Source organism: Apteryx mantelli, chromosome 7 (genome assembly GCF_036417845.1).
Source record: "Apteryx mantelli isolate bAptMan1 chromosome 7, bAptMan1.hap1, whole genome shotgun sequence".
Taxonomy (NCBI): Eukaryota; Metazoa; Chordata; class Aves; order Apterygiformes; family Apterygidae; genus Apteryx; species Apteryx mantelli.
In genome coordinates, this window is record NC_089984.1 from 22794961 (window position 1) to 22864803 (window position 69843).

The following is a 69843-nucleotide window of genomic DNA, read 5'->3' on the forward strand; positions in this document are numbered from 1 at the left end:
CCCTTCCCTTCGCATAAGCCTTTCTCTCTATTACAGGAAGAGAATACTCTCAGTATGGTGAAAGTTCTCTGAATTCCCCTCTTGCTGTGTCTTAGGCCCTGCTGCTTAGTTGCAGGAGTGGGCCATCAGAGAATGCCAAGGGCTTGGGCTCTTCCTGGTGCTGCTTATAAACTGGGTGCTGTGCTTCCCTTTCAAAATCCTGTCATGACTCATGTAGTTTGGTGCCTACTTAAGGAGGTAGGCATTTGGAAAAAGTTATTCACAAATTCCCTGTCTATAACGTTTTTAAACTCAGATTCTAAAGGACAGCTCTCTTGACCCCTATGTAGCAGTTTCTATAAGGATGTATGTTTAAGGGAATTAAATGATTGTTAAGTGTTAGGATATTCAAATATTTATGCTTAAATAAAACTAACCTCCTTGGCGGTGCTGAACAGTCATCATTCCTCCTGACTTTTGTAAGCTGTCACCTTGTATCCTAGTTACAGAAATACTCATATTTAAGTTACAGATGATGCATTTTTCCTTTCCCACAGAAGGATTTTCAAAATATTTTCTGAGCTGCAGGTGCCTTAAAACTGACTTCTGGTGCTTAGTGTTATGCATGGTACTCCTTAGGCATACTTGAGTAAGAATTGTTACCATTCCATGCAAAGCACAGCTGTTACAGGATGTTGTTCTGTGACAGCACTGTAGACAATGTCTTGAAACTGTCTTGAGCTAAACTGAGAAAGATCATGGTAATAGGTGCCAAGTCTTGAACCCTATCTTGGTCTGTGCAAAATTATGTCACAACAATTATATAGTCCTGAACCTGCCTCAGTCCAGCTTACAGAACTGCATTCCAAATGGCTGCCCTGCCCAGAAGGGTGTTTGCTGCTGCCTTTGAAGATGTCATACCCTGTGCAATTCCAGCCAGTAACTTACTCTACTAGATGATGTTTTTCTGCATGAGGAAGGCATAAGGGGTAGGGCAGAGAATATGGCTCAGAGATCCTTAAGAATGTGGTTCTGCTTTGAGAGGCAATGACAATTTGGAAGATGTGATTGAAGGAGAAAAGACTGCCTATTATGTAATGTGGACAAATTTTTTTTCTCAAAAAGGGAAGAGAGGTGAGGGAAGAGTGTCTGGGGGCTTCTTTGTTTTTGCTGGTAGCTAAAATGCATTTAGCAATAAATATCCTTTGCCTATGCCATGTTCCTTTCCCTCCTGTATGCTGTATCAGAAAGGTTTAAATTTGGAGCTTGAAGGCTGTAGTTGAGGTGAAGATTCTTGGAGGGAAGTGACTTAAGTGGTATCAGGCCCTGGCTTCAGCTGTGGTGATCCTTGACCTAAAGAATGAAGCAGGTATCAAACTAGTGGGTGGAGCAAATCCAAGTGTCTTAAAAATGGAAAAGGTGCCTGAGATCCTCTTGGCTAGGAAGCACATGAGATGCAAAGATTGGGCTTGCTTCTGACAATACTGATTGTATGGAAACCACCAATTTGAGCTGTAATAGGTGCTGTTCAGTAGCTGAAAAAATGAGAATGAAAAGGGACAGAAGGAAGCAATAAATGCTATACGATTTCTGCTGAGTGTAAGTGGATATGAATTTCAGTCATATATCTCTGCTGAATGATGGGAAAGGACCAAGGTGGTAGTAGCAAATCTCCGGAAATGGGGGTTCTCCTCCTCCTTGTGTGCTTTCAGCAATTGTTGATGACCTGTTCTACTTAGCTGTGAGGTTCTTTTCAGGCTCAGAGGCTTCACATGTTGCTTCACAAAATTGGTATTATTTTTTTAAATAGTTCAGGAAAAGTGACAAAGGCTTCCTCAATGACAGTGAAACCCACGCAGAGAGCTGAAGCCCCTCTGCTCCCTGGTGATGCTATAGGGCTATGGCAGTACCACCCGGAAACCCAACATACCTGTAAACTATAGAGGAGACCCAAAACAGCCCCCGTTCCTGGGCTGGCGTCAGAGGGGCTGCCTGCCGTCAGCTGTGAAATGCCCTCGGTATTTCATATATGCGCTAGCATAGGTATATTTCATGTGCACACTAGAAGGCTTTAAGGGCTAAAAGAACAAACTGAGGAACTTCCGCTGTTGCTCTCCTCGCCGTCTGTCCTCCCGCAGGGCCGGCTTGGGCCGCACGAGGGCGGTGGCGGCGGCGCGTTAACGGCTCCCGGCCCCCCGTAACGGCTCGCGGCCCGCAGCGAGGGGGGCGGGTCCCCCCGCGGGGGGGCGGGGCGGGGCGGGACCAGGCCCGTCAGGCCGGGCGGGGCCGCCGCTGCCTGCGGAGTCGCGGGCGGCGCTTCGCGGACGGCGCCTTTTCGGCTCCTGGCGGCCGCCGTCGCGAGGGCTCAGCTGCGGGAGCTGCCGGGGCTCGGGTCGGCGGCGCGGCGCGGCGGGGACGGCCCGGGAGCCGGTAAGGGCCGCGGCCCGCCTCCGCCTCCCCCTCCCCCGCCGCCCTCGGGCCCACCGGCGGCGGCCGCTCCCTCCGGGCTGGCGCCCCCGGCCCCCCCCCGGCCGCGGGGTTGCGCGCCCGGGCCCCGCCCCCGCGCAGGCCCCGCTGCCCGCGAGCGCCCCGGCGCCGGAGGCCCTTCCCCACCCCCCCCATCCCCGGACGTTGCCGCCGGGCCCGTCCCGTCCCCGCCCCCGCCCCCCGGAGCCAGCGGGGCGGCCCCGGCAGCGGCGGGCGCGGAGCGGGGCGGGCTGGCGCCGCGGGGGGCCGGGCGCGGCCGGGACGCGTCGAGCGGCCCCGCGGGTGCTGGGTCACCGCTCCCGCCGAGGGCCGGGCCCGGCCCTCCGCGCCGCCGTGCGGGGCAGCCCGAGTAGGCGCGCGGGCCGGCAGCGCCGTGGCGCGGGGCGATCGCGCCTCCGTGTGCTCGCGGCGAAAGAAGCCTCTTCATGTGTCGCAGTAGCTGTCATGCGGGAGCGCGTTGAGCCCTACCCCGCCCTGCGCAGCCCCGCCTTGCAAACGCCAGTGATTAGCTGAGATTAGCCTCTCTCTGCCTGCTGTAATCTGGGTTTATAACACGCACGTAGGAAAAAAGGCTGACGAGGGTGTTGCAGGACTGAGAAGGGGGAGTGTCAGATCAGTGCAAAGGGGAGGGGTAGTGTGAAGGCTTTAAATTGATGCTGGGATATGGAGGCTGTAGGACAGTTTGTTTCTTAGCCACTGTGTCATGGCTAAGAGGCATCTTTTAATTCTTAGGGTTGCCATTTGTCTCTTGGATGACCTCGGACAAGTCATTTCTGTCCTGCTGCCCAGGGTTCCCCCTCAGCAAAGGGAGATCAGGCTACCAGCTTCCTTTGAGTGCTGTGTTGGAAGTCCAGCATCGGCAGGAATTACTCAAAGAGGAACGCTTGGGTGCCCAATGGCAACGGGAAGATTGGGGAAGTCAGTAGGAAGGGATTTCAGATTGACAGTATTTGGGTGGTGAAAGAGAGAGAAAACTTTACTGGAGTGATGCCAGGGATGATTATCATGGCAGCGCTCAGGTTCAATTAGCTAATACAACATCGACTGCTGTTTTTGACAATGTACTCTGAGCAACAAGTATTTCAGGTTAGCATAGGTGAGGAATTTCTGCTTCTGTCAGCATTGTCTGCATGATCCACCATGATTTGAGAGTATGTGTGTTTAGTTTTGATTACTTAGCTGCGTGCTCTCCATTCCTCAGTTGCGGGGAGTGCTCTGACCTGCTGGGTTTCGCTTTGCAGACAGTGTTAACTTCTAAGGACACTGTGCAGGAAACCATAGTTAGGGGAGGCTTTCGGGGAATTGCTCCTTCTGTTCCATGGCTTCTATTGGGGCTGAGGCTTGTTAATACCTTAGGTCTCTAATCAGATGTCTATCTGCAGAAGGAGGAGGAAGATTATCATGATTAATTAATTAGAGGTCCTGAGAAAAGCATTAGCTTCCTCAGAAGTCTTAGATGCTATTTTGGGAGATAACAGCAGGTGGCAATCTCGCCTTAAAAATTTTCTTATGGAACAGTGCAGTGCTTGTGAATTTTTGTCAGGCAGCCACAAGAGGTTGCTAAAGAAGGGCTTTTTCTGCTTTAAGGGTCATGAGTCTGGTTCTGGATATAGAGGTATACAGTGTATGGAAGAATCACCTCTCTCTGAAGAGTAAGACTCAAATCGGCCTCTTTTTCCTTCCAAGCTTAGAGCCCACTAATTTGGGGAGGAGGTGCCGCAGTGGAGCTGAAGTGATAGAAGATGCTTAGGAGAGGGTGTGATTCTGTGACCTTATGGCTTCTTATGCATCTTCTGTGGGTCTTCTCAAGTCTGGCACTACTGCTGCTTTGCCTTCAGGGCCAGGGACATCTGTACCTTTTCAATACTTATGATCCAGTACTTCTGCAATTGTTCCGTTAGTACGGAACTAACCTGAAAGGTGCCTTGTTTGCTTTTCTGTGACTGGCTAGGGTGCCTTGTGCAAGGCACTTTACCTTCCATTCTGTGCTGACTTAATTTTGTGAAATAGGAACACCAGTGTTGACTTTCTGTGCAAAATGAATGTTTTGTGATCTATTGAAGAGTTGGATGACTGGTCATTACTGTTTTCACATTTTTGTGGCTTGACTTTGTATTTGCCTGTTAAATGCAAATTGTGCTAGCCATACCCACAAGCACTCTGGCATTGAGGGAAAGACGTGGCAGTTGGTACCATTGACCTAGCTATTTCCTGATGGTTCCATCGAAGACATTGCTTCTTTGCCAGTTAGCTTAGGTGAGGGGAGTGGTCTCTTGGCTATTGCCTCGTAGTTGTGATGGGTTAGCAGGGGAGTTGCCCTCTCAAAAGCCAAGAAACAGTGATGCGTGCATGTACAGCGAGCTCCTGTGACTGATGGATTGTAACTGGAGGAGGAAGAGGCAGGAAAGGGACTGGTAAGTAAAATACCAGCTGTCCTGCTCCCCAGCATCAGTGGAGTCAGGTAGTGCTTTGTGTAATAGACAACAGGTTCCTCCAGCCCCTTCTGGGCACAGTTTTGTTCCCCGCTGCTGACAACAGAAGCAGATCGGAAAGGGGTTCCTGTGCTTTTGTGGGAGACAGATGAACAGGGGCTGCAAGCTTTTGGCAAAGAGAATCTGATAGAGCTCTAGAGAGTACCAGGTAAAGTGTGTGCTGGAAGATAGGAAAATAAGGTCTGTTTAGAGGTCTGTTACAGTGATGCTGAGGAGCTGACCTTTCCACTCACTTCCTAGCATGTGTGAGGAAAGAGTAGTACTTGTGTTATTGTACATGTGTTCTGTTCCGATTCCTCTGGGCCTCGGCTAAGTTGGGATAAAGCTAATATGAGAATAGAAATAGGTACTTTGAGCTTTGAGAGAGTCTGCTGCAGACTAATGCTAACAAGCATTAAAGAAATTCTAATCAAACAGTGTGTCCTGTAATGAAAGAATAGTGCATGGAGGGGAGAGAGGATGTCCTTATCTTCTGACTGATGTTGGAGAAGAAACTCTAAAAAGGGTATTAGTTATTAGCCAGTAGGTCCAAGTGCAAGAAGCGATGCCAACCAGATTCCCCTTTTTGTGGACTTCAGATGGTTGGAGGCCAAAACTTCATATAAGCCACAAGATGACTGAAGCCTCCTTTGAAGTCTGTTTTTCATATGGTTTGCCCAGACAATGGGCTGGCCACAGTAAGCTATGTTTATGAACTTGGCTAGGAATAAATATGTATATTCTGGTCTGGGTAAGGCCAAGCTGTCAAAAACTGACACTTATAGCCCTGCATCTGAACAGAAAGTCCATGTGATGCAAACTGTGATTTTTGCTGTTAGCCTGGCTAAGGCAAACAGCGTTGAGTAACCAAGGGAGTTTAATCACAGCAAGCTGTCAAGATACAGAGTGTTTTGGTGTGCTGCCAGTTTTACTTTATTCAGCATGATATCAGCTGAAGGCACGGTTCGCAGCTCTGTTTAGCTAGAGGTGAAAGATTGCTCTGCAGCCAGACTTGAAAGGTTTAGGAACTGCTCATGAGCATGACCCTGCTAGCCTGTGAATGGTGCATCTGTTTGAATATCATTGTTATTACATATTATTTATGTTACTGACATGCCTAGAAGGCCTGGCCATAGCCTGGGACCCAAAGGTGTTGGATGCTTTATCCTCAGCAAGAATGGGATCTTACATAAAATAACGATTTGAGTGTGTTTTTATATTCAGTGTTGCAGTCGTGGCTGCCTACTGTTGAAGTTTGACTTAAAATTATCCTGCTACATTACTGACTAACTATTCCCTCTCCAGTGACATGGGGAAACTTTGTTGCCATTTTATAGGTGCCAGTTGATCTATGCAGAGCTAATAAAAAGAATTGTTGTCAGAGCTGCGATTGAAATGCAACAGTTTCTTTTGAATCACTCACCTTCTCCTACCATTTACAAACTGAAGAAGAAAGTCAAATGATTTTTTTTCTTTGGGCTTTTTGAGAAAGGAGTGAGAACAAAGTACAGTAAATGAACTGGCACTTCATAGTATTGCACTTTGTTTTCTGTTGCCACGTCACTTTGCTACTTGGAATTTAGCCTGTCCTGAATTTCTTTCTGCTTCTTTTTTGTCTAGGTATACAGTGACATCAGCTTGTTCAGAGAGAGCAACTAGAGCTTTGCAAAGATGTTTGTTTAAATGAATTTCTGCAGCTGATTTAAACCAGCCTGGACTGAAGACTTGAGTATGTTGTTTAATTTAGATCCCCTTCCTTTTACTGAAACTCTCCTGTAATTGGGGTATAGGAAGAAGAGAGCTATGTATGAAAGAAAATCTGGGATCAAACAGCTGGGATTATTTTTTAATGAATTCTAAAATACCCTAATTTATCCCAGTAAAACTGTGTTCACTAGCTCAAGAAGCAGCAAATAATTCTTCTCTATTGAGAACCATTTGTTTTCACAGTGCAGTCCTAAGGGGGATGTTTTGTTACTGGGGTGGTTATTTTCATGTTAACTTTGTCAGGCTGTTCTAACCACTGTGTAAAATTTCTTCTAGAGCCTAGAAAATGAAGCTAAAGGAAATTGAGCGAACAGCTGTTCAGGCATGGAGTCCAGCAAACAACCACCCTGTTTACCTAGCAACAGGTAAAGTTCTTCTTAATTCAAGAAAATTAAAGTATAGTCACAGAGAGAGTTTATGTAGAGTTGTATCAGCCTTATCTTTTAACAATTTCCACTTCAATAAATGCTGGAAAAATTAGAAGCAACATACTGAAAATATTATAGCCTTTTTTTTTTTTTTTTAAGTGACTTGTGGGGGATTATTTTTATGCCAGTCTTTGACTCCTTAAAGGACAGTGATATTTCAAAGGGTGAATACATGACTTTTCAGATCTAGCTTCTAATTAAGTCTGTTTGCTTCAAGTGTCTGAACTCTAACACCTGCTTGCTATAAAAAATAAATCGAATTAAGGTTACTTATTTGGTATGTCTGTGGAGCAAAGTTCATTCTAATCACATCCATTTAAGCTCACTTTCACTTTGCTGGATTTCAGACACTATCACATGGCTTGACAGTCCAAGATTAGGAATCTCTTTTTCCTAAAATTGCCTGTTTCTGATTACATTCAGTTTTTAATACTTCTGCAAACCCTCAAATTTGCATTTTGTTGACATTATTCATTATTCAGTATTAGTATAAACCTTTTATTTCCTGAAGCTCAAAGTCAGCATGTTCACTGAATTGGCAGTAGGTGAGTTTAGTGTCTGTGTGGAACCGGTGGCCTGAGTTGTCTACCCAACATGAGAATGAGCCAGCTCTGTTTCCTGTCTGGGTTGCGCAGCGCTGCCATATTGTTTTTGCTTTTTTATAGGGCTGACAGTCAGGAGAATGTGACTAAAGTTCAGCTGTTGCCTTAAAAGCAACATTACTACTTTTGGGGTAGATGGTCTATTTTGTATTTCTCTAATAAGGCCAGAGTTTTGGTTAGACCAAAGGCCTTGGCTTCAGTCTGCTTTAGATCAGAAGCTGCATAGTTTCATAATTTGTACTGCTTTTTTATGGTCTCTTGGGCACTTCCCCTCCCATAGGCAGTTACGAAGCATCCCTGTGGTAACTGGGTGACTATTTGCTTGGCAATGTCCCATTAGGCAATCTTAAATTTATTTTTAGCTTTTATTCTGTAAACTAGGGAGAAGTAAGGAAGCCATCACTGTGTGACTGCTACCTCTCTGTGCGTCATCAATGAACGTTTAGGTGGCTAAGTTTGAAGAACTTTTGCTGTAGACTAGGTTTAGACGGTCTAATCAAGACTTTCTGATCATGGTTGGGGACCAGCATACAGGAATATTTGGGATCATAATTATGCCTGGGTTTCATGATGCAACTACATTTGTAATTTCATAAGGACCTATTGTCAGAGGCTGTGGCTATTGGGAAGAGGATATGTGAATTGTATCTCCCCAAAGAGAAAAAGGTATTTTTGCATCAGTGACCTGGATGCTCAGAATTTCTTGAAGTTCTGATTTCTTTCAAAGTCTTTGTCTTGTCTTAACTTTTGGCCCCTCTATCTGAGTTATTCAGACACGTCCTCTCCTTGAGCAGGCACAGCACCAAGGATATGTTGACTATCAGTCAAGAATTGGTTCATTGGTGAAAGATTGGTTGCAGTGCTACAGCCTTGCTCTTTTTGTGTCTTCTGTTTATGAGAAAAGTGCCCACTTGTAAGTGCCCCCTTGTACTTCTGCTAGGAACATCTGCCCAGCAACTGGATGCATCCTTCAGTACAAATGCCACCTTGGAAATATTTGAGATTGACTTCAGGGATCCCTCCCTGGACATGAAGCAGAAAGGAACCCTTCCTGCCTCGAACAGGTACTAGAGGCTCATACTGACATATCTGTCGGTGGAACTGAAAAGGGCTTTTCTAGTACAAGAAGGGAGAGAGGGTGAAATTATATTTTATGGGTATAAAGTGATCTTTGGGAATCAGCTTACCTTCTGTCTTTAAGGACCTGAGCATTCTTGGCTTGAGACAAATCATGCTGGGTATTTAATGTGTTTGCAAATGTGCAGCAGTTGAATCAGTAGAGAAGGCTAAGAGGACTTGTATGGTAGTCAGTCTGGAGAGTCATTCTGTATCCTGTGAATTAGCTGGGGCTTTTGGTTTGAAACAAAACAAAAAAACCATCAGTAGAGTGAAACCTACCCTCCAGCTTTTTAAGAGGAGGTGATTTATTGACGCTTGACAGTGACATTTGCACCCAGTGCAAAATACAGTTACCCTTGATTTGTAACTAGCAGCTTTTACAGTGAATAAACTTATTTTTCAGATCTGAAGGCTGGAAAGGAAAGAGTATAGTCCTCTAATCTAACTCCCATATAGTGTAGCTTAGAGGATTTCACCCACAAAATTCCACGTGAAGCCCTAAACTCCTTAAAAATAAATAAATTAATTAAAAGAAAAAAAGATCTTCTATTGTAGCTTCCTTTTCCAAAGACACTGGAAGGAAGCTCATTTCTTTTTGAGTGCAGGAGCCACAGTCTTCTTCAAAAGGAGATAGTTATTTAAGGTACAGACTGATATGTGTGTTTGATAGGTTGGAATATGGATGTGATTCTTGGTAGTGCAGGGTGTCTTGGCTTCCACTGAATATTGTGGCTTATGCCAGCTTCATTTTCTCCTTCTTCAGGTTTCATAAGCTGATCTGGGGTAACTTTGGAAATGAGTCCCCTGAGTCCTCTGGAGTGATCATTGGTGGAGGCGATAATGGAGTACTGACAATATATAGTGCACACCGGATCTTGGCTTCAAAGAGCGAGCCTGTAATTGGGCAGACAGAGAAGCATTCAGGCCCTGTTCGAGCTCTTGATTTCAATCCTTTCCAGGTATGCAGCCTTAAGATACTTGCAACTAAATGAAGGTTAGCCACCATGAGTTTTTCCCATGTTTATGCAGATTTATAAACTGAAGGAATGGATTAAACCCGGAAGAGGCATGGTAGTTGTGATACAGGACTAGTTTGGAACTCAGATTTGAGTTCTGTTCATGGCTTTTTCACTGAATTCCCCAGTGACCTTGATTAAGTTGTTAACCCCTCTGTAAAAAATGTCTTGTAATGTTGTTGCATGTTACACTATTACCCATTTGAAATCACAGATTCTTTTGTTATTTGTTCAGTTGGTGTCTAATTTAGTGGGGCTCTGATCACACTTGAAGAGACTGCAATATAAGCGATTAGTCATCAGAGCCCAAGTTCTTGTAGGTAGCACAAAGACAAATTGAGAGTTGGTTGCAGCCCATTGTGGGAAGCCTTCATCTTCCCAGAAGGAATGTCCTTGGTGTCAGGATGTAGTGCAAAAGCTCAGCTGACCAGAGAGAGTGGTTTCCCCTCCTGTGGCAGAGTTTCATGATGAATCACACTAGCCACCTGCATATGTAGCTTGTCAGGCAAAATAAAACAGGTCTTGATCATGGGGCAGCTGAAGGCAGGGAGACCAGAAATGGGCTTGACTTATAATCTGGTGAGCATCTTTCTGCTTGCCAATGGCTGTGAAATGCAGCTTTCGCCTGACTTTGGGAGCTTTGGGTCTTTTTGCTTATGCTTATTTTTAAGAAGTCCATCCTCTTTCCCTGTGAGCAGGAAACTCAGCTGAGCTTTACTTTCCCCACAGAGTAACCTCTTGGCCTCTGGAGCCAATGATTCTGAAATTTTCATCTGGGACTTGAATAACTTCAGTGTGCCTATGACACCAGGAGCTAAGTCACAGGTAAAGGAGTTTTCCTCTGGGCAAGACCCCTGCAGTTTTGTATCTCAGTAAGCAAGGTGAAATGATATGAGGGTGTGGAGTGATCCTGCTGTATTCACTCTCTGAAGGGGGAATCGTCTTGACCTCTCTCAGGAGGAAGATGAATCAGAACTGACTAATCAGCCTCATTCTGGGGAGGTGGAAAGAGTGGTGTAAAGGGAAGGGAGGTAGGCTGTCAAGCTCTGGAAGGGTGCACATTGCATGGATGGGTAAGCGCTTTGTGGATTTGAATCAAGTTACTGACTGGTTTGTCTTGTGATTCAGCTGGGGCATGTGTGACGGATTAAGAAGGCTTATTGGACCTTCTCTGAGGTATGAATCTGCTTCAGCTGAAGCTTTTCATATCTCATGATAGTAATATCCCCAGCACAGCCAGCAAGCCATTTAATGCATCTTGGCTATTATTTCCAGATAATGTTTCCTGAGCTTGGAGGGGAAGCTTCTGATCTTCTGATCCTGATTCTGTTATTTAGGGCAATCAGCTCCTGAAAGTGGAAATATCGTAGTAAGCTTGCTTAAAAGCAGGCCAAGTTTTCCTCCAGTAAGCCTCCCATTTGTCTCCTTGCCCATCTCCTTCATTGCTGTAGATACAGTAACAGGAATTAGCCTTGAGTGCTTCATTGTCCATCTCACTGCACTCTTGAAATGTTGCACAAGGTCATCTTTCTATTTAAGTTCTCTTCCAGGAGTCAGGATAGAAATATCTATGTTCTCTCTGGTCTGCAGCCTGATCTCAGTATATTGCAGGCTGTTCTATGTGCATCTGTTGCTTTACTGTGGAATTAATAGTGTATGACACATTTGGCTAATGCAGACTCACATGTAGAATCTAATACCTGTGCCCAAGATGCAAAGGAGCTTTTCCAGAATTAGACTGTCCACTGCACTTTCTGTATAAAGGATTTCCCCTGCTCCCTAGTGTTTCCTGTCAGTGCTGCTGACATTTCCAGTTGGTTGATCAGAGATTGAAGAGAGGAATCTATAGATCGTCAAATCTCTTAGTCCAGCTGGTGACAGAATCCTGCAATTGATGTTCCCTCAGTATGGGGATAATGAATCTGTGGCCTTTCCTATCTTGGCAGCCTCATGAAGACATCAGTGTGGTGTCCTGGAATCGGCAGGTGCAGCATATCCTGTCCTCCGCTCACCCCAGTGGCAAGGCTGTGGTTTGGGACCTCAGGAAGAATGAGCCTATCATCAAAGTCAGTGACCACAGCAACAGAGTGAGTGGAGGAAAGACTGCGATTTTGACGGGCCTGCAACATGCCACCTCAGTGATTGCAAAGCAGAGGCTCTAGGGATGAAGTGTTTTTATTGTGGGAGCTGTTGGGGTTGGTCCTCTTGGAACTGGAAGGCTTTTATAAGAAGGCTATGGGGGGGGGTGGGGGAGAGTTGATCTGTCCAGAGTATCCTTGAGTTTTAGCAATTCTGTGCTGCTGCAGCAGTGTTTGGAGTCCCTGTTTGCAATGGAAGGAGAGAAGTCAAGGAGGAAGTAGACCATAGAAACAAGATATTAGCTTGCCCTTTGGAGTTCTTGTCCTGGGTAAGAGCATGAGGCGACCGAGTGTGTGCATAATTGATACTGTTGCCATGCTGTAGCTGTCAGTCCACACCAGCATTTGGCTCATTTTAAAGCATGGAAGGCTGGAAATAAATGCAGCAAATTGTTATTTCGGGAGATATTACAAGTTGTTGGACCTTGAGAAAGATCCAAGTGGTTGATACAAATCATCCTTTGAAGAAGGAAGACCTAAGGTTTTGTGTGTCTGTGCCTACAGGCAGATGTTCATATGACCTTGCAGCAGGAGAGTTGTAGTTCATAAAGGGGTGTGTAAGGAAATCTTTCTATATCCAAGGCAGGTGGGAAGGCTCCCACCTGTGCAGGAATAGAGTACAAGTCCTCTGCCTCATAAAAGAATGCAAAAAAAAAAAAAAAAAAAAAATTGCAATCACAGCTCTCTTCCTAGATAAACCTAGAACTAGTCCTTCAATTTCTATAGGGTTAGTGAGTTTTTCTGCTGTGTAGAGAAGGTAGAAATACTTGCTTCCCACAGCAAGACATTGCTGGACTTGCTTTATGTCAAACGTTCTAGGAGAGTTAGGTGCAGAATGACATGGCTCTGGGCCATTTGCTCTGTTGCCAGCTTGCATTGCTGAATTTTCAGCCCATGCTATTTTTGTCCCTAGATGCATTGCTCAGGAATGGCCTGGCACCCAGAAGTTGCAACCCAGCTAGTCCTTTCCTCTGAGGATGACCGCTTGCCAGTGATCCAAATATGGGACTTGCGTTTTGCTACCTCTCCTTTGAGCCAGCTGGAAGGGCACACAAGGTAAGGGCCTGCTTGTCATGTTGCCTTTTCAAGGATCTCCATCTTTAAAAGGAAGGCAGCTGGGAGACTGAGCTTTGGCAAGCTATTATGTTTTTACAGGCTGCTTTGTTTCACCAATTGGTCTGGTTCAGGCAGAGATGAGAACCGGCATTTTTGAGCTTAAGTGCGAACGTGATGTATTCTGCTTTCTTGTTGACAGGACAAGAAAGTGGGTTAGGTATGAAATATGACTCTATTTTCTTTCTGCTCTATTTTAGGGGAGTTCTGTCTGTCTCTTGGTGCCAGGCTGACCCTGAACTGCTGTTGAGTAGTGCCAAAGACAACCGGATCTTGTGCTGGAACCCAAGTATGGGGGAGGTACATAACCACAGCTAGAAGTACATGTTGTCTGCTTTATGCGTAGCTGTGTACCATGCTATGCATGTGTCCCTTCTCTGTATTCCTGTGGAGTACCAATGTCATTTCCTACAATCTGTCTTCTGCGCTCTTCCTGTCTGGAGAGAATGAGGTTGTTGTCCATGTCCAAACTGAAAACAACAGAGACTCTCAGATATTTCCTCCTTCTGTATATAGAGGTCATAGAAGGAAGAAAGCTTTAACTAAAACTTAGTTTCAGCTAATTTTGATTACTCTTATTTTGTTCACATATGTAGTGGTTCCTGTGTCCATTTGTTTCTTCTTCCTCCTCCTAGGGTATTCAAAAACTGGGGGGAAACCTCAAGGAGAATAAGGAGCATTTGTTAGGGTCATTGAGAGTGGAATAATGTAACTAAAGATGTGTACAAACTTTCTCCATAGAACAGTGGTTTCACATGTGTGTGTTTATCTAGTGAAATATTTAGGCATCACAACAGTTTTAAACATTAAAATAAGGCTGTGCAAAAATTTCTCTCACACCTACTCATTCAATGCTAAGTTTCTGGATAAAACTGAATTTTGAACTTCGAACAAAATTCACTCAGTTGATCTTGATGATAGCATGGGAAAAGTACTCTAACAATATTAACAAAGTCCAGCTGGGAGCCCCAGGCCAAATGCATCTCATGGGACAATTTCACTGAACTGACCACCTTTGACTTGGAGGCATAGAAAAAAGTTAAGCCATTTTTGTAAAAGGCATGAAATGCTGCTCTTGTGTTTTCGTGGGATTTGATGTTCACTCTGTACAGATGTCTAGTGGCTAGAAGAGAATCTGACTCTGAAACTTTCCTGGTGTCTATTAGTTACTAAAGCCTTTTCACTGTGTTTTAGGAGAAGAACTTAAAAGCCAATTTTAGTAGAGGTGATTTGTCTTTATATGCATGCTGCTGTGGATTTGCAGGGTCCAAAGTGAAGTTAGACATTTGTGCAGAGATTATTGTTATGGGTCTGCTCTTGACTTAGTGCCAATCTTTAGCAGTGATTAGAAAATTTTCAGGTGATAAAAAAAGTGGGAGGGTTCTGAACAGTAAGGACAGGGAAATTATACAGAATGGCTGATCTCCTGGTAAGCTGTTTTTTAATGTTTGTTTTGTTTTTGTTGTGTTGTTTTTTGTGTGTGTTTTTTGTTTTTGTTGGGTTTTTTTTAGCAATCTATATTTTAATATAAGCCAATGCGAGATTATATACTTGGGAGCAGAGAACACAAATCATGTTCCTAGGCACAGAAACATGAAAAGAAAGTTAGGATTCTGTGTCTTGGAAAACTATTTACCTGTGAGGCACAGAGGAAATCTCCGTTTTACAAACTGTAGGTTTAAAGTTAAGGTTATATTAGTGAGCTGCCTAACATCATGCAGGAAGTCTGTGACTGGCCCTTGAATTGAACTTTGGATTTTTTTGAAGGCTGGACTAGAAACCTGTTGGCTAAAATATCCTTTTGTAGTTCGTTTGTAGCTTTTACAGTCCTCTTTTGCTGTTCTACTTTTTTTTTTTTTCTGTGGCCTTTCATTATTCCCATCAAGTTTGTTATTCCAGACAATCCTTTCGGTTTACATGTTCTTACTCCTGACATCTTTTTGCCTATTGGCTTATGTTTTTCTGGCCATCATTTTTTGATGCGTCTCCCTGGGTTAACAGCAGGTGCCACAATTACAGCACTCTGATACAGTAATACTTGGAATACAGAGCAAAACTGACTCGTTGCTTGTTATTTTATTCTACGATCAGAATATTGTTTAGCAGCTTTTCATGGCTTTCTACTGTATGGGCTCAGTGCATTGCAACTCTAATGTTGCAAATATATCCTTCAAGAAGCAAAAATAAGAGACTCATATATGGAGAGGTATAAATAAAGTATGACACACTTGCTGTAGACAAATAATTTGGGGAGAACAGGGGACTATTCTTGTGTCATGTGCTTTTGCCTTCTCTCTTTCTGCGATAGGTGGTTTATGAGTTGCCCATTCGGAGTCAGTGGTGCTTTGACGTCCAGTGGTGCCCTAGGAACCCCACAGTCTTCTCTGCTGCCACATTTGATGGGTGGATCAACATTTATTCTGTTATGGGCGGGAGTTTAGAAGCTCAACAGAAGACTCAGGCTGACAAGGTAAAGTCCTGTGGACATGCTAGGGCTTGAGGCATTGGCAGCTTTTATCTGTCTTCTGAGAGTGTGAGAAGCACACCCATGAAACAGTGTGGTTTTAAGTAATGCAGTCATCTCATCCACAAGGATGTACTGCTGTATGGTGTGTGTGAGAACCAGAAACTACCTGGGTGAGGACTTAATATCCATACAAGTCCAGAAGGGTTGTAGGCCTATATTGCCTCTTGATAAAGAGGTTTCTCAGTATCTCTTGTAAAATTCATTAAAGTACATAAAACCAAAATCAAGTGGAGTTTTGATGATACATATATTCTATGATTACTACTACTAGACTAAAACTAAAGCAGCACAGCTATTAGAGCAACAAGCTTTTCTTGCCATTAAATTGAAATTAAATAAATCAATATTAAGTAATACAATGAATTTTCCTTTATTAGCTCAGAAGAGTAAAAAGTAGCATATAAACCACAGTTAGTAATTTACCCCAAGTCAGTTGACTTTAACTTGGAGCGGGTTAATATTTTGAAACTGAAACCCATTATTTAGCTGATAAATACATGGCCAAACTCTGATCAAATTAAAATTTGTCTAAAATTTCAGTTTTAATCTGGTGTCTAGCCTTTTAATTCCTTCCCTCTCTCCCAGCCAAAAAATGTATTACAATACAGGTTTTAAGAGGATATATATAAGCATGTTTGTGTTATTTATATAGTAATTTACAGCTGACTGAGTTCAGTTTCATAGGATTTGCAAGAGACAGAAAATATTTTATGAAGCAACAGCTATAGGAGATTAAGGATTTATATAACCCATGGAGAATTTTCTTCATGTGCATGTGACACCACACTTCCACATTTCAAAATTGGAGAGTAGTAGGGTAGAACAACTCCTAGATAAATAGAATAAAAAATAAGTACAAAAGTAGAAGACGATGACAGTAGTTACAGAGACAAGGGAGTTCATGACCTCTTAAGCTCTCTGTTCTCTGGATTTCATGGTATCAGGACAGAAAGTCTTTGTCAAAGATCTTCATTCTGATGTTCCTGGTACTTCCGTAGTGTGTATTTATTTTTTAAGGTTTAGGGGGAGTGATCTGTTAAGTACAAGCTGTTCCCCCAGGAAATGATCTGTTTCAGAATTAGTTTCCACTCAAGTGACTCAGTGACTTGAAGGACAAAGCATCTAGGCCTTGCCTGTGATTCTTTGTTTGGCAACCTTACCTTGCTCAAACTTACGTTGCTTCCTTTCAGATATGCCAGTCAGCCATTCTTTGGACCTATGCCCTATGATCCAGTCAAGCTTGAATAGGGTTCTCCTTCACAAACATCAAGTCTATGCCAACAATGTTAAAAATAGTGAACGCTTGCAAGCAGCATTGTGTATATATAGTCACTGACTTCCTAAATGTCAGAAATCAAGATCAGGGGCCACTTCTGACACACTCTTGTCTAGGCAAGAAAGTCTGAAGAGATTTATTTCACCAACCTCATCTGAAGCCCTATAAAAACTTGAGACAGTCCTTAAAACTAATGCATTCAAAAGACCCCAGCATTCTTTTATGAGCAAAACAAGAAATAAGCTGGGCAACTTTTGACCATATGCAATTGCTGCCTTGCATAAAACAAGTAATTTTGTAACTCCTGTGTTTATGAGCTGGTGCTAGGCCAAGCAGTGTGTGTTAGGCAGTTTTCATCTTGCTAAGGAAAACTTTAAAATCTCTCAAGGTGAACCTTGCTTAAGAAATAATTTCCAGAACTGTTTGGAAATACTGTTTCTCTCACATAGGGGTTTGGTGGCACTCCAGGAAGAGAAGTAATAGCCTCTTTCTTCATCAGCAAGGAGGGTAACTAATTACTAAGCAATAGTTGAATGTACTTATACCCTACAGAGAGGAACGGAATTATATCTCATGCCCTTCTCCATTTGATCCTAGATCTCCTCCTCCTTCAACAACCTCGATCCCTTTGGCACAGGACAGACCCTTCCTCCTCTGCAGGTGCCGGAGCAAGTAGCTCAGACCACCTTGATTCCGCCATTAAAAAAGCCACCCAAGTGGATTCGCAGGCCTGTGGGGGTTTCATTTGCAGTAAGTAAATGGAGCATCCTTAGCTGAAAATGCAATAGATTCTTCTTGTTGTGTTGCAATCTATTTCTTTTGTTAGAGAAACCTTTTTAATGCCTGTGTAAGGTGCAGCGTGATGTCCCATGCAAGGAAGCTCTCTTGCTCTATGTTCAGATACATTTTGAACAAAGAAGAGTCCTATAACAGAGCATAGGAGTTTATAAGTAGGAGTTAATGGAGCTAAGGAAAGCTCATAAATCCTTTCCTTGTAGGCTGTGACACATGCATTCCCATTCTCCTCCTCTGTCTTTCTCCTTTCTATCCATGTATGTAATTTTCAACCCCTTTCCTCTGTCTGTCTAGTGCCTGCCATTCACATTATGGTTTTTAATCAGTGCAACCTGCCTGTCAGTTTCAGAAAAGAACAGTTCCAAACAGTATTTCTTCCTCTGTGCCTCTCTGGCATTTGCAATTGGCTATGCCTGACAGCACATACACAAGTGTCATGGTTGTCGGTGAGGACTACTAGTCCTTCAGCTGAAGGGCTTGTGAAGTGAACTCCTTCAGGGTCGCTAACATCCATACACATGCAACTCTTTGTGTTCTTTGTGATCGTGGCTGGAACTTGAGTCAACTTTGCCAAATGAAAAGCTGAGTGAGTTGTTTTTACCTTCACTTTCAAGAATGCTTACTGTGTCTCCCTTTGTCCTTCTCAGTTTGGGGGAAAATTGATCACCTTTGGTCTTATCAAAGTTCCTGGACAGCAAGTGCAGCAGACTTGCCCACGCCAGGTGTTCATCAGTCAAGTCACTACCGAAACAGAGTTCCTGGTCCGATCCAGAGAACTGCAGATGGCCCTGCAGTCAGGGAACCTCCTCGAGTACTGCAAGGGCAAGATCCGGACAGCCAAGCTGCAGTTCGATGAGAACCTCTGGAACTTCCTGAAGGTAGTATGTCTGTGGAGAAACACAGATGTCAGTTCTTTTGCATTCCTGGGGTGGAATGTGCCCATTATGCTCCTCTGTAGCTATATGTATTTGTGTTCTTCAAGGTTTTAAACTGAACTAGATAGACTAATTAATTATTTATCTAAAGAAAAGCTTTGGCAGTTGAGGTCTTGGAGGTTGCCTTATTTTTTCAGTTGGAACGGTCTTTTTGGTGGACTATTTTGGGCTTCCTGTCAATATGCTAAACAGAATTTTCTCATCTCAACCTACAGCCAAACTGTATTTGCTACCTGTGGAGCTCTACCCTATTATTTCTCAAGGCAAAATCCAAATGGGCAGCGAGACTACTTCATAATGAGGGAGAGAGCTGTGACAGCATGAGAACTGTCTTACAGCTCTACATAGGTTGATGGTTCTGTTGACAGTTTGGTATTTATGAGAGTTCAGTAGTGAGAAGTGACCACCCTTCTGAAGAGGCAGGGCTAGTGGAGTCTTAGCCTTGACAGCATTGCACAGACACTCATGGACTCGTGTTTGTGCGGGGTGGGGGTGGGGAAATTTGGGATCTTTTGCGTAGGGTGATGCTTGCATGTGAAATTGAGTCTCTTGAACAGGGTGTCCAGGTGCTTTCCGGGTGGTGACAGAAGTCTCCATTATAAGGGTCATTGCAACAGTGTGTTCAGCTGCATCAGATGAGACACCTCAAACTGTTTGTTCTAATGAATTTGGGTGGTCCCGTGGTCCTGGAAGAGCAGTCAGGATATGCAGGATCCATTGCTATTGATTGTCTTGAACTACAAACCAAGCATCTTAACTGTGTACAAAAGACTGCCCTGCATGATCATTTCTGTACCTGCAGGAACAGTTTCTACTGACTATTTACTGTACAAGTTTCTCTTCTATATACAATTTGGTCAATTCTACAGTAGGAACTGCCTGGGAGAGCTGCTGAGACAGACAGATTCTCCTCCCAGGATGTTAATCACGCATTGAAGCATACAAATAGTGCCTATCCATTTAGCAGTGTACAACCTGTGGGGATCCCTGGAAATGTCTGAAATTCCCACCTGGAGAGTTTCTGTAACAATTAGTTAAATACTTTGTTGTGAAGCTCCAGCTAGGAGTTCAGGCAACCACCCTGTCTCAGGTTGGTCCGTTGTCTTAAATCAGTGCATTGTTTTTATGCGGAGATTAGCTGGGGAGCTCCGGGACTGTCCAGAGAAATAATGACCAAGAGTGCTGGATTTGCACACAGGCATAGCTCTGATACCCAGCTACACCACAATTATAACTATGTGACAAACTCGAATTTCACCTTTATATCACAATTATAACTTAAATTCCATAGGTTTTGGAATTTAAGTCAGCACAGTACACAGTAGTCACCATGTGGATTTGTCATAGCTGGGTCCGTTATCTGAACACTAAACTTTGCTGCTGCAGAAGTAGCCAACAGTTGGCAGCATGTAGATGTTTAGGATTTTACAAATTTTCTTGTCTTTTTCCTTTGGGACCCAGGTGAATCTGGAGCAGGAGTCCAGGACTAAACTCCTCAAGTTGCTGGGCTACAGTAAAGAAGATCTGCAAAAAAAGGTAAGGGATCTGTACAATAGAGAGAAACCTATACAGGGCTAAGGCCACTGAAGTGGAGTTGCAGGTTCCCTACTGGAGATGACTGAGTGATTTCGCATCACATGAGAGATGCTAAACTATTTGAAATTTCAGGTGAGGGGTACCTTGTCCCCCAAACTGAAAGCTAGTGCAATGGTCAGGGAACATAAGCAAAGATCGTTCTGTAGTTTCTTTTGGGACTACAGATGGGGTGCTGGATCAGTCTGGATTCATTCCTCTCCCCTCATGACCTGGGGCTCTACAAACACCTCTTGGCCTTGCATCCTACTCTGAAATTGTCTTTCTAGATCTTAAATGGTAAAGCTGACCTAGACGTGATGGGTTTGATCATGAAACCTCTACTGAGATCTGAGGCCTTCTCCCCAGACCTGAAAGATTAACTGCTTATCCCAGAGATCTGCTTTGAGAGGGTGATGTAGGAAGAGAAAGTCTGAAAAGACTGTTCAGATCCTTTCTTCTGATTGTTCTGGGCCCAGATCTCCTGAATTCCTATTAAAAAGCAAATGTTGGCACCCATAAGAATATAGCCATAGCTGTGCAGGATCAGACCAAAGGGGCCTTGAGCCCAATATCTTGTCTCTAGTTGTTGATGTTCAGAGAAATGTATAACAACATAGCAGTCGTGAGAGCATTCTTCTAGCTTCCAGCTGTCTGCGCCTCAGGGAATTCCTCAGTGAGGAAGAAAGTGATAGATGAAGGCAGTCTGGCATAGCACTGATGGAGCTGCAGGGGAAGAGACTCTTGCAGCAGCATGGTCTATGTCCTTATGAAAGGGACAAATAACCTCTGCTAGATAATGAGACAGGAATAGGGAGACATGGAACTTTTCAAACAGGTGAAAGAGCAGGGGAATTGTCTGTGACTTGCTGGACAGTTGGCTACTTTGCTGTCCATGTGTTTAACTTTAGCAGAGGCTTCACCCTGTGAATGTTCCTTTGTAGATCTCCTCCTGTTTGAGTAATGGGATCCCAGATAAACAGCCCCTTCCTGAGGCAGATGAGAGGAACACTGTGCAGCCAGGTCAGGTATGTCCTGCATGTATTGCCAGTCTGGGAAAACAGTGGAGGGCAGAATAAATGGGAAGGTTTAATTCCAACCACAGGTTGTTGGGCTCAATGCAGGAATCGCAGAGGGCAGTTCACAGGCCTGTCAGACCCTCACAGGGTCGGACTAAATGATCATAGCGGTCCCTTCTGGCTTTAAAACAAATCAGCGAATGATGAAGACAGACTCCTGGCTGTTAACACTGCAAGAAGGCTTGCTTCACCAGTGCTGATTTCTCCAGTGATAGAATTAGCCTCACCCCAACTTAACTTCATCCTACAGTTCTGGATTTCCTCTGTAAAGCTTCTGCTGTGGTATTTCTGTTGCCTTTCTTTCCTTTTCACCTCTGTCCTTTGAAATGTTATTTTCACATGATTTTGGGATATCCATCTTCAGGTGTCTTCTGGGGCCTGGTTCAACATCCACCATAAATTTTGCTCCTCTAAGGTATCTAAAGCTGCTCCACTCAAATTAGCAATCTCTTTCACAAACTTTAAACACTTGCTGAGATATTCTAGGGGTAGCAGTTTTGTCTTGTGTTTTTATAGAGCACCCAGCATGGCTTTGATCCTAGCTGTTAATTACAGATATCATTTGTTGGGCTTGTTCCTATTCCATCCAAAATTGTTCAGCTTACTCAAGGGCTGGCAGTTGAATGGATGAATGCTGGCTAGCAATACTGTTGTCATTGCATGTTTTATACCAGCAACCTTCTAAGGTGTGTCGATAGCAGCACTGTTCTTATTGCTGCCTCACTGAAGCTGTACAGGTTGATAGAACAGTGGCAGGAGGCATGAATGGTTTCCAAGCTGAAATCTGATTTATATGAGCATTCTCGACCAAGTGGGGAGCATCCCATCCCACTCTCTAATCCCCGAAACTGTTTTGGGCAGGGACCCATGTGTTCAATGAATTAACTTCTTGCGCTCTTTGCACAGCTTTTGATAAATTCCAGTGATGATGTAGCTGCTGTTTCCTCCTCTTCAGCCTTTTTTGACAACCTCATCCCACAGGATATGAGCACTTTGGAGATTCCTGTCACAGCAGGTGTGTTACATGAGATGTGCTTCTGCCCTCTTTTAAGGAAAGGGGAGGAGGGAAAACCTGAAAATGGTGGAGACCAGGAAAAACCTGGTCCACTTAAGCATGAGACAAATACTTCTAAAACTCGTGACCCATCCCAGTGTCTTGCAACATCCATCAGCATTTTGCAGAGGAATACTCCTCACAGATAAGAGACCCATGAAGAGTATGGGAGAACCTCCTAGGTGATGGAAGACTTACTTTCAAGTCAGTGATTTCTCTGGAGATACGAAACCTGTTTTGTATTTCCGAATCTTCCTTTAGCTGGACTTTTGTAGCTTATTGTTTTTTACTGCCTACTCTTTAAAATGAGCATAATTAATGTATCTGGATGGTGCCCCTGTGGCTTAGATCTGCTTTCTCACCTCTACAGATACTGATGGACTCATCAGCCAGGCCCTTTTGCTGGGGAATTTTGAGGGTGCAGTGGAGCTGTGTATGCGGGCAGAACGCTTTGCTGATGCCATCATCTTAGCTATTGCTGGTGGGGAGAACCTCCTAAGGGAGACCCAGAAGCGCTATTTTGCCAAGCGGAAAACAAAAATTTCTCTGGTAAGTGATGGTCTGGTGTACCCGCTGAGCAGTGGAAAGTGTGTGTTATCTTGGCAGATGTTTGCGTGAATATATGGAAATGCTTTGAGGGGGAAGCGAAATGTCACCAGAGTCTGTGTATCTCTTTTTGGCTAGACATTTTTTCTTTTTGCTTGATACTTTTATGACAATTTCATGCTACCCACTTAGAATTTCATGTTCTCTGTTCCTTTCTTTTCATCTAATGGTTTCTGCCTCAGCTCCCTATACCCTAACCTGTGGAAAATATTACTGCTTTAGGGCTCTCAGCTAGAAAGGTCCTAGCTTACTAATTGCCAACTGGAGAGTGTAACAGGAGTCAGTCTGTCCTAATCCAATATTCCTCATCATTGATACTAGCTGCTGTGAAACAGAATGTGCGTTAGATAGATCTTTGGTCTGGCCTAATGTGGCTGTTTTCATATTTTCTCATGTGCTTTGGTGGGCTTTTCTTTTCTTTTTTTTTCTTTCTTTTTTTTTTTAACACCTTCTTTCAAGGCATCAGGTTCCCAACTGTTGATGTTGGGATGCTGGGATTGGTGGACCTTAACTAGCTATCAGTATGGATGCCCTTGCTCAAACAGTCAGCATATCTTAGTCTTCTGTGACTGACAGGCCGCCTTCTTCTCTTACAGCTTCTTTCCTCCATTGTGCAACAGAACTGGCAAGATATTGTTCGCACATGTGATTTACAGAGCTGGAAGGAGGCACTAGCCATCTTGTTAACGTACTCAAAGCATGAGGAATATGCCCAACTCTGTGGTATGCAGTTTACTCTGTTTTGATATGGTTTCTTTTAGGGATGGGCGCCTCTGAACTGCTTACAGAAAGAAGCATATCAAGTTGAAGAAAGGCAGCAGTTCTTACACATAACAGAACTTGCAGCTAGCTGGAATTTGAAATTAAGTGTGGATTGTTGAGTTAGGGGAATGAGTTATGCACGTTGTAGCTGAGAGTAATGATGTAAAATGAGACATGCTGATATTTCCTGCCACCTCCACCAATAACTTGGAAAGACCAGGGTGGGTACCAGGCTGAGGCACTAAGAGAGGGTGATATTTATTGTTTTATTTGGGGAGGGAGGGATTTCCTTGACAGAAAAAGGTCAAGTCCTCTCCACGTGGAAGGGGTTTTCTCCACAGATTCCTCTCCCTTTTAAGCTCATAAACTGAGGTTGATGACTGTTTGATGGCTTCAGTAGTTTACTCGGTCCTGTTAATAGTCAAATATGCTCAGCAACTGATAGCTCTGAGAGTCCGAGTTAAGGGGCAATCCAGTGACTGAATCTCAAGAAGTTACTCAGATTGCTTATCTGGTAAGTAGCTCGTGGCTGACAAAAGAATGGCTGAGTGATTTTGGAGAAATGCTAGCACTTGGTACAAGAAAAACAAGGGTACATGAAATGCAAGAAAACATGTCATCTTGCATGGAACAAATTGTAAGGGTGGAAAGTGGCTGTGGTGGTGGTGATGATAAGAAAGCTCCAACTCATCTCTATCTCCTTGTTTTTGCTAGACATTGATAACTACCAGGTTACCTGCTGTCTGTGGTACTGTACACTACTATTGCATGGAGATGCCCACACCTCTTTGGAAAAAGAGGGTTGGATTTTGTTCACTAAACTCCTCTGTCCTTTTTAAGGATTTTCCTTTATTTTATATATCTGGACAGACATATAAAAATGAGGATTTTTTTTCCAACCGAATTGGCTTTGTGATTCCTTAATGATGTCCATTTCTCTGTGTTATCCCAGAATTAGGTGCTGTTCTTAAGTTGTCAACACCTTTTATGCCAAACCCCAGAGTAAGATTGCTGAAAGAACCTTGGGGTTAAAGAGATCTTCAAAAAGAGACAGAGTTAAATGTCGGCTGTGCTTCTTCCTCTGTAGACATGCTGGGTGCCCGCTTAGAGTCGGAGGGAGATGCAGCCCTGTCCAATGATGCCTGCCTCTGCTATATCTCATCAGGCAATGTGGAGAGGTTGGTGGAATGCTGGGTAAAAAACCATGAGACTTCGTCACCCCTTGCCCTGCAGGTACAGGTGCTATAATGTTGGTTTGACATCTCTCTAGGCCAGTCTGGTAGCGTCAATCTGTTTGCATTATCCCATCAAACAGTATATTTGGCTTCCAGCAGACAGTGCTGTCACCAAAGTATCTCCTAGCCTGGATTATGGGATTACATCTAAAGGAAACTTGCACTCTTAAATGATAAGGGGTTTGTTTAGAGGGTACTGATTACACTTCGCATAAATCCAGCCACAGACAGGAGCTCTGGGCTGCCTGCCTGTCTTTATACTTACTATTGTCATCTCTGAGCTTCCGTTTTAGTTAGGGAAGTTTAGACTGTATCTGTTATCTGGCTGGTAGTTGCCTGGGAGCACATTTCCTGATGTGCTAATCATGTCTAACTGTAATACTCCTGTTAGCTGGCTCTGTCTTCATCCAGAACAGCCTCTGGCAAAGTAACGTCTAGACTGTGTTCTTCCCACTGCAAGCAGAATGATCATGTATGGAAAGTCAGAGCAGAGCTTGAGGATAAAATCAGGGCTTCTAAGTCCTTCTAAGTCAGTGTTGTTGTCTACCTGTTTTACTTAAACCAGTCCTGGCTAAGTCACTAACCCCTGTTGAGTCCATCAGTCACTATAATGAATGAGACAAGTCTTCCACTCAGATACCTGCAGATAATGCTCTCTGCTACAGAAGTCCCTTGCCCTGCTGACCCACTAGTGAACGGCAGCAGCAAAAAGGCATCTTCAGTATTCCTGGTTATGTTTGAAACTGGCCTTGTCCCTATCCGTTATCAGCCAGTGATGCTTATATCATTCCACAGTTACAAACATTACTTTGATTTCTAGAAGCTGAAGGAGTACTGAATAATTAAAGACCTTCTGGTGGTTCTGTCAGCAGTAGCAGTTTTTCCTAGTTAATTTCTCCTGGTACAGCTTTAATGCTTTCTCTTCCAAACTGAGATCTTGTAACTCCTAGAATTACACGAGTAAACTTCCTAGTTTTTTAAAAAAAAAAAAAAAAAGTTGATTGGAATGTCCTTGTAGTTTCTGATTTTCTTTTTTTTCTTTTCTCCCCTTTCCATAAAAGTAGCTATGTCAGGGTTTGCTTCTTGGTTCCTGTTTTCCTCCACTAAGTGCTCCTGCTCCTCTGTTTCCAGCTCTGTGTGGAAATGGTCTTCAGTGCTAGTATGTGGTGCCAAGTGGATTAACTTCTAATCACATTGGCCCCCATGTCAGCTGAAAGTGGAGAAAGCCATCTGGCATTGTCTCAGCATGAGATAGACCAATAAAGCAAATCAGATTCTGAGGGATCTGTTTCTTCCCTGAGATTTTATTTCCCCTCCTGCCTATTCAGGATCTGATAGAGAAGGTGATGGTGCTGAGCAGGTCCATTGAGATGCTCCAAGGCACAGGAGGGCCAGTGCCAGGCCCTGTCTTGGCAGAACGAATCACCCAGTATGCCAGCCTCCTGGCATCACAAGGATGCTTGGCAGCTGCAATGAATTATCTACCCAGCAACTCTAAAGAGGTGAGTGAGAAACAGGTTGTTGTGGGACAGAGTAGTATATATGGAGGGATACTTTCTGCAAAAGACTTGTAAGCTTGGGTTTCAACTCACATCAGGACTTGAGGTTTCACCTTAGTTATGGTAACTTGAGAGTAGAGTTTTTAGTTTTTCTAAGATGCGGCATTTGTCTTAATTTGCTTTTTTTCATAATACTTTTGATTTGGGGAAAAGGAGAGGAACTATGGTGCTGTAAAATGGTTCCTGGAGAGCAATGCTGGGAAGCAGCTTCCCAGGGAAGATGCACCTAATCCTGAAACCAGCTGTTGGAAGAAGAGGAAGGGAATGGGGAGGTCACCATTCAGAGCAAATCTGCTCAGTGCACAAATGGGGGTGGGGAAATACCCTAAATACTGGGGGAAGGATCAGTGAAAGCTGGTTGAGACTTCATCTGCCAGGGGAGGTGATAGGTGGTCTCCCAGATCCTGTGGCTTGCAGTTTTTTCCTGGTGGCTATTGGAGAAATGGTTAATTCTGCAGGTTGATGCTCAGTGCTTTTGGTCAGAGTCTGCTTTGAATGCCTCCACAGCATCCTCAATCTGAGGCTCTCCAGGCACTTCCCTAAAGTGTAGTTTGTTTCAGCTCCTGATCCAACAGCTCCATGACCGGCTCTTCCATGCTCAGGGAGAGAATGTGGCTGATCAGCAGCCACCACCTTTCCCCTACACTCGTGTCCATGTAGGTGTTGTTAAACACGCATCTCCAGCAGCCAAGAGCAGCTCCACCCCTGAAGGAGCAGCCCACAAACCAAGTCCCAGACATCCAGAGAAGGTAGGTCTTAAACTCAGGTATTCATGGCCTGAGAGAGAAAAGCTACTGGACTGGGGGGGGTGGTATGTGAAATTTTTTGAGATGGTGCAGATTACAAGCACTGAGGAAGACATGGCCCACAAGCCTTGAGCTGGCAGAGAGGACAGCACCTAGTCTTGTGCTCTTTGCCTCCTCCTGCCAACCATGGTGATGGTGGAGGAGGTCCTGTGTGCTCCTGAGAGCAGTGGGGCCTTTGTTCCAATCTCTCCAGAGCACTGACAGAAGCAGCATCTTCCCTTGACTGAGAAGTGAGAGGGCTAGAGAGTGTATCTGCTTATGTGTGTGTATGCATGTGCATCCCTACATGTGTCTGTCAGCCATTAGCAGGTTCTTATTTTTTAATTGCAGCCCACCTACCAGTCATCATTTAGCCCTTCAGCACCTGCTCAGCCTTCAGTGCCTTCTCTCTTCACGCCTCAGCCAGTGCCAGCAATGTCTGTGACTCCTCACCATGCCGCGCATCCTCAGACCAGTGCTGGTCCACAAACAAACATCTATTCCAGAGGGCCCCCATACCCACAGTACAACTTGGGCTTGACTCCGGTGGCAGTTCCAGGGCCAGGTAAGCATAGTCTGTCATCAGTTTTCCAGGTGTGCTTCAGGCTTTTTTTAGACCAAAGTCTTCAGCAAAGGAGGCTACTCTACCTCTTCCTCATGGGTCCACTGTACTTGCAAAGAACAAGTCAGCTGTCAAAGTGCCTTCTCAGTGCTTTTGCCACAACTGATCTTAGCAGCTGTGCTTTACTTGCAGCCATGTTAGCTGCAGACAGGGGTAGAGAAGCTGCTGCTAACTTCATGACAGGATTTGACTGATGTAGCCTGACTTATAGGGGGATACCCCAGATCCTGGATCTTCTAGGGCATGACTTGGAGAAGGAATGCTTAGTAGCATGAAGGAGAGCAATTGGAGTAGTTTGGACATGGGATAAGTGGTGCTGATACATTCTCTCTCATTTGTAGCACTGTCACAGTCTCAGCCGTTCAGCCCAACGGGAGCCAGACCTGCCGGTCCAACTCCCTTCCCCAACCAGCCTCCTCTGTCAGGACAGTCCATGGCCATGGCATCTCCTGGTGTGCCACCACCTGGACCCACCCTCTTCATTCCAGCCTCAGTCCCATCATCTCAGCTCCCTGCAGCTTGTCCTCTCCCTGTGGCAAGCCAGTCTCCTCTTGGTTTCTCTTCAGCGCCATTCAACTGCCCCATGAACATGGGTTACCCTCAGGGAGGTCCTGGAGCTCCATCTGCTAAGCCCCTGGCAGCAGCCAGCATTCCTCCACCTCCCACAGGTAAATTCTGTTTGTGTGACATGTATCCAAGGCAGCCCTGGATGGGGTTTGCAGTACTTAATGGACATTGGCCTGCTGAGCTCTGGTCTGTCACCATAAAGGCTGGATGTGGTGCTCTGTGGGGCTAACGTTACAGGTATGTTGTGCTGAGTCTTGCTTTGGTGGTGAAACACAGGGATGGTGACAGTTTCAGGCTATTCAGCTGCTCTGTTCCCCAGGTTGTTGTTACAAAGTGCTGTCTCTTCAGGTCCCCAGTGTACCCTGAGTAATCCTCCACTCCAGAGGAATCTTCTCCGACTGAAAGGGTGGTGGTTCCCAGGAAATGCTGTCTTAGATCCTGGTGGAGGGCTTGCTGCTCTCATCCCTGCTTATATAACTTAATAAATGCATTTGAAATGCTGGGAGAGCAGGGTGGTTTCTTTCTCTCCATGGGACACCCATTACCTAGCTTCAGGATAAAATTCTTCTGTCTGCTTGCTCCAGTTCACCCAGTTGCTTCCTGTTGCTGTAAAGTGCTTGCCTGGGATTCTCTTCTGAATCATTCTGTGCAGTATTCTAGACTTGAAGCCTTTCTGCTCTGGGTCTGTGGTTTGAATCCAGCCCAGCCTGCAAGTCCTGTGAAATCCTCGTTAGCACGATGAAGAAAATGGAGAGAGTTGTTGGAGCTAGTTCCCGATGGATGGGCAGCCCCTCTTTCTATTTCCTGCAACATCAGCACAACTGATGCTTGTTAATTCTTTGTTTTCTGCCTCGGGAAAGATTTGGTCAGGCTGTGGAGACCCCTCAGAAAAAGACTGATGATCCTTAGGTCTTTGAGCAGATGCTTCTCTGAGCCACACTTATTCTGAGAGTGAAGGAGTTGATGCTTTGTGGTTTGCCTCCACCAGGAATCCATCACTAAACTGGGTTTAAGCATGGATAACAAATCCCACTGTGTGAAGCCTGTGGTGACTACATACAAAGGCTCTAAGCTTAGGCTGGACAAATCCCTTCTGAAAAGCTATCAGGGATAGCAGTCAGGGACATTACTGCTAAGTAAAAGCTGTTGGTGACAGTGACTCTCACTCCCACCCTGCCTTGATTTCCAGGTTTCTTCCCTTGGCTAGATCCACACTTGGATCGTGCAGGTAGTACACAGAAAAGCCTCCAGACCTGTGGGGGAGGCAATGCTGCTGCTTCCAGTGAAATGTGGTGTGTGTGTGTGTGTGCGTGTGTGTGTGGGTGTGTGCATGCATGCTCATTGCTGTTCGCTGTGTTCCTTGCATGCCTGGGGATATGTACAGCTGGGGTAGTAGATATACCTGGGAACTAGCAAGTGACATTTGGGCATGGTGCAAGGGGATGCACCCTGGAAGGGGTGCAATCCTGGAAGGATTAGAGCATTTTAAGTCTCTGCATCCTTTCTGACAGCTGTTGGGCCAGCAGGACAGGGACAAGGGCTCTGCTCCTTTCTTGTCTCTCTAAGCAAGGAATAGACCAGCAGTTTTAACTCACCTCTTGTTTTCTCCCTGTTGCACTGCTAGCTTCATGGATGGCTTTACTTGTGCTTGTGTTCTCTCCAGGTGGGCTGGAAGAAGCGAGTCCCAGCAAGGGCAGTGGTGGACCAGAGCTTCCCCAGGAGAATTTTGGGGGCTCCGTTCCAAGGGGAATCAGAAAGCCTTTTTTGCTTTAGTTACGGGGCAAGGTTTGGGTTTGAATCTCAGTCCATCTCTGAGAGAAGTTGGACTGTCAAGCTTTTCTGGTTGCTGCTTTGTACTGATGTTTCTCCTTGGAGTCTGATGACAGACGGTAGGTCTTTTCCAGTCTATGCTGCTGGTGGGATAAGGCTCAGTGTCTTAGTGAGATGGTTCTGTACAGTGGCTGTTGCTTGTGCCATGTGACCATCTGCCAGGCACAGAGATTATCCAGGGACTCTCCAGTTACCCAGTTTATTTAGGAAATCTTGGTTCTGGGTAACCACTTGTGCCACCTAATAAGCCCAGCTGTGTGGAGTAAGACCCTAGAAAAAAGGTTGTCCCTTCAGCAGAGAAATAAAAGATGATTCCAAGGCAGAGATATCAGTCATTTCCTCAAGCTGAAGGTGTCCTGTGGGACTTCACTGCTGGGAAGTTCTCTTCCCCTGGCAGGCATTTGCCACGGTTAGTTTTAATGGGAGTGAAAGGCATGCCCAGATCAGCACGTGCAGGCTGATCTTCTACCTTGAGGTAGCCTTTTCAGACACTTTGGCTTCCTTCTACCTTGAGACCTTGAGAGTGCTTTCCTGCTGGTTTTTTTGTTTGTTTGTTTTGTGTTTTTTTTGTGGGGGCTTTTTTTTTTTAGGCTGGAAAGAGTCTGTAAAGTCACTCAATCTGACTGGTCAAACTTGCTTGCTTTGGAAATTCTCCTAGCTGAACATCTTGTGGACAAATTCTCACTAACTTAGTGAAGAGAAGCCTTCATTTGTAGAAATCCCACGCTCTTGGAGAGTGTCAGGGACAGGATGAAAGACAGTGACGTGTTGGCTCATCTCCTTTCTGGCCAGGATAATCCCTGATTCCATTCTGTGACAGTCTTGATTTTTCTAGGACAGGCATTGCTGGATATGACTGCTGTGGGGCACTCCTTCCAGGGTTGGTGAGAAATTGTCTTTCACCTGTAGTATAGGCAAGGTAGTCAGGGTTTCATCCCAGAAAAACGCAACAGGATTCTGTCATCTCGCGTCTGATGACTTTAAGTGCCTGGCTTAAAGACTATAATTTAAATAGCTGTTTCCTCTGAGGATTCAAAGTGCCACTGAGCTGGAGCAGTGCCAGGGACTGCTAGGCCACATGCTCGGTGGGGGCCAGCGGAGTTCTAGGGCACAGAATCCCCAAGCTAGAAATAAGTGCCAACTTAATTAAACTTCTGATTCAAACTCATCAGAGAATGAGCCTTGAAATCATGGGAAAAGGGAGGGCAAAAAGAGGCTGCCAGAATGGTAATAATAAAGGTAATTAAAGTAATGAAGCACCTTGTGCGTCTTTCCCCTGTGATTTTTTTTAAAGCTCAGTTCAGGATCAGTGGCTCATTAAGTGTGGCACTGAGCTCCAGAAATTCTTCTGATATTGCCTCTTAAAACTATGCCACTTTCTCACAGAATCCTCCCATCCCATGGGCTTCAGGTTAATACTGGGGTGACAAATAAAAAAAAATACAGTGGGGTTTTGTCTAGAGATCCAGGTACCCTTAAAGAACAGCAGCAAGCAAGATAGTTGAAATTTGACCTTAGCAGTATGAAGTGTGATCACAAGCCTTTGGATTTCATGTTGCCTGATGGATTTTTAATTGCTTGGAGTGAGGTTAAAGCTGGGTACCACAGAAACATCTGCTGAGATACCTGTCTGCTCCCAAGGAATTTACCAGTTAACTCTGTTCACTTTAGCTGGAAAGCCAGCAAAATTTCCCAGGCTTTGGTCCAGAGTATGCTTTTAGAAGGGGAAAATTCAACCCAAAACTCAATCCCTCTCCTGTCACAGCAACCTGCATTGCTATGGACTGCCACCATAAGGCACTCCTGTGAGCATTGCTGAGAAACCCTCTCATCTATAGCATAGGCTTTGCTGCAGTACCACAGAACTAGATTCTCTGTTTGGGGAACCCCCAAGCAGTCCCTGAACCCTGATGTGCACCCACATGCAGGTCCTGACCAAAGCTGGGGCCTGACTCTGAGGCTGACTTCTGCAACCTATGCAGAATATGGAAAGCTTCAAGTAATTGCAGAAAAACCTGTGTGTGCGCACACCAGGATAATCTGATCAGATGTCACCTCATACAGCCCGTGCACATGCTTAGATGATGCAAATGTAATTAAGAAAGAGAAAGGGAAGGGAGAGCAGTTCTTGCATTGTGAGCTGGGCCTGAAATTCCTTGGTCAAAGTGTCTGAAAAGGCAGTGATGGGGGGTGAAGAAATCAGTGGTGTGAGTCTTTTTGCTGAGGGAAGTTCCAAACCATGAAAGCAACCATAAATTGCTACTCTGGCTGCCTTCTTAAAGTCTGACATCCATGTCTTGTTCTCTCTCCTGGCAGCTCAGGAATCCTGGACTGATCCCTCTGCTGCAAGAGGAGGCCTTCAGAAGAAAAAGGTAAGCTTTCAGCTCGCATATCTTCTGGTTGTCTTGCAGCCAGGGACCTCCATGCAACAGCTGAATTCTGATAAATGCTCCCTGTTGCACTCAGCAGCTCTTCTTCCATGTAGGTCTGTCCAGTTCTTCACTGCGCACTCAGCTGGAATCCATCTAAGTCTTGTCCCTTTGCCATCCAGGCTTGCATGCCTTTGGGTGTCTGTTTTGCATTTTATCATCTGTGGTGCTGCATTCTCTGTTGGTACTTCCCAGGCTGACTGCAGTTACTTGTTTCTAGAAATAGAGATTAAACCTCCTTATCCCCTTGTCCACCCACCTTTTTTGACAGGGGCTGGAGAGATCATGCTCATTTTACATCTGACAGTTGGGGGCAGCATTTCCCCTCAGCACAGTGAGAACCACAGTGATTTTCCTCAGAAGCTGATACTAACTGTGTGTCACCTTCTGCTGGAAGAGTTGTAGCTGTGAGCTGCCTGCCCTGTTGGCCCGCTGCATTCTGCCTTGTAGTGATTCCACTGGAGGACCTGTGAGCTGGGCTCTTTTGCAACAAATGCTCTTCGTACCCCATTTTCATCACTGCTGCCTGCTGGCAGGTGTGATGAGAAGCTTCTTTGGCCTCCCCTATTCCTGTTCTTTAGCTTGGAACAGACTTCTAGCCCTTTTTCTGGCAGCATAGCTGGGAACCTGCTTCAGGCTGTGCTCACTACAACAGGATTAACCTCTTGTTAAAGCCATCTCCTTTTGATCTAGCCCTGTTGGAGTGAATCTATCCTGACTCCCTGGCTTAGTAGGGGCACGATGAAGTGTTTGCAAGAGGTTTCTCCCCCCATGTTGTGGGATTTTCCCCAGCGCTTCCTCTGTTGGACACTTTACTGCTGCTAATCTCTACATTCAGGACTCGTGCCATCGCAGACCCAAGGCAGCTTTCAGAGGACCAGTGCTTTTGGGGGCAACAAATCTGTTTGATTGAACAATTCCAGTGGAGTTTTCTTGCTGTCGCTTTGACTGTTCATCTAGGATGTGAGAGGAAGGGCCCCATGCTCTGAGTCAGTGGGCTGAAAGAACAGGGGTGTATTGCACATCACCTTGAGAACTAGGGACTCTGCAAGTTAGAAAGGATATTAAATTTGGCTGGGGAGAGTGTGACCAACCTTGGACTTGGTTTTCTTGCAGCACTGTTTTTTGGTTTTTTTTCTTTTTTCTCATTTTGAATCTTTCCTTTTGCTGACAGTTGCCAGAGAAATTTACACCTCCAGCCCCCATCACAGCTCCAGTAATGAGCCTCCCCACAGAGCTCCAAGGGATCCATCCTCAGCTCTCCAGGTTGCAAGAATCTGGCCAGTCACCCCCAGGAGCACCCAAGGAAGGCAGCCTGCAGGTACCCAGGGAAACTGAGGCGTTCCCAAGGCATCAGCTCCTTGTCAAGTAGAGGAACAACTCAGCTTTTGAGATTCTTGTTACATGGCAGCTGCAAGGCTTATACCTGTCCCTTTCCCTGGGTGTTAGAGGAATTGTTAGCGTTGCTGCAAGGGTGGAAAATGACACCTGGAGATGGCTTGGAGGGATGGAGGCCAGCCAGGCTGTTAACCTCCTGGGAATCAAGAATCCACAGTGGCCTGAAGCTATACTGCAGTCTCAAGATGATAATATAACCCAGTGCTTCCAGATGTTCTCCAAGTTTGCCAAGAAGTGAACTTCTTTCCGTCTGTAGTTGTAGGTGGAGATTCTGCCTGCCCTGACCTTTCATGCTCCTGCTGCATTCATTCAGCTGCTTCTTTCTCTGTCAGTATCACCAGCTGCCCACGGAGAGGGTCGAGAGAAAGGAAGTGCCCCCTGAGCACCAGGGTCTGAAGACCACATTTGAAGGTTTGGTGCAGCGCTGCTCTGCTGTTGCCACTGATCCAGTAAGTCCTCCCTTCTCTGCTCTTTGGCTTTTTTTGCCCTCACAGATCTCTGGCAGGCACTTCTTTCTTTTGGTAAGGAAAAGAGAGGAAGAGTCCTCTCCCTATATTCAGGTTAATCTCCATCTGCCTCCTCCCTTCAGGCCCTAGGTTTGCCCACCTTTTGGGATTTGAGATGTGTTCTCTAGCACTCATCCATTGCCTCTCATTGCCTCTCAAGTGTGCTTGGTTCTGTCCTCCTGGCTCTTTTCTCTGAGGAAAATAGAAGAAACAACCCAGCAAATCCAGCCTCTTTTTTCACTTGCTTGACCTATAGATAGTCCTGCAGAGCTGGCCATCCTCAGACCTTAGAAGGAAAGGCAGGGATACCCTGGCTAGAAGAGAAAGCCAGACAATCTTTATTTTTGAGACACTAGTTTCTCCACCCCTGGCTTCTGGAGGGCTGTTGGCTTGCATGCCATGTTGCATGAATGTATCAAGCTTGACTGTGTCTGGAACCAGAAGAGCACTGTTTGCAGCATTGTGATAGGCTGCTAAGTCTTCCCAGACCTTGGGGCCACCATGAAGTCTCCCAGATGACCTCTGCTTAGTGGGTGTTGGGACTAGCACTGAGTCCAAACTGTCAAGCCATCCTGGAATTAAATAATTTGTGTGTAGCATCAACTTCAGCTTGTTTGCTCTGTACTTTCTAGGAGTACAGAGCAGCAATTTCTGGGAGAGAATCTAAAGGTTCCCTGTAGGGACAGAAAGGCATGTAGTAGGCTCAGTAGTCCATAGCTCCAAGGTGACATGGAAGTTGAATAGCTGGGTTGACACAGCAACGTATCTGAGCTTCTAAGTCCTGCCAGGCCTGTCTCATCATTGTCCAGAGCCAACCGTTGCTATCCACAGTATAATTTACCTGTGAGTGGATTATCCAGGGTGGGGCTAATGTAGTCTGTCCCACCAGAACTTCAGTACTCAGCCCCTTTCTTTGGTGATTACTTAGTGGGGGGGAGGATATTCCCTCCTCTCCTTGAGGAGACAGGGAACAAGCTATTTCTCAGGTCAGCCAGGGTGAGGCTGTCTGAATGCCTAATAGGTCATTCAGCAGATGTTTCTCAATCTTCAGAAGCAGTTGCTCTGTCCTGTGGTCTGCAAGCACTGGCAGAAGGGAGGGATGCCTGGGCTGGGAGATGGGGAAAGTAGTAACAAATCCAACTGCCTGTCTGGGGGAGAGAACACGTGCACATATATACATGCACAGCGAGGGCATGGCATGCTGGCTTGTATCACAGTCCCTGGCTGTGATCTGTCTGGCAGAGGCTGGGATGCAGCTGAATTGCAAGGGGCTGTGGGAAGAAGAGAGGAGGGAGGAGTTGAGCTGGGTCAACTTGATTTTGGGAGAGGCGAATTTGAAGCCCTGGCAGAACCAACAATGCCTGTTTCACTTCAGAAGACTCGAAGGAAGCTGGAGGATGCATTGCAACGACTGGAATGCTTGTATGAGAAGCTCCGTGAGCAAGTGGTATGTAGACACCACCTTTCCCTGTAGTTCGGCTGGGTTCTTGATGCCTCCTCTGTGCTGGGTTGTGGGCCTTGGCTTCTGTCCCAGTGTCTTCAGCACAAACAAACGAGAAAAAAAAAATCAGAAAACCAAGAGTTTTCTCTTTCTTGAAAACAGCTAAGGGAGTGCCAAATCTTACAACGCTCCTTGAATCCAGTCAGCCTTATCTCCCTTCCTTCCCTCTTCACCTTGGCCCAGAGATTGTGTAAGGAAAACCTGGGGAGGAATTTGTGCGGTGCTTTTGCCCCTGGAAAGTATGTTGGCATACAGACAGGTTCCAGACAGGAATGGGCAACTTGTAAAGGAGTAATCTGGGGGTGGTTATTACACTAGGGGAACCTAGTGTAACCTCCAACTTGGAAAGCTCCCAAACTGCTGATGCCAGCTGCTGGAGGGATGTATATCATGGGTAGAATCCATATAACACTTTTCTCCATGTCCATATTGGGCCCAAACAGAGACAGGATTTTGTGCTAGATGGACCTGTGGCCTTCTAAAATACATCAGATACTCAATTAATGCTGAAATGTCATTATCTAGGTCCTATGTTTACTATAATACAGCATGAGTATTGGATTAATGTATGTTTTGTGCTGGGAAACTGAGGGAGGAAGCGGCCTATCCTTTATGCCAGTGCCTGGCTCTGTAGTTACTGTGTTTGGTGAGGATGAGGACAGCAGAAGGGAAGGGTGTGGAGGGAGAAGGCCTGTGTTACAGTGCTGAGCATGCTGATGCATTTCTGCTTCCTCCCTACAGCTCTCTCCAACCATCCTGATGGGTCTCCATGAGATTGCCCGCTGCATTGAGGCTAGGAACTACCAGCAAGGTCTCCTGGTTCACACCCAAGTGGTGAGCAGCAGCAGTTTCAGTGAGGTGTCTGGCTTCATGCCCATCCTGAAGGTCCTCATGACCATTGCTGGCAAGCTGAATGTCTAACGTCTGGAGCAGCTGGTGCAGTGATGCACTGAGCTGGTGGACTCCTTTACCTATTGATGTGCTGCAGGTTGTGGACTTTCCCTCTGGCTCTGGAGAAATAAGTCTGTGCCACTGCCTGGAACTGTGCTGGGCTAGCGCATCTGGTCCCATCTACTCTCCAGACAGCCCACTGGGGCCTGGATCTCTTGGAGACTGTTCTTTCTCTCTCTTTCCTACTGGTCTGAGGCTGCTTCCTAGCCTGGGGATCTTGATTTCAGACTGTCCATGTTGCACAGAGATCCTCCCAGAACTGCTCTGCATTAGCCTGCTCTTCCCTGTTCCCCCACCAGAGAGGGGAAACTCCCCTCCGAGGCTGACACTACTTTCAGTAGGAGGCAAAAAGGGCTGGCACCTGTAGCACCACCAACAGAAGAGCCTCAGGCTCTATTCCCTGCTTCTGTGTAAACCAGTCCTGGGTGACAGCTTGGCTCCCTTGGGACTTAAGCTGGGGTGTTCCTGCTCCATTGGGCTGCAGTCAGGTTCTCTCCTCTGATTCCTCCTTTCTCTTCATTCTAATCCTTGACTCTTTCTCCCTCCACTCTGCCCCCTTACCCTGCTACCACTAGGGCTGACTACCAGCCTGCTCTGGGCTCACTTGGTTCTGTCTCTTTCTTATGCACTCAGTCCTCTCTTTTCATAGCCTTCTCTGCACCCTCTACCCCTTCCTTTATCTCTTTTTTTTTTTTTTTTTTTTTTTTTTTTCCCTGTAAGCCCCAGGTTTGAACCTTTTTGTTTCAGGCCTAGGACTGTTTCCCCCCTTCCAACTCTGGGGACTCTCCCATCCTCAGGAATGCTGGCAGGTTGGACTCCTGCTCAGTGCGCTCCTCCCCAGAGCCAGTAGCATCCTGTGTTTGGGCTGAAAGCTGCACTGTCTGGCTCTTGGCCTTTTTCACTTCCTTTATGTTAGCACAGTTGGCCTGTTGCCAACCAGTGTTATCTAAAGGCTTCCCACATTGGGATTTCCAGACAGTCTAAGGGCTTTAGAAGCAGCAGGGATTGTACAAGTCCCTTAAAGAGTCCCTTTAAGCTGCTCTGAACAGCCCAGATTTGAGCAGGGGGAGACAGCTCATTGCTACAAGTGTGGTGGGTGCATTCTGCCTATAGTAATGGATATGTGTGAGGGTGGTTCTCAAAGGCCCCTTGGCACCACGATGATAGGAACATGCTGCAGGGGGTGATGCTGTCAGGTCTTTAGGAAACAGGGCTGTTTTGAGGCTTTTCATCACTGTGGCATTTCCTTTGGGCTGAAACAGATGAATGAAGCATATTTGTCCCGTGGAAGAAGTCTGGGAAGGCAGATGGGATTTTAGGGCACATTTGTGTGTTTGTGTGTGTGTCTTTCCCTCCCTCCCTTACTCTTACCCTCTTTCATACTAAACAGGCAGCATAAATCCTCAGACCCTAGCTGGGAGCAAGGCTTCTTCCCACCATTTGGCTGCAGCCTGCCCCTGCTTCCTCTGCTTGCTGCTTGAGTGATACTGCTATTTTGGGCCCATGGTTCAGTGACTTATGCGAATCAGCCTGCTCTACTGTGAGATTTAGGAGGGAAGGGAGTCAAAAGAGAGAGGGAGAGGGCAGGGCTTACTCCCTGCTTGCCAGGTCAAAGTGCCTCCTCACTGCTGCTGTGTTCTGTTGCCATTGCCGCGGTTTGATGCACTGAGAGATTACAGAACAGTGAAATAAAAGCTGTGTTTTGTGATGCTGCTAGCGTCTTTCATAGGCTTGGGCCTACAGGCAGCTGCCTGTCACCTCTGGCTTCAGGAGACTTGTCTCAATCTGCAGGGCCACCCTCTGAGTTCTCAGCTATGGTGAGAGGAAGAATTCAAAAAGGTTTAGGGCAAACCAGATTTTGGGTTCTGCTGGTGTGGGCAGCAAACATCCTGGTGTGATAAGACCTCAGGCCTTACTCACTGCCCAGGGCTGCAGGTCAGAGAACCATTCTTCTCCAGATCACTTTCCTCAGTTGTGACTATTCATGTGCATCAGATACAACTAGAAGGACCTTGGAGTGGCTGATGTTCCCTTGGGGAATCACAGCATTTTTTTGCCATGATCATGGGGATTTTGCGCTTTATATCAGGACTTGAAAGTATGTCAGCAAGCAAGCAGAGTCCTGGATGATGTCCTCTCCTGCTGCAAGTGTGCTTTACACCACTAAAGCCGTGTTGCTTAAACTAGCATGAAGATGTGACCCCCTTTGGGTAAATCAGACTTATACCATTGAATTGTCAGTTCTTACCATTAGACAATAACTTCTGGATCTATTGGCCGAATTTAATTTAAGCTTATCTGTAGGTAAGAAGGCTGAAGTGAAAGATCAGGACTTGGATAAAGCAGGGGAAATCAATCTAGCTTTTGCAAAAAGACTGGCATAAGCTCAAAATAGTTGTTTCCTCTATGCTGCCAGCTGGCCAGCTAGTGTACATGTATGGGACAGCCAGTCAGCACACATAAAAGTATGAAATAAGCAGGACTGTTGCCTGGCTTCTGCTTAGAGGACTTGGGAGAGGGCAAAGGTTTAGAGAGATTATTTGGTGTATGGAAAACATTATAAGGGTCATTGCTAGAAAGGGAAAAGGATTTATGAGGGATCTGAGGTGTATGGACACAGTACATACAAACAGAAAAAGCAGCTTTGTTGGTCCTGCTGCCCACAGAGGCAAATACCAACTGGAAGGGAGTCCTGCTTGCAGAGATGTTACAGCCAGGTCTGGAAGCAGTTACCAATCAGACAGCTCTCAGCTGTCCCCCATCAGGGAGATGCAAATTGGTTTTCATGAGCTGCACTTGTGTTATGACCCTTTCTGAAGCTGAACAAGTAAGCAGGTAGCCTGAGATGCTCATGTGCTTAACCTGTGTATAAGGAAAGTCCTCAGACTTTCTGACATGATTTAACAGCCTCATATTCTTAGATTCTGCCTTTTTGGATCCAGTTATAGTACCTTGTGCAGTCCACCCTGGCTATTTCTTTAACTCAGGCCACTTGTACCATGGAGAAATAAGCATGAATTTTCATGGTGTTTCTCAGATGTGTTTGGCTCTTGAGTTCCCTCCAGTGTACTGCTTCTACTATCCATGGACTCATGCAGGGACTGGCTATTTAACCTGCCTTTGCATGTCTTTCCTGCTTGTCCCCTTTGTCCTGCTGTTGCTCAGTTCTGCTCCAGGTTTACCACAGTGAGCACTGGAGGGCAACCAGGCAAGGAGGGTGGTGAGCTGACCCACCTAAGGGTCCTTGAGGGGCTCATGGCAGAGCCAAGGACAGAACCCAGGTCTCTAGGGCTCTCATGTCATGTGTGACTTGCAGGGCCCCTGGAAGAAGCTGCTCCAGTTATAGCACTATCTCTGCTGGCTGGTAACAGCTTCTGGTTTATGCACAGCAGCTGCTTGGCATTGCCTCCTCCCCTGTGGGCACATGCTCCCGCAGCATCCTGCACCTCTCAACAGAGAAAGTGTTTTCTGCTGGTTGAGAAGGCCTTTGGGTTGACAAAGAGCTAGGGGGGGAGCGGGGGCAGTAGGAAGGGATCCCTGGGCACAGAGTGAGCTGAGCTCTAATCCTGTTGCAGATAACATCATGTCTGCAGGCTAGGCTTGTGTGTGTTTGGGGGAGCTGGAGGGGCCGAGATTGTTAGGCAGTATTTGTTTGTAAAGCCACTTGCTCTGAAGATAATGCTTGCACTAACTTCTATTGAGGGAGCAGTGTGAGTCCCCACAAAGTCCTTTCCCAAAGTGTCTTTGAAGCCAAGAACCCATTGAAAGGAAGAAAGGCCAAGAGAGGGGATTAGTTTGTTCAGCAGCTGTGAATTTCAGTGGGAGGCTGATGAACTCCAAAGTCTTTGTTGAGATTTTTTTTGTAAGGAGCCCTGCTGGAGGGAGAGACCCACACGGGGGCCGCGGCCTTAGACAAGAAGGAATCCGAAGCGGCAGGGAGCTGTAAACGGGCCACAAGGACTTTTCCCAAACACTTTTCGGAAAAGGTGTTGTGAAGAGAGCGGAGGGGGATTAGCATGTGAAATGACACTTTCCATTGACTCCACAGAGGGGAGGGGAAAAGGGCTGGCTGGCTGATTTATTAGCATTTTGTTCCCTTCTCTATTCTGCTCCCCCGGCCACCCCCCTCCCTCTGCTCCCCTCCTCCTCGAGCCCTCTAAAGAGGTCTGGATTGGAAAAGGGAGCGGGGGGCTGCCTGTTTGTGTGTCATCTGGGCGAAGGTGACCACCTGGGAAGCTGAATGTAAATATTTCTCCTCTGAGGAATGCGCCTTCATTAAACCGAAATGAATACATGGAAGCATCCAATCCTGCCACACAATGGCAGCAGTGCCTTTACCACTAAGGGCTCCTTTTGCCTAGGAGGAGGACCCCTCCGGGGCCCGACCTGCTGCAGAGGTCAGCACATTTTGCAGCTGCGGTGTCGCCATTTTGTCCCAGAAGAAGAAGCGTGCGGTGGTGAGGCCCCTGCTTGTAATGCTCCCTGCACGCCCCCTTGCTCTGGCGGTGATGGGGAGGGGGTCACAGTTGCCCTCCGCCAACAGGCATCACTGTGCCGAGAGGGCGCATCCTGGGTTGTGCTATAGCCTTTGTGGGGCAACTGTGTGGGGCAGTCATGAAGGCAAGGGAAGAAAGGGGTCACACGCCTTGTCAGGTACTGGAGATGGGGGGGAAATGGGGAGCAACTTCCACATCATCTCCTTTTTTTTCTTCTCAAGCTGGCCTTGGAAAGGGGGGCTAAGAGGGCTGAGAGGTGGGCAGAAGCTGTCCTCTGTGCCTTGCAGTCTGACATCCTCAGAGCCAGCCTATGCTGGAGCCTTCCCCAGCGGGGTGAGAGGCGGCAGCTCTCTGCTCCCACTGCAGCGAGATGGAGGGCGGGGCAGGGTGAAGGAGGATCTACTGACATTGATGCAAGGGAAGTCTAGGACAGGGTCCTTGTACTAATAAGAACCCTTGAACAAACAGCTGGTGGCTTGTGTGTGAAGTGGAAGTGTTTCAGCTTTCCCTGAGGATGGGCTCAGATTGTTTCCTGAAATTTTTGAAGGGCCAGATTCTTGCTTGATGTGAGCGGTCTTGCTCTAATGAGACCCCAGGTTTCCACTAGGTCCAAATTCCCATTCCCAACAAAGTAGTCCTGATACCAAGATGATGTTTGTTAACCAAGAGACACATATGGATTGATATGATTGATGAGTGTCTTTGATTTGTCATCTCTGGAATCTGCAGTTGGCCCCTATCTGCCCTTCCCAGGTAGCTTCATTGCAGTTGGATGCAACCTCAGACAAGTTCATGGAGAGAGCAGGCCCTTTCCCCTCATGGCAGGGGCAGAGGTGGTGCTAGGTGCAGGGAAATAGCTCTTCTTATGCTGTCTCCCCACCAATGGGTAAGTTAGTCTTCAGAACTGTAATCGCATATATCCACATGCAATTGGATGAAAAAACACCCAACCACTTAGACACACCAGCATTTTGCAAGCACTTGGCTACTGATTTATTGCATTGGCTATTGGTTTACAAACGTTGGCTACAAGACAGGTCTAATGGCCAGTCACTTAGCTCTGTTGACTTCTCATCTGTCTAAAGCACACTTGAAACAGCAAAGTAGACAATAACCTCACAGCTCAAGGGAAATCACTGTGATGGGCAGTAAGCTAACCCAGGGCCTGCAGCTGACAGCCTCTTCCCTCCCTACCTCTATTATGGCAAGGGAACAGAGATGCATCAACCAAATCTTCCTGCTGCTTGCTTAGCCTATAGAATATATACAATAAGTGGTAGAGAAAAACTGTTATGTATACATCACAGTAACTGTGCAATAAATTAAACTTCAAAGTGCTTCACTTTCCTATTTACAACACCATTAAATAGTAACTGACATTATTTTCTCAGGCTAGGAAGAAATATTTAGTTAGTTAGCTGACAGGGTAAGAGTGCTTGGCAAGTACACCAGGAGGTGAGGAATAGGCTCAGCTGACAGCTCCTCTGTGGGAGAGATTTGGGAGTGAAGAGAGAGAAGAGAAGTATGAGGGTATCTTTATGGCATCAGTCGAGGGCTTTGGTTAGGGTGCTGGGTGAAAAGAGTGGCCAGACCTGGGGGCTTAGAAGATACAGAGTAAGTGTGTGAAAGCAAGTGATTGATAGGATCCCTTTTTTGGACAGCTCTTTAATGGGCAGGTCAAGCAGCAGCTTGAAATCTTGCTGCTGGAGTCCCTCAAATGCAAAGTAAGACACAGGAGAGCTTAGCAAATCTGTGAATGGTTGGGATGTGAATTTGTGGCCCTCCTGGAGGCTGGCTTGCTGCAGAAAGGAGTTAAGCACTTTTTGTCTTCCCACACAGTGCAGGGCCTAATAAAAGGCAGTGACAATTTCTTTAATGCCTCTATTTTTTTTAGGATACAAGAAGCATCAAACAAGCCTCTTCTGTTTTAGGGACTACTGCCCTGAGTGGCCCAGATCTGATGGTGTCATCTGAGCTTAGTCATGCCTTCCTGAGTGTGAGTCTCACTTGCTCAAAAGCCCAGAGCAGGTGCTTGCTTGGGGAAGCAGACAAGCTTGAGACAATACAAGCTACAGCGACGGGCTGTATTTTCTGCCATAAAACCAGAGTCACCAAACAGAGTGACTCTGGGTCAAAGGGACCAAATCTCACTTTCCTTTGTCAACACCTGAGGGTCTTTCCAGAAGTCATCAGCCACTGCACTGATGGGAGATGCCCTGTGTGGACATGGCCCCAGGACTCACGCCAGTAATTTTCCATTATCCAAGCCCTAGTAAGATGGTGTTGGCTGAAGAGACCTTGTTTGGAAGTGGGACAAAACTAAGCCAAATGGGAATGGTGCTGGGGGCTGCTAGGGAGAGGGGGAGAGAAGGGGAAAAGATGGGCAAACAGGACCATGGAGGAGCAGAGGGCAGTTAGAGCTTCCTCTTGAGCTTGTGGCTGGCCCCACCACCCCCGCTCCGCTCCCGCTTCTCCTTGCGGACACAGAAGTACTTGGTGACCCTTTTGCGGCACTGCTCGCACCGCACGGCGCAGCACCAGTGGAACTTGCAGTTGCAGCTGGACACCATCTCGGCCCGCCTCTCCTCCACTGCTAGCCCGCAGTCCCCGCACAGCCGCCGGCAGCTCCGCTTCTCCCACTTGCTGAGTGCCTTGCCTCGCTTCAGGCATTCCCTGCCCTCCGTTCCCAGCAGTCCCAGTGTCTTGTTCTCCAGGCAATAGTCAGGAGAATCTTCTAAGTGGACCAGCTCCTTCTTGGAGATGGAGCTGAAGGTCTCGGCGATGGCCCCCCGGCTGGCAGCACTGTTCCCTGCCCCCTGCAGCAAATCCACCTTCAGGGCCTTGTGGTACCTCTCCTTGAGGTAGGTGCCCACCTCCCGAAACTCAGGCAGCTGCAGCCAGCAGGTCTGGGTGGTGCAGCTCCCAGACACGCCGTGGCATTTGCATGTCCGCTTCATGGTCCCTTTCACAGCCTGTAGGATGAGGAGAGAAAAGGATCTCAGGAAGAAGCCCAGAGGACTTGATGGGGTCATTTCTATACTGCAGCTCAAGGATAAGTTTGGCTCCAAGCCTGTGGAGGGATTTCCTATGGACAATAGCAGTGCCCAGGGACGGTTGTTTTAAAGCTCACAGATTTGCTTTTCCAAGGTACAGTACTATTTACAATGGGAAGAGAGAGGAAGAGGGCACCAGGCAGGAGTTAGCACTGTAATCATGGAGAGTTGGCTATGTTAGAACAAACAACATGGATCACATCAGTACTGCTAACGTGCCTCCCTTTCTCCTCAGCAAGGTAATCGTTTCTTCTGAGCACATGCTTTTAGCCACAGAAAGAAGCACAATTCTGCAGTGAATAGCCAGAGCAAAGCTGGCACCCAGATCTGGAAGTAGAGATGGGGCTCACCTTTCTACCAGCCTCGTTGTTATGCAGGTTCATAGCAGCTCTGGCATCTTGTCCAGTCTCCAGAGCATCCACAAACTGCTTGGAAATGGCTTCCCCAAAGCCCACGTTGTCGCTGCAGCCTCCCCACAGCCAGCCTTGTCCCCCTAGGGAAGGAGACAAGGTGAGCACTTTCAGGGAATCCCTCCCCTTCCTGGCTTGTGGCTCCAAGGATGAGAAAGGGTCCAGAAATGATGGAGGGAACAGAGTTGTGGGAGAAAATCCAGCTTTTTGCCTAGTGATACTCCCAGATTCTCTTTTCTCTGGATTATGCCAGTTCTACAAACATTTAGATAAGAAGTGGTTCATGCAGGCAATGGCAGGGGCATGTCCTGTGTTACCAGCCCAGGGACTTCCATGCTTTCCTTAGAGCAGAATTCAGAAGCTGTATATTATCATGCATTAGCAGGCTTGTACAGATGAGGCAGTGGGTCTTTTATCCTCTTCCCTCAAACTCTGACTTTAACTGGTTCAGTTTGACTTGTAGAGACAGCATCTTGCTTGTCTAGCGCAGGTTGCCAACATGGATTAGTTAACTGGTTTACACATCCTGTCAGAGCAGACAGATTCTCCTCCACTAGGAAGCAAACCAACCCTGGTACATGTGTACCTAGGAGACTGTCTTTTTGGTATACCCAGGATCCCCGACTGATGTTGGGCATCTCAAATGGGTCTAATTTTCTAATTATCATAAAGGGACAAAGGAGTCAGCACAGAACTGGGAAACTACATAACAAGATATAGAAATTATTTTTTCTAACCTGGTCTTGATAATTTAGCTCAGCTGACATGAAACAAGTCATATGGTTTGTTTCTTTTCCTCCTAGAGAAAAATGCCAAATTCTCTGTGAAGATTTGAAATCTGGAATATTCTGACCCTAAAGTGTCTTGGTGGTACATCTTGGGAGTTGTGGTTTAATGGCCCTGTGCCTCTCTCCTCTCTGAAAGGCCAGGCCCTTAACTGGACTTCCATAGAGCATCGCAGTCCCCTCTCCCAGTGAAAGGCAGCAGCGTCTCAGGGGAGGAGAGTAATTGCAGTGGATGATGAAGTCCAGATCAAGAGCCCTGTGCCTAAGGGAGAATGGAAACGCTAACAAGCCTAGCTATAACAACTCTGAGTCAGCACAGTGGCATTTAGAACTGAATCATGTTGTTTTGGACAAACCCATGTTTTCCTTTGCCTTCCAAGGATTTAAATTGACAATGGAAAATTTTCATGGAAAACAGACATGTTTTTTGCGGGGAAAAAAAAATGTAGCATAACCAGCTCAATTTTCCAGAGAAGTTAAAATTTGGTGTGTCATTGCCCAAAAGTCCTGCTCTCTTAGAGATGGGCCATCCCAGACATCAGACACCTGAAAAGCACCTGTTGTTTTTAAGGCTATTAGCCAATAAAGCAAATTACTAAATATTGGGCACTTCTGTTGAGTTTGTCATAAACTGACTAGTACCGTTGGGCAGTGAATGTCTCTTAGAAGATTTTGATAATTTAAAATGTGGCTTCTTTCCATTCCAAACAGAACACAAAAATGTTAATGTTTTCTGTGAGAGGTGAATGGAGACCCAGAACTGTGAAGCCTGGAAGTCCTGGGGTCCCCCACAAAGGGAAGGCCCGTGACTGCAGGCCTGGGTACAGCTGTGACAGTGATGGGGTGAAGGCTGCGTGCTGCCACAGTGGTTCTCCTGACTGTGCACACCACACTGACTAATACTGATGGGGTTTATAGATACCACCCTGCTTTCCCCTGCCTGTAATTCTAATAATTCTGTTCCTGGGCTACGCTGGTACGGCAGACCTGGGAGCCCTAAGGTCCCTGATCTGCACTTTTCTAACCAGACATACTATTTAGATATACAGCACCATATCCACTCTTCTGCTTGTTTTACACTTCCATTCCCTCCAGTGGTTTAAACTGAGTTGTTCTTAATTTGAACCAGAAGAGTTGCCACCCCGTTCCACTTTCCTGCTCATTTTATTTCTCTAACAGAAGGTAATGGAAAATATCAAGGGCCTCAACTGGTGTAATTTGGAGGTGGCTCCATTAACTTCCACAGAGCTACTTTGATTTAAGCCAGACAAAGCTCTGTTCTGGAAGTACCTGCAGGTGCTGGGACCAGGGGAAGGAGCTATTTCTCCAGGCCTCCATGCGGGAGAGGAGAACAGCTTTCCCTAGAGTGTGGGGCGTGAGAGATGGACCGCAGCTCGTCTCCTCCTTACCAAGCTGTCCGTTGCGGGAGTCATCACAGCCACAGTTGTCAAAATCCCCCAGGCTGCAGTTCCGGGTCAGTGTGTACATGACGCCCGCAGAGCTGATGGCGTGGACAAAGGCAGTTTCTCGGTTGGCTGTCAAATGCGAATACAAGGAGAGGGGACGTGCTAAGGATTTCATGGTGAGTACGCATTAGAAATGCTCCTGCCATGCAGAAGACTGTGTAGGAAGAGATTTGCAATGGGCAGGGCTCTGTGGGTTGGAGAGGAAGGCCTGTGTGTCAGATTAGCCTGGTCTTGGCTTGAGCTACAGAGGGACAGAAACTCCCAAGTTTGATCCGGATTGACTTGTGCCATTTCCAAGAGCACAGATGAGTTTTGGCTGTCACCATGGGAGCTCACCAGCAGGGATGCAGCGCAGATCAGTATGTCTCCCGCCTCTTGCTAATACGCTTCAGAGAGGAAGGGGCTCTCTGCAAGGATCAGAGAGCTCATGCCCCGCAGCCCACTCGAGCCTGTGTCCAGGGCTCAGGGCGATGTCCATAACTGCCCACTGGGATCTGTGTGGTGATTATCAGCTCACTTACCTGAGCCTTTGGCTTACATTAAATATCAGCAAGGTCTGGATTTGAGCAGATAACCTAGATAGGAACAGTTCTGGGACCTGCTCCCTGTCTCAGGGGTGTCACTTCATGCTACAATTTCTTCCTCAGGGCCTCAGGCAACCTTTCTCGGGTTTTGAAACCTCTGCCCCTCTTTGCCCAGGGCCCTGGTCCTTCATCTACTGCTAGTCCCGCCAAAGTCCTCAGGCTCTTTCCCATAACCAGGTCCTGCCTATACGTAACAGGTATGAACCCAGCAGCATACATGGGTCTAGAGGATTCAGGTCTACACTGAAGCATTTCCTGGCACCTGCAAATAGGTAAAGAAAGGGCTGGCAGAGAAAGGGATGCAGTGGCAGTGATGGCACCCCCATGCCCTGTGCTGCCATGGGTCACTGGTGCTGGATTTTTGGCCAAGGTATCTCTGACATCCCAGTCTCCAGGAAGCTGTGGGAAGACTTCCCTCCCTTTCATGCCACTTGGCCAGAGCACAGCCACTGAAGAGCTCTTCATTGCTCCCTTTAGCCAAATCCCTTTGCTCGCCTCTCCCTCACCCCCACTGGCCTTCAGCCTCCCCAAGACAACCTCGCCACAGACACTACTTGGGCCTGGCATATCTGGCAGCCCTCACGGCATTTTTTGTTGACACTCCTTCGCAGGGCTGGCAGCCACTCGGGAAGCCAGCTGGGCCAGGCTTGGCAGCACCATCCTGTCTCGCTCCAGCTGGGGCCCCAGCAAGTCCCGAGGTGATGCTGGCATTGCGAGGCCACCATGTTGGGAAGCTAGTTTCCAGCGTGTGCCCAGGGAAAGGACCCTCCCGAGACAGGGACATGCTAGGCAGAGAAGGAGAAGGAAAGGAGGCACTTGTGAAGAGAGGAGGGGCCCCTGGGCGCTAATCTGCAGCGAAGGGGGTCCCGGTAGTGTTATCCAATGCTTTTCTTACCACTGCGCAGCCCGCCGTGGCTGGAGAGCTGCAGCGCCCGCTCGGGGCAGTTCCAGCGGTCCCACGCGAACTGGAACTTGCACTCCTCGATGCCGCTCTGCGCCCCCGCCGCCACGCTGCTGGAGTAGATGAGATAGGCCTAGGAGCAGAGCAGGGGTCAGGAGGGGAGACGCCTCCTCAGGCAGCACCACGTTAATGGTGGGGGGTCAGGGGGTGCCTGGCACAGAGACTGGCCCCACTTCGGTACCCCTGGGGCTAGCATTAGCCTGCAAGACTGGAGTCACAGTTCCTTGGCCAGCAGGCAGAGACGGCACTGCGTGTAAGGGGGAGTTGCCGGGAATTTCCCCAGGCTGCTCCCAGGCCATCAGGGCTCAGGAGAGTCACTTAACAGCCTGGTGCTCTGGTTTCCACCCCAGGCAGTGCAAAGTCCGTATAGTCCCAGTCGCTTCCCACCGAGCTGTGAGGCCGACGTAGCTGTAGTTTTCCTGCCCTGCCCTGCAAGGTGGATGTGCTGTGTGCTGGGATGTTTGGTGCTTCGGGGTTTAGGTGGATGGAGAAGCACAGTGCACAAACCCCAGGCAGAGCACGGCCCCAGTCTCTCCAGGAGAGGCTGTGCTTCAACTACGAAGGACTCTTACACCATCTTACAGAAACAAGACATGCGGAACTGAGGGGCTTTCTTGGGTTTGGTTCCCCCAGGAACCGACAATTGCCAGCAGCAGCAGGAAATACATTTTCTGCTGTACTGGGTCAGAGCCTGAGTCTCCCTGGAGGGAGAAGGGCGAGTGGAGGTTTTGGCTGTCAGCCACATTAGGGAAATCCTCGTTTCCCCTCAGAGACCAGGGAGCTCCAGGCCACAGGCCCCTCAGCCTGCCTCACCTTCCCATGGCCTCAGGGGGACAGGCTCTGCTTTGGGGCAAGGTTGCTCCACCATAGTGTTGGGAGCTTTGGCAAGAGCTAGCCATTCTTGGAGGTGTTTCTGAGGATTAGCTATATTTTTTAAAGATGAATTTTTCAGGAGGGGCAAAAATCTGGGATGAATTTTACAGCTGGTTCTGGCTAGAAAAAAAATCCTCTGAAAGCAAAGTGCAAGGAGAAAGGGACCAAAAACACTGAAAAAGGTCCTGACAAATCCAGTTGTGCTTCTTGGGGAAGCCTGTTTTGCAAGACCCACAGAAAGTGCTCTTCCACCTGGATGAACATAGGTCCTGATGTAACCTGATCACTGGGAAGCAATAGATGACAGGTGAGATCCTCAGCTGGTGTCAATAGACACATCTCCAAAATCTGACCCCACCAGCTTAAAGGGCCCTTGGGCCCCCTTTGATCAAGGCTGGCACAGCCCAAGGAGCAAGGAAATACTGATTGTACCAGTTTGTTTCTGGCTCTCCCCTGCATTGTCCTTGGAAAGCTGGGTGCCAGGAGAGTGCTGGCCAAGACTGAAGGAAGAGGAGAGGGAAACACAGAGCCTCATCCCCTCCTGGTTTAGTGGAACTGGGGATGGACATCAAAGGGATTTCTCTTACCTTGGGGCCCGTCATCAGGAAATTATTCACTGACCTGGAAGAGAGAGACACAGTGTGAGCAGGGAGGGGGTGATGGTAGAGGGCCTGGGGAATGCCTGGCATCCCAGGGCTCTCCTCTCACCCCCTGGCTCCAGGCATCTTTGGCCTCACCCCTGTCCCTCCTTGCAGCTCCCTGCCTGGGGGGGACAGAGCCTTCTCCTCCCCCCACCCAGGCTGTACCCTCCCTCCCTGCCTGCCCAGCCCTGGGAATCCCTCCTCCCAGTCTCAGCCTTCCTGGACCTTTCCCTCAGGATGAGCACTCTCTCCCCTACTCCCTCTCCATGGCTGCTCCAGCCCCTGCAGGTTGAGCCCCCCCCCCTTCTCCTCTCCTCTCCCCCAGCCCAGCTGCCTGCTCACCTCCTTTCCTCCCCCAGCTGCAATTCCCTTGCCCTCTCTCACCCCTCCTCCCTTCTGCTTTCCTCCTTGTGGCTGCCTTTCGCACCAATTCCCCCATTTTTAGTGCTTTCCTGTTCCCACAGCCTTTCCTTTTGCCTTATTGAATGTCTGCTTAGCTCAGCCTAGCTCTATGGGAGCCTCTTGGGTGCCTCCCATGGCCCCACGTGCCAGCGCTGCCGAGCTCAGCACCGTGGCAGCTCACCTCTTGCTAAGGGATCTCAGAGCAGGGAGATCGTGTTGCTTCTCCCTTGCAGCACTTGTCCCTGTGGGATCCCCTAGATCCCAGCATCCCTGATCTCCATCGGCCCATAGTCCCTCTCTGGTGGCTATCGCTGTGCTAGCTGAGCACCTCACTGGGCACATTTATCATCCTGACCCTGCTGGGCAGCCTGTCATTCCCCCTGTGCTGAGGAAGGAATGCATGGATTTGCCCTGGGTAGCTTGGGAAGCAAATCGGGGAGTGGAGCTGTGCTCCTGCACCTTGTGCCCTCTGTGCCGTGCTGCCCTCGGGCTCCCGCAGCCAGCACCACCACTGGCTGGGTGTGCAGAGGCACTGCTGAGGCTTGGGGGTGCTGGGTTTGTTGGTTGTCTTCCTCTGGAGTTTATCAATGAAATAAATAGTTCAGAATCTTTTTATTCCTATCTTGAATCAAGATGAAAATAAGTAGCAATTTTGAAAAACTAAAATGGGACAATACGTTCCCAAGTTTCAGCTGGCCTCAAAAAAGCCCTCAAAAGGGTTTTCTTTCTGTGATGTGGTATCTTTTCATGCTTAATAATAGTAAGCAATTTGAAAAGTGCAAGTCAAAATTAATCTTTCTGATGTTTTCTAACTGAAATATGAAAGTCAAGATGAATTGTTTCAAAAGTTGTCTACTTGTAACTATTCCTGTGAAACATTTGATTTTGCCACTATTAATGGAAAACTGTTCCACTGAAAATGTTGGGGTCTGTTTTAGTAATTTTAAGTCTCAGGTTCCAGAAACCTTCAGCTCTGGGAGTCACGTGATTCTCCCCTCTTTGTTTTTTGGATCAGCAGTTCCTGGTTTTTGTACAGAGGGAAAAAACTTCAAATTGTGGGCCCTATCCCTAAGGATGTTGGAAGGCAAATAAAAGGAATGCTAATATTTATTTATTTTTAAATCACAAGATTTTAAATCAATTTCACAGCCTTCTGGCACCTTTTTTTTGGTTGCCATGGTGCAAGAAGGCCATTAACCCATTCGTCCCACTTCCAGGTGGGAAGGGAGGAAAAAGCAAACCAGCTCACTTGGCTCATTGCTCCCACCTGACTCCTCCATGCCCAAAAGCCCTGGCCATCACTGCTGGTATGGAGCACTCTGCGCAGCTCTCGCCAGGGTGCTGTGGGCCTAGCTTCAGTCTTAGTGATGGGAGGCTTTGTCCTTCCCTAGCCAGCGGCTGCCCGCTGAGGATGAGCTCTCTTCACAGGGCGCTAACAGCATCCTGAATTTCCTTTTTTTTTTTTTTTTTGGGGGGGGGGGTGGGATCCAGCTGTGAGGCACTGAGGCAGAATTGGAGCTCTCAGCTGTTACCGAACGATCCCCAGGCACAGCCCCTCAGACAGATTATCCCCTGCTCAAGCCCTGTGCTGGTCAGGCAGCAGACAGGCCTCTTGCGGGTGTCTGTGGTTCCTAGGTTTTAACAGCTTTCCCCCCAGCGGAAAAGAGGGAGAGGTGGCAGCTGTGCCACATGCCACACTTCCGTGCTTAACAGAGTGAAAGGGCTGAAGTAACACTTTGCTGGTGGGCAGGATCCCTGCGTCTTTCCTTCCAGGGTGCTCTTCTAGACTTGTCACTGAAACTGCATTTTAGCACATGCCGTGTGCTGAGTCAGGGCCAGGGGAACAGAGGCTGGAGCAGCTGAGGGTGCTGCCATTGCCCTCTGTAGCCTATAACCCTTTGGGCAAGCGGCTTGTTTTTCTTGGGTTGCAGATTGCATCCCCTGGAATTTTGTTGACAAACTCCAGTGCTTGAAGCCCAGCAGCCAGCCCAAATCTAAGGCCAGGTACCAGTCTGATTGCACATGAACACAGACCGTTTTGAAGAGGGGTTGCAAAGAGCATTTCAAAAGCAGCACTGAATTCTGTTCAGTCTCTGCTCTGTCCTGCAAGACCTGCAGCCGGAAAGCTCTGAGGGCTGAGCATAGGTGACATGCTGCAGAGCTGGGGCACCACACAGCTCGGACCCTGGGATGTGGATGGGCTTGTACAGGCTGCACTGAAATCCCCTGCTCATAGTTTCCTTGCTCTTGCTTTCTCGACATGCACATGTCCAGGCATATATTCTCACAGCTGTGTAGGTACAGGCCAGTGTCTTACTGTATATTTCTCCACCGGCAAAATCTCCACCCGCTTCCTCTGTTCACTGCAGCCCTGGGCTCTTTCACACACACCACCACAACCACTTGTAGGCCTGTGCTAGAAACCAGGGTCACAGAAATTGCTTTCTCCAGCAAGAGAAAGTCTATTTCAATGTAAATACTCAGTCAGTGTGTTAGGGACCCTGTGGTGCAGCGACCACCGCTAGGAATTCGGAGGGTGGTTGGGTGAATCCAGCTTAGCTGTGCCACTGCAGAAAGGATCGGGGCTTTAAAATGGCCCAGGAGCCCGCCCTAACTATTCCTAGCCAGAAATAAAGCTAGAGGAGAAAGGTTTCCACTGCAAACACCTCGTTCCATTCTCTACAGATCTGCAAAATTACTCTCATCACCCTTCCTGTTGAGTCCCTGAAGTGTCTCACCTGCCTGCACCCAGACACCCTACAGGGATGGGTAAGTGTCCTTGTCCCCTGGAAGGACGTTGAGGACCAGAAATGTGACAAGGGCTGATAGAGACCTAGCAGTGAGTGACAGAGGAAAGCTAGAGCACATACCAAGGGAAACAGGGCTCTTCAACTTCTTCTAAAGACGATGTTCCCCTTTAAATGCTGGTTGTCTCCCAGTGGAGGATGCCTCTCCTTCCCCCTTTTAGCTAGCTCTTGCAGAGCCTTAATCTGCACTCTGTCCCTTCAGTGGGGCTGCATGCCCCACTCCACTCTTGGGCTACCCAGGAGTGTGGTGATTCTTGAAGCCTTGGTTTCTGCTTCTCTGTCTCTGTTATATTGCTGGCTGGGATTCACCCCATTCCCTGAAAATCCCAGTAGTAGAGCTGGGGAGATGGGTCAGCAGTGGTAGGATGGGACTACAGTTTCAGTTCAGTTCCCTTTCATTGCCCTCACATTGGCATTTGAAGCCAAGGGACTGTGGGACCTCATATGTCTGCCCACAGACTCAAGCTTGCAGGGGCTGGAGAATCCCCCCTCTGGACTACTCCTCTCGTATGACAAAGTGCCACAGCCACCAGGCTTTGGAGCAATGTTACTCACCGAAGAGCAGCTGATGCCTCAGTCACAAAGGTAGCTACCCAGACCTGTGCATCCCGGGCACACGTGCCCCTTCCCTTGTTACAGCCATGCATAGCCTGGGCTGGGAGGGACCATCCTGCAAGGTGACTGCTGCACACCATCACACTCCCATGGGCACTGGCAAGCCCTGCAGACATTCCCTGTCCTAGGGGACTAACGCCCCTTTCCCAGCACACAGGCCACTCGAGCTGTGTGCGCCAGGTGTTTCGATGAGGGATGTGAGAAGCTCTAGCTAGAAGCCAGAGACCCCAGTGCCTGGCAGAGCTGCTCCTGCAGCCTGGATGGGTCTGGCAGTGCAGCTGGTGGGGCTCAGGCGCTGAGCACGGCTGCGTGGCCTGGGTTTTTCTGCACACTGGATAAAAGGCAGATCAGGGGATGGACCCTGGCTGTGCGTGGGGGAGGAAGGAGGGTTCGGGCATGGGTGCCGTGGGGATGCTCTACAGTGTTTTCAGCTGAGAGCTGGCTGTCTAGCTGGTCAGCAAGCCTACTCCCCGAGGGATGGGAGGGCAAATGAAGGAGCTTTGTATATTTTTCACCCTGTATGTTTTCAAGCGGTGTTTTTTGGTGCCACAGGTACTGCTGTTTAGAGAAAGGAACTGTCCTGTTGTGATACAAATCCAAAATGGAGAGAAATACCAGGCACATGAGAGATTCAGTGAGGATGTTTCTCTGCCCTGGAAAACTGTTCCTGAGGTCAGTGAGCCCATTTCACCTTAGCAGAATTGCCCTCATGGAGGTCCTCTCAGATACACTGGAAAAAGGAGGTCTAACTACTGTAGCTTGGACAAAATCATAGGAAACCTGATCTTTGTTATTCAGTGAAAGTATCGTACCTTGTTTAGAACTAGTTGAGAGTTTAAAAAGAGTTGAGAGAACTAGTTTCCAAAGTTTCTCTTTGGAAAGGCTAAATTTTTTTGTGGAAAGTGAAGCTTGCACTGGGAAAGATTCCTCTGGGTAAAAATGGGAGAAAGAGGGCTGTGGCCAGGGCAATCCTTATCCCTTTGTTCCAGGCCAGGGATTCAAACCAGGCTGTTCTTCAACCCCTACGGGTGCTTTTGCACTAAGTTGATGGCTGTTTTGCAGTGGAATTTTCCTTTGGGAGCTGCTTCTGCATTGTACAGCTAATTAAATATTTCCTGGGACTCAGAGAGACGGGATCTGTCGCCTGGTGATTAGAGCATTGGGTGACCTGAATCACATAGGGGCATGAACCTGGGTCTTTTCAGACTTTGTAAGCTCCATGGGTCCCCATCTTAATGCAACTGTGTAGTTGCATGAACAAGTCATTTTTCCTTCTGTTTTCCTTCCTGTCCTTTGCCTTTTCCTTAAGCACTTCGCTACGGGGATGGCTCTAGCTTGCTCATCGTGGCGTCAGTGAGAATCTGACCCCCAGGGAGCAGCTGTGAGAAAAATCTGGTAAAATGCCCTCGTGTAGGCAAGACTAAGAAAAAGCAAGTCCTCTCTTGTCCTGCTTTAGAGACCAAAACAAGAGATACCTCCCATCTGCATTGCTTCCCACTTCCTTGGTAGGAAATGCTGAATTCACAGCACGCCAGAAGTATCTGTTTCAAAGCCTTGCTGGCCTTGTCTTGGGTTAGAAACACCTGAGCAGTTGCAAGAGTGGCTTTTGGAGGAGCACAGTAATCCGCAAGTTCAGGGTTTACAAAGAACCAGCCCGCTAGCAGGTGTCAGTCGACATAACTGCATTGAAGCAGAGGGTCTGTTCCTCCCAGGATAAACCTTGAGGTTCACAAAAAGGCCAAGTGCAGGATATGCCAATTCACCATCGGCAGCTGAACAAACGGTACGGTAGCAGTTTCCCAGCTGGATATTCTAAACATTTTTATTAAGTTGGAGGGACAGAAGGCATTTGCCCTGGGTTCTCTGATCAGCAGGCATGCTGCAAGGCAGGTTCGTAAGAGTTAGGCATGTAAAGGAGTCATTTAGACTCATATGCTTAACCCCCCACATTTAACTCTTGCAGCTGCAAGTGGACTGAGGAGAAGGCGAGGTGGGACAGTTTGGCTATCAGGATGCTACGCACTGCAGGGTAGTTGTATGGCTGGGAGGTAGTTGGAATTTTTGTTATTTAAGTCGAGAAGGAACAAAAGGTAATAATGGAGCAAATTCTCTGTGCTTTGTCTTTGCCCATATCATATAGCTAATAAAAATACATCTCTATTCTGGATATAATCTCCAGTGATGGCAGAGAGCAATTTTGCCACTCGTGCCACAAACATAACGCAATATAGACAATAGCAGTAGAGTCATCTCTGTGTTATGAATGGGAATCACTATGAAAATGAATCTCCCTTCATTTTTGCCTCTGTATTGTGATGGGGGTTTTTTACTACTTATCCATGCCACTGTAAAGGAAAGCAGAATCTAACTCTAAACTAACTAGCTGGCCACACCAGCAACTGGTGTAAAAGAGCCCAATTCCAGCAATTTCAAGGTTGCCACACTGATTAAAAACATGAGAAGAAGCTCTTGATACAATTTTTCTGCTTCAGCAAAGCTTGTGCGGATTCCAACTATCTGATACTCTTTCACTCCCCCTTCAAATTCCAGGAAAGTGTTAGGCGGACTAAAACAGAAGCACAGATAGACCTTGGCAGGTAGTGAGAGAAGGGTCCCACCGAGAATTCAGGTCCGTTCCACAGCCCGAGCAGGGCCAGCGCAGGGCGTGCTTCTTCGCTAACCTCAGCTCAACTCTGCTCACCCAGGGCAAACACAAATCTAGGGCAAGTGATGTTTCATCGCATCCTATATTACAGAATTATAATTATATCAAAGCTAATGAATGTCTACTGCAGGAGTTATTTAACATAGCTCTGTTGGAAACAACAGCAAATTACCCTGCCAAGCAGCCATCCCATTATATTTTACACATATGAAACACTAATAAGCTTTTGACAATTTCAGCTCAGTTACAGTTTTACCAATAACTGCACCCTGCTCCTCAGTTTTGTTAAATAAGCATCAATCTTCATCACTGAGAATATGCCCTGAGAGTCTTGTCAAGTCTTCCATTAAAGTATTTGTTTGATACTTGATCATCCACTAACAAACTAATGTGCTGTTGATTCAGCTCTTTCTTTTTAGAAAATTATATGGTTGCATTTAGATCTTTACTGTCATTATTGTAAATATAGAAAATGGATCCAATTTCACTTTGGATCTGAATCTTGTTCTCTAGTAAAAAAAACCCCTCAAGTTATTAGAAAAAAAGCGGCACTGGAAATTAGACGCAACCTCATAGCTGAAGGGTAAAAAACAACTAGAAGCAAGTTGCAATGTTAGAGATTCTTGCATTATTCCCACAAGATAGGAGATTAGGAGACAACTTGCTAACATTTGGAGCTTTACTTTTTTTTTTCTTCTTTTCTTTGTTTCTATTTTGTTATATATATTTGTCTTTTTCTTCCTAAATGCAACCCTGACATTTTACTTGTCTAGAAACACGCTGGCCATCCAACCTAGCCAACACAGTAGAATCACCAGAGGCCTCTAATAAACATTCAGAGAAAGGAAGAGACCACTTATGTAAAAAATATTAGATATTGAACTAAATGTCTGTCCCTCCCCCCAAATTCATGTGATCAGATCACAGAAAAAATAATCTTGTTGCATTTTAAACTATTGGATCAGATAAAGAACAGTAAGAATTGCAAGCAGAATTTTTGCATGATTTCCATGAACCTTACCTTTTTTCTCTTCAAAAATTAAGGGAGAGGGTCTATAATAGGATAATCGGGAATAAGATTTTTGCAATATTTCCTGAAATTCCTTTCTCTCAGAAAATCATGACCTATCAGCAAGATGTCTAGAGAAGCAGGGCTAGCTTGGTCTATAAACTTTTCCCTTAAATAAAAACTTCCAAAAGGCACAAAGAGCACTTAGACACCCAACTTTCATTGAAAATGTCTGGGATTTGTGTATTCAACTACACTTTGTGCTTCTGAAAATTCCCCCCTTTGAACTTTTCCTAACAAACTTCGTTTTTTTTTCTCTTTTAGCGTATTCTAAATCTGTTTATATTGAGGAGAGCAAGAGAAATATACAGGGAGACAGAGAAAAGCAAAAGAGAATCAGCATGAGTTCTTGCCTGGCCTCTCTGCATAAAATTACATATTCTCCTTGTTCAAGATGGGGACTTTATCTTGAGTTTGCTATTCTATAATATTTAGAGATATACAAACAGTTGCATATTTTTTTCAGGAAGGGAGGAGAAAAGGTCTGAGAGAACATAGATTTAATTCCCAGACTAACGGGAGTGAGTTCCCGTTTAGTCTTGAGTTTCTCTTTCTGTAATTTTGTCTTCTTCATCCGTGGTAATAACTCTAGAGATCTGCCATGGGGCAGGCAGGGGATTTTAGTCACTGAATGGGAAAAGACTTTCCTTGCTGTTAGAGATAAGGCTGTAACCCACTACACATATTCCCCAGGGCTTCACAGAAAGAGAGAATGAAGTGTGGGTACTCAGTAGAAATTACATATGAAAAAGTACCTGCAGAGCCAGGTCACTTGAGTCCACCTCCATATGAGAATGGGACAGGCATACTTCAAAAAGGAATGATACTAGATTTGATGTAAGTGTAATCTTTTTCTGTCCACCTTGTAAAATGTTTCTGGAAATCAAAGTAAAACCACCCTGAGGACAGAGCAATAGGCCCACAGGAAATGACTGCTGGTTTATACTGGGGGAACTGGTCTGAGGGGGTCCGGGTGGTTGGGAAACATTTGAAAAGGGAGTCAAACATTAGCAGGCTCCACACCAAAAATTCCTTCTCCCAGGAAATCCAAATACCTGAATTTCAGACGTATGTATTCCTGTCCCTGTGCCTGCCAGGGAGCCCAGGTTTCAGTCTGTTCTTACGGAATGACTCTCCTGTGCATTTAACTTATCCCTGTTGTCTCTGAGCTCTTAATCAGTGACTGTCCTCTTTGGGGAAAATGAGAGAAGCCTCATTCAATTAAGACAAGAGACAAGCAGACTGTGAGCCTTTGGGAAATAAAAGAAAAGAAAAAAAAAGAAATCCCCGGCTTTCCAGTTGGGTTATCTTCCCAGTTGGAAATGAGGGACTAGATCTTCACATCTGCTCTCAGGGCATCTACTCTAATTTACACTAGATCAGAATTTGGTCCATAAAATTACTACAGAAAGGTGAGGGAGGAAAAGGGGGCTTTTTCTGCTGAAATCAAACCTCTCTAACACTGAGCATGTTTCAACTTAGTTAAATATCTGATCCCATTAAGGCCAGAACTCAGTTAAGTGGAAAAGAGGGAACATTTAGGAAGGTGAAGAGGGATACCCTTAGGGTCTCTGGGAAGAGCACCTGCCTGTGACACAGACTGAGGTGCTCCCAATACTCACCAGGCACAGCAGGATTGGAAGAAGGGAGTGAGGAAGAAGATGCCCAGATAAGGGTCCATGTGAAACATAAAATCCAAATAAAGAGGGAGAAAGGAGATCCTAAAAAAAACTTGGGTACCACCACCAGGGAAAAGAAAAAAAAAGAAAAAGAAACACAACAAAATTAGGGAAGGGATGGAGTTATTTTCTACCCGGCGCTCCTGGTGTGATGAAGAGGCATATGCCCCCTGAATCCCAACTTCTGTGAAGGGTAACCAATCCTAAAGTAAGAGCTAAAGGGGGTTGGTGAAATGGAGCTGCAGAACTTCCTAAGAAGAGATTATCTACTTAATTAAAGATTTTTTTTTCCCTAAGTCCTTCAGCCAATCAGGACTCAAGTGCCAGAGAGAGACTGAACTGATGAAAAGAACACCCCAGGTTCCTCGAAGACAAATGCACCACGAAAGGGATAAGAGGGAGGGAAAAGGAAAAAAAAAAAGGAGAGAGAGAGAGGGAGAGGGAGAGAGGGAGAAAGAAAGAGACAGAGCAAATCCCTTAAAGTAATCACTAGATTCAGTCTCCACCAGAAATGCCTTCCTCTCCACCCCTGAAAAGGCGGCTCGAAGGGCTGCTTTCTGTGAGCCCCATCTCTCCTGTCTTTGGGACGTTGCTGATAGCCGGGGCTGGGGTCCACCGGGTGCTGCGAGATGGGGCTCAGGGTCAGGCCACCCATGCCGGTCTCTTGGCAGCTGTGGAGCATGCTTAGGGAGAAGGCTGGGAAATGATACACTAATGCTGGGTCTGCCTCGGTCTCCCGTAGGGGTTTAGGAGGAATTGGGACCATATCCAGCTGACCCACTCTCAGCATGGCGACCTGCCCTTTCTTCCCAGCTCCTGTCTGCAATACATCATCCTCACCCTGCAAGAAAGCCCTCTGACTACCTCCTTGCTTTTCCCTTGATTTTTGCAATCAGGGTTTCCCACAACGTGCACAGGAGGGGATCTTTGGTTTGGGAGAGCTAGGGGTGAGGGATTTTCCCAGGCCAAGAGTTGCTGGAGCTGCTTGGAAATGCTGCCAGCCTGTCCCTCTCGGCCATGTGGGACATGCCACAGTTACTGCTATGCTGTACACTGCAGCCACCCTGCGTGTCCCCCGGTCGATGGCACCTGGCCTTGTTTCCCTGTCCCAGAGCCACAGGAGCATCCTCTGTGCCAGCCCAGCGGTATGTCCCCAGGCCTATAGGGGTATAATGGAGGTCCACGTCCAGGCTGCCAAGGCGAGCGGCAGGATGCAATCACCCACTGCCCCACATCCCTGTTCCTTCCCACTGCCGTGCCCATGATGTTGCCAGCAGATCTGCCACCAGAGACCAGGTTCTTTACATATTCATGCAATGAGCTGTATTTTTCCTCCATGCTGCCCTCCCAGATGTGGGCTGCATCTTCTCAGCCCTGCACAGCTGCAGGGTGGATTTTTGTGCTGTGGATGGTGATTGGCTCAAAACTGGGCTGAGACCAGTCAAACTCATTTCGTCTGAACTGCAGCTGTGAGACAGAAGGGGTGCGCCACCCTGGGGCAGGATTTGAACCAGAGTGAGATCATGAAGCCTGGAGCTGAATGTTTAGCAAGGCTGGTGGGGAGCTGCGCTGTGCCAGATGCTGGGTCAGGTGGCCAAAATGTTTCTCCCGGGCTGTGCAGTCTGAGAGAGGAGGGGTACAAGCCCTGACCTGGGTCACAACATGACCATCACGCAGCCTCCTCTGCCTTCAGTGTGGAGCCGCCACAAAACGCAGAGGTGGGGCAGAGGGGCATGAGGGCGAGCGAGCGTGGGGAATAATCGCTTGCCTTCCAAAATGAGGAAAACCCGCCCAGCTGTTGGCTCCATCCTTGCGTCCTGCAGAAGTTTGCTTTCAGCTGGACTTTGGACCGAGCCATGCGGAGACTGTCTCTGTCCCAGGTCAGGGAGCTCCAGCCGGGTGCGCGCAGGGCACAGCATGCAGGACCCTGCTGGCAAATCGTTACCTTTGCCCCCAGCGCTGCCAAGCCCGCTGGCAGGCCCCCTCTCACAAGGGGGTTTGCTTAGCTGTTTGCAAACACCTAGGCAAGAAGAAAATGCAGCCACTGGCAATATATGCCAGGGCCAGTTGTGCCTTCTACCTGCATCATGTTATAGGAAAGCTGATGGTATTTGGCAGTAATTAAAGCCCCAGCTGCTGGAGTCCTGAGCTTTTAAAAAAACAGGGTGTTACACGCACTGAGAAAAAGCTTGAAAATGTGTCTAGTGGAGGTTAAAACCCCAGAAACTGAAAGGCAAAGGAAATAAGCCCAATCACCATTTTAATGCTATGCAATTTAACACAATTGAATGGTTTTAGTGGCCTAAGTCATGCCTCCGAGGTACTCAGAGCTGGCAGTGTTGAGAGAGCCTTCCCCTGTCAGCAGCTGTTGTCCCATGTCCTTGTGCAGGGCGAAGCTGCTGAGGGGGAGTGCGGGATGGAGGGGACACCATGGCCATGCTCCCCCTGCCCAGGTGGGAGGGGGGATGGGGGGGCATGGAGATGCTCGTGGGGCTCCCGAGTATCTATGCCCTGGGTGGGTTGGAGAAGGGTCCCCCGAGGAAGGCACTGGTGCTGGTGGAGGAGATGCTGGAGAAGCTGAGCAGAGTCCCAGTCAGGCTCCAGGTGTCCTGGGTCCTCGGGTCTCCCCATGTTCTCATGCGGTGGGACTGGGGCTGCTCTGCCTGAGGAGTGAGCCCAGGAGGGGAAGAAATACTACAGCCACCAGGTTTTTTCCAAATGCACTCTGCATTTGGCAGATATTTTCAGTGGCAGGCAGAAGATGATTTTTCAGCTGTTTCTTCTAAGTGTCCAAATGTTTGTTTCACTGCTCTTGAACCAGACCTTCTTGGTTTCTTGGGTCGAATGCCAATAGCATTTTGAAATCATGCAAAACTTCAGACAAGTCTTGACCAACTGAAAAGGAAGGACATATATTGGGTCCACTGGGATGAGCTATTTTTATTTACTCCAAGCCAAATTACATTTGTGGAATGCAAAAATGAGGAAAACATAATTGTAGGTAGATCCGAAACACAGATTGGGAATTTATTTTTTATTATTCCAGCTGTGACAAGAGGCAGTCAGGCCTTTCTCACAGCTTACGAAACACCAGGATCACCAGGCTGCTTCAGAGCCAGGAGCCTCCCCAGTCAATTTCTAATCTCCATTAAATGCAATGGTAGCTTTCCTGTAAACAAACATGCTCTTCAAGCCAAAGAGGCTGGAGGCAAAGCCTGAGACCAAACAGCCCCAAATATGTTTCAAAGCACTTAATTATAGCTTTCAAGGGCTATATAACAGAATCTAGGAGGTACTCTCTAAAGAAATGGGCTGCAAAATTGTTTTATAATGTTCCCCAAATTTTGTTAGTGCTACCTGCAAAAACTCTGTAAATTGTCTAAAATGGGCCCAGAAAGCATTAAATAAATTTTATGGCTAGAGGGACTGCTATATTATCCCATCTGGCCTGCTGACTAATACAATTCTCTACTGACATTTGCATTGAGTTCTGTAATGTGTGCTTGACTATTTGCACATCTTCCAGAAAGGCAGCCAGGGTTTGAGGACAACAGGAGATATAGAACCTATCCGTGGTAATTTATTCCAGTTTGTTAAAAAAAAGGGAGGGGGGAGGGGGGTATAAGATATGTGGTTTTAATTTCAAGAGTACAGGGAAGATCTGAACTTTCCTTGAAGAGCTTGTAAAAGTAATCACAGAAAGTTTTAAAAACTAAAGCCCCTATTGCTCTTGTTGCCTCTCATCCTGATATCACTTTGACTGATGGATATGAAAAATGGAGTTAAGAGGCTGGGGTAAAAGTTCTAAGTCAGGCCCACAGGGATCTCAAAGGTTTCTTTGTGTCAATGCAAAGTGCCCAAATGGACACATTTTTAAAACAAAACAATCATTAAAAAGGTCAAGAAGGGATTAAAAGTCTCTTCTTTTAAAAGATATGCAAAAGGTATCAAAATAAAGGGATCAAAATGAAAGGAAATTAATCATGTCGAGGCAGTGCACAGAATTCAACCCTGAAAGAGTTAGAAAAAGATGCAGGAAGGGCTTGCTTACCAGAGCAGTCACAGACTTCGACTGACTTGACTGCAGCTTTGCCTTTTATACCAGCTAAATACAGCTTCAACAGTGTCTAATGCCTGTCAAAATATCCCCAAATGGCCTCAAGAAAATGTAAGTGTTGCTTGCAATCTAACACCAAATATACTGTACTGCTCTTATAGTCATGTGGTCTCAGAAGAATAGCAAGACAAACATTGGGAGAAATTTAGTAGCTTTTATTAGACTGATTGATACAAAATGGAAGAAACAAACATGTTTTTTGAGCACTCCAGCTCTGAAAAGGTGAAAAAGGTGCTGGTGTGTCCAGAGGCTTGTCTGTTTATTGTTTTTTTAGCTCTATCAATATGAGATGGTGCCACTGAAGACGATATTGACACACCTGAACACACTAACAGCTGTGTGACCTCTTCACAGTGAGCTTGCCGTTTTAACCTTTATGCTCTTTAGCGCTGTTCTCTGCATGGGTGACGCACACTCAGACAGCCTCCCATAAGATCTGCTTGTGCTTCACCAATATTGAAGGTATCCTCATAACTGCAAGTTCTCCTTATAGTTCATGTAGGAACTGTTCAGGGGATATTTGTCTTTTGCAATAAACAGGCCGAGTAGGAGCTGGACTATACAGTTGACATCCAAAGCACCTTGCCTTCAGTAAGACTAGGAAGTGACTTCTACTAAACGGCTGGGAAAGGTGGGAGGGTCAGATTTTTAGGCTGTTTTTCAGTTACTGGAAAAAACTTAATGTGTGCACAAGAAACCAAGAAAACAAATTTACCTCAGAAGGGAGAGGAACGTTGCAATGGCTATAGAGGATCTGCTCAGGGTTCAAAACATAGGCATTTACAGAACATTTTCCTTCTGCAGCACTCAAAGTGCCTTAGTGCAGCAGCTAGCACACTTTTCCCATTTTACATAATGTGAAACTGAGGCACTGAAATGGGAAGTGCCTTGGAGACAGATCCAGTGTCTGATGTCCTAGGCTTGGCCCCAGCCTCCATTTGACCAAGCTGCCATCCAAGGCAGCCAGCTTCAGGGGAAAGGCAAAGGTCTCTGAGGAAAAGTCCTCTCTACCCACACTAAGCAGCAGTTGACTGTGCCCAGGAGCAAGTGAGCTTAGAGCACTTCAAAAGCTCCAGTTCATCCTTCAGCTGTAGGACTGTAATTCCTTAATCTCATACTCTTAGTTACAGAAATAGAGGATATTGCCTCCAAATGGTCTTGACTTGCTGTGGCAGTGACTTGTGCAGGCTCATGCTGTGTTGCCCAGGAAAGTATTTCTTACGAGAGTCGAAAAGCAGGTATGGGTCCAGAGCACCTTTCCCCAGCACCTGCCGAGCAGGCAGCCAATGGCTGCAAGAGGGAAAGGGACAGGAGTGCTGAGAGGTGATGTTACTGGGCATGACCTACCTCTTGATAATCAATGGAAAGCAAGGACGTGTCATACATTAAAGGGCTAGCAGGATCAGCATAGAGAAAAAGGACTGTGAGGGTGGGAGAGAAATTATGTATAGCACTCCAGAAAGGTATAATTAGGAAACAGGACTGAACAAGTTGGAGCACACTCTTGGCTGGCTAGCAGGAGACAGTGCCTGCTGGCGAGGTAACCTGGGAGGTGAGAGGAGCTGGGCTGAGCTCTTAGGTCCAGCAACATACCCAGCCATTCTCTGACCACATCTCACTCCTGCCCCTGTGCAGCTTGGAGGAAACCCAGGCTCACGTGCTGACGTGCTGCTGTAGTGTGGCCCCTGGGCCAGGATCCCAGCCACAGGCCATCGCTCAGCTCGGATGCAGCCACACTCCTTCCGAGAACATTGCCTGGGCCATGGGACGCCAGCTAGCGAACATGGGGAGTAATGCTGTTGGGAACAGCTGCAAGCAGCATGGGGAGAGGACCATCTCCTCAGCCCCCAGGAGGGTGTTTCCCCCTTCATAGCCTGCTAGACCCCTGCACATTAAGATTTGGGGCAAGGCAAAAAAAAAAAAAAGAGGTGGAGGAGAAACATCATTCTGTGTTGGCTGGAAGGGATATGGTTTTGAGAGGTGTCTGGAGCTCAGTGGGCCAGAGGCTGTGGTACATAAAGCAGAAAGGTGTCTCAGTAGAGCAGTGTAAATAATCACCAGCTTGGGTCTTTGGTAGACCTAGGAACCTGAGAAAATCTACATGGGAGCTGATTAAATGGGGTTACTGTTAGACCAGGGAGTTACATTTTGTTTCCCTTTCAGGCTCCCTGTACTCCCTTCAATATTATTATTATCAGGGATATTTTGAAACAAAACCTCATTTCAAACTGAACAAAACCAAGCCCTCTCATTAAGAATACTGCCCAGTGAATCACTTTGATTTTTTTCAGCTGAAACTGTCAGTGAGTTCTGCAGGAGCTGTGAATAGCCCCAGCTGCCTTAGAACTGGATACCCTTCACCAAAGCACATTGCTTGGCTCTAGTGCAGAGCAAAAACTGATTGGTCTGGTGTCCCTTTTGTAATGCAGACAAGGGGAGGTTTAGCTGAGGGCTGCATGTGATCCTGTGACCATTTTCGTCTCTAATTTGCTACGCATTCTAACAACCATGCATAGGCATAGGCAGCTCTGAACTCCCCTGCAATTTTTCCCTCTCATGATGCCTCTCACCGTTGCTGCAGCCAGCAGATGGTGCTCCTGGCTTGGCCTGCAGCCGGGCTTGGGCTCAGCGCTGGTTCTGAAAAACATCATTTGATCACGGGAGTCCAGGGAAATGCCATGTGCAACACTGACAACACAAGTTGCAGGGTATCTGGTCTCCTGAAAAACATCTCCTCTCCTCCTCTCCCTTTTTCTAAACCAAAGCACCCTGAGGCCTCAGCTTGAGTTAACTACAAAGATCATCACTCAACTGGTTAAGAGAGCAGCTTCATAGCAGTGCTGACGAGCTGCTGCTGCTGGGCCCTTAGATGGAGGGCCTGTCACGAGCCCTCTTCCTCCATGGTCCATCAGAGCCCCAGCACGACGCAGTGCAGCCACCATGTGTGTGTTGTGGCATGCTTCTCTGTGGTGCAGCTGCGGCAACCATCAGCGAGTCTTCCACCAACGTCGGGCCTTAGCTTGGGAAGGATCAGGTGCTCAGAAACCCCAGACATGGAGATGGATTTAAAGTCATCAATTGTATGCACAGAAGATCCGGAACTACACTCTTCCCCCAGTCATGTCCCCTAATAAATCCTGGGTCAAATCCCATGGCCAGAGATGAGCAGGTCTGACTCAGGCCCTTGCCCTAAAACATTGGTAAAAATCATGCTTGTGTAAGGCCAGCACAGTTCTTCCTCTCTTCCTACTGATGACTAATATTTCTAACCCTAGGCATTTACCCATAATGAGTCAAGCCTTCAGAATCATGATGCTGGCTTGAAAATAATACACAGTGGGAGCTATTTGTGTCCAAGCCTTTAAGGTACTCTTGGGGCTTGTTTCCTCTGGAATCGGCAGGCTGGGAACATGCTGTTCTGTGAAATGAAAGGCAGGCTGAGAGTTTGGGCTGCGGGGGATGGGGCTTTCCAATGAACACCAAATGTCAAAAGACTGTCAGTAAAATCTGAGGAGGTAGCAAGGCTGAGAAGTGATTTAGGATCTCTATGAGTTGCCCAGAACTTGCTGAGTGGGGAGCCTGGCTAGTTGCATGAGACATCTCATGCATTCAATGCTCACGCATTAAAATACTAGATCTTTTCCACTCTGCCCTTGGCCAATAACTTCTCTTGGCCTTTAATGTGTAACTTGTTGTACTTTTCACCATGGGAGTGGCTGCATTTCAGTGGTGAGCATCAGACCAGCCTGCAGGGTGCTGTGGCTCCCAGCAAGCTGCAAGGGAAGCTGTATTGTTTCATAATAAAACCCAGGGCTCAAGTGCTGGCTGGAGCTCCAGCGTTCCCCTGTGTCGTTTGTACTGACCAAGATCATCTCTTCCACCAAAATATTCAGTCAATCCCAATAAATGATGATGTTCAGGAGCTTGGAGACTGAATCAGACAGCTGAGATGAAGAAACAGCTTCAAGATGGCTGGGGCAAACAGGCGTCCCACAGTCCGTTGCAAATTCATTGCAAATACCATTGCTGACAAAGCCAGAATCCAGCTTCTTGCCAAAATCTTTAGTAAGAGGCATTTTTATAGATGGGTGTTGGAAAAAATTTGTGGGCATTCTGTTGTTGGCCAACCCTGACCTTTTTTATAAAAGTATTCCAACAAGCATGCTGCCATCTAAACAGTAAAGCAGCACTTGTGTTGGCCTGTTGGGAACAAGACTCTTGGCTTTCATACTGTCAGCCTGGACAAGGTTTCAACCCTGATGAGGATCAACACACAGAGAGAAGCTTTATTGAAGCATAACACTCTCTGGGTATGTTTCTTTTCCTGACTAAAGGGACCAGACATCTTAGTTACAGGCTATGGGCATGGTCTGAGGTCTGCTGCAGCTGAACCGATTTTGGACCAAGCCCTAAAAAATAAAGACCTAGAGAGTGGGGGAAAGAGAGTTGTGTCACAGATAATAACCCTTTGCTCAGTGTGAGTGTTGGAACACAGTTAGGAAGGAGGGCTTCATTCTGCTTAGGTGCTGCTGAGAGGAGTCAATACCTGACAGCTAACTTTCTTCTGGACAATTACAATCATTTGTCATGACTGACAGCAGTCCAGCTTACTTTGTATCAGTGCTTTACAAAGTTGTCCTTATCTTACCTCCATCACTGCAGCATCTCAGGACACAGTCTTCCACAACCTCTTGGTATGCTTATGAAGTGTCAGCCCTAGGCTAGACGCAGGGAACTGAAGCATGGCACAGATAAATTGACTTGCCTACAGTCAGGCAGAGGGATGGCAGGAGCTGAATGCTGGTCTCCAGAGACCTCACTGAGTGCCTTCTCAAGTCTAAAGAAGAAGAATTGTAATTCTGACTCCCTGATTATAATGTGGCTATTGCATGCTCATATGCTACCCCTGGCATAGCCTGCCATTTAGGAGAGGAAGGTGGGTGAGGCTGCTCTCTGCAATATGATGCTGAGATCGGGGGTACCCCACAGAGGCAGGTGCAAGAATATCCTGTGAAATGGGGAGCTTCTGGTCAGGGCTTGCTTCAGGCTAAGACTCCAGTGCACTGGGAGCAAACCATTTCAGGAACAAATGTATCTGAAAAAGAAGATTCTCTATACAGTGAGTCTTTATAAAGGTCTCAGAATATATATCAACAGTGATGTTTGCATTGGTTTTATGTTAAAACATGCAAAGTAGGAATGAAGCCCTATGTTTAGATGGCAAAGCATTCATCACACCATGCATGCCACACCAATAGAGACCAGAAGACAAAAAGCCCCAACTGTCACCACTTTAAGAAGAGACTAGTGTTCATATTAATCCATCGCTGGGTGGTATTTTCTATACTTTGTTCCTACCCATCACTACTGTGAAAGACGTGCTAACTCCGAGACTTTCTGCTGTCAGGTTTCATAGAAGTACAGGTTTGGAGGAAGATTCCCACCCTTTTTCTCCCTCAGCTTTTGGAGGTATGGCAAAGATATTCAGACCTCACGTCATCAGGATGAACGAAGAGGAATAAGTAACCTACAACGGCACTGCAGGCACAGACTTGGGATGGGTTTCCCCTGCAGTTCCCTCTCTAACTCAGGGATGGCGATACTGTCTCAGCTTTTCTCTCAGCTGGTAAAGCACACTGCGCACTCTGTGAAGGACTTTTTTATAGCACCATAGGGCATGCCGATATTTGATTGCATATGACAGGAGTCATTCTTACAGCCAAAGTCGGTCTGCCATTGCTAAGTCCAAAGCCTTGCATGCAGCTGCTGGAACAGTCTTACCCGCCCATGGTTTGTAACCAGAGAAAGAACAAAATGTCTTCAGGAATTAAGTGTGGCTGGTTTCTGGGAGGCTTTTTATTATAACTATTTGCAGACTGCATCAGTGATTGGTAGGTGGTGATGCGGAGGGGAGATAGCAGGCCCCGATCAGGACACAGAGGCTTCTAGTTTCAGCTCAGCCCTTCGCTTTGGATAAATTATTCCCCTATCACATGTCCCAATCTCTCTTGCCAGTCAAGTATCTACTTAGACTGTAAGCTTTTGGAGACAGTGAGCATCTCTCAGTGTGAGTTTGTACAGCACCTAGCACAATAGAGACCTTGATCTTGA

General features: G+C 46.8%; 2 protein-coding genes across 8 annotated transcripts; one reads left to right on the forward strand and one right to left on the reverse strand.

Moving 5' to 3' along the window:
- The first annotated feature begins 2345 nt into the window (after positions 1 to 2345).
- Positions 2346 to 38817, forward strand: SEC31B (SEC31 homolog B, COPII coat complex component). Of its 7 annotated transcripts, none has more exons than XM_067299985.1 (28): positions 2346 to 2409; positions 6558 to 6666; positions 6981 to 7069; positions 8675 to 8798; positions 9617 to 9812; positions 10599 to 10694; positions 11816 to 11956; positions 12921 to 13063; positions 13321 to 13420; positions 15429 to 15590; positions 17521 to 17673; positions 18366 to 18596; positions 20115 to 20189; positions 21170 to 21253; positions 22211 to 22319; positions 22729 to 22907; positions 23561 to 23687; positions 24814 to 24959; positions 26290 to 26463; positions 27081 to 27269; positions 27657 to 27870; positions 28269 to 28595; positions 29684 to 29722; positions 32641 to 32696; positions 33928 to 34074; positions 34484 to 34600; positions 36033 to 36104; positions 36900 to 38817. In XM_067299985.1, exons 3-28 carry the CDS (start codon positions 6991 to 6993, stop codon positions 37077 to 37079), a joined length of 3660 nt encoding a protein of 1219 aa, XP_067156086.1. In that variant the 5' UTR covers positions 2346 to 2409; positions 6558 to 6666; positions 6981 to 6990; the 3' UTR covers positions 37080 to 38817. The 7 variants fall into 7 exon arrangements, with proteins under 7 accessions (XP_067156086.1, XP_067156091.1, XP_067156089.1 ...); XM_067299990.1 differs by having other exon boundaries at positions 28494 to 28595; XM_067299986.1 differs by lacking the exon at positions 2346 to 2409 and adding an exon at positions 4857 to 4880.
- A 171-nt stretch (positions 38818 to 38988) lies between these two features.
- WNT8B (Wnt family member 8B) lies at positions 38989 to 50462 on the reverse strand. The gene is made up of 6 exons (XM_067299599.1): positions 50446 to 50462; positions 50325 to 50358; positions 48799 to 48937; positions 47263 to 47388; positions 45009 to 45151; positions 38989 to 44577 (listed from the first exon to the last, which is right to left on the reverse strand). Exons 1-6 carry the CDS (start codon positions 50460 to 50462, stop codon positions 44020 to 44022), a joined length of 1017 nt encoding a protein of 338 aa, XP_067155700.1. The 3' UTR covers positions 38989 to 44019.
- Positions 50463 to 69843: the final 19381 nt, after the last annotated feature.

What these genes read in the sequence shown, in the direction of transcription:
- SEC31B (XM_067299985.1), top strand. Translation starts at nt 6,991, where the DNA reads ATGAAGCTAAAGGAAATTGAGCGAACAGCTGTTCAGGCATGGAGTCCA. An exon ending in GGAGATTCCTGTCACAGCAG is followed by an intron (nt 22,320 to 22,728) that starts GTGTGTTACATG and finishes TCACCTCTACAG; the next exon opens with ATACTGATGGACTCATCAGC. An exon ending in CCAAGGAAGGCAGCCTGCAG is followed by an intron (nt 34,075 to 34,483) that starts GTACCCAGGGAA and finishes TTTCTCTGTCAG; the next exon opens with TATCACCAGCTGCCCACGGA.
- WNT8B (XM_067299599.1), bottom strand. An exon ending in TCCTGATGACGGGCCCCAAG is followed by an intron (nt 48,938 to 50,324) that starts GTAAGAGAAATC and finishes CTCTGCTCCTAG; the next exon opens with GCCTATCTCATCTACTCCAG. An exon ending in ACAACGAGGCTGGTAGAAAG is followed by an intron (nt 44,578 to 45,008) that starts GTGAGCCCCATC and finishes CTCATCCTACAG; the next exon opens with GCTGTGAAAGGGACCATGAA.